The 63789-nt window shown below is 51.6% G+C and overlaps 2 protein-coding genes and 1 non-coding gene across 5 annotated transcripts; all 3 read left to right on the forward strand.

The window, feature by feature from the left end:
• The first annotated feature begins 1053 nt into the window (after positions 1-1053).
• Positions 1054-31680, forward strand: NAP1L4 (nucleosome assembly protein 1 like 4). Of its 3 annotated transcripts, XM_072639467.1 has the most exons (16): positions 1054-1462; positions 7619-7650; positions 8642-8694; positions 9781-9880; positions 10186-10327; positions 10416-10502; positions 12776-12904; positions 14342-14413; positions 18052-18191; positions 19803-19948; positions 21520-21542; positions 22090-22209; positions 24551-24580; positions 24887-24943; positions 26717-26751; positions 30635-31680. In XM_072639467.1, the coding sequence occupies exons 1-15, from the start codon at positions 1058-1060 to the stop codon at positions 26720-26722; spliced, it is 1542 nt and encodes a 513-aa protein (XP_072495568.1). In that variant the 5' UTR covers positions 1054-1057; the 3' UTR covers positions 26723-26751; positions 30635-31680. The 3 variants fall into 3 exon arrangements, with proteins under 3 accessions (XP_072495568.1, XP_072495567.1, XP_072495569.1); XM_072639466.1 differs by lacking the exon at positions 26717-26751; XM_072639468.1 differs by lacking the exons at positions 1054-1462; positions 26717-26751 and adding an exon at positions 1917-2056.
• On the forward strand, positions 11592-11715 carry LOC140530652 (small nucleolar RNA SNORA54). The gene has a single exon (XR_011976080.1). It is a non-coding gene; the product is annotated as a small nucleolar RNA SNORA54 (small nucleolar RNA).
• Positions 31681-59181: 27501 nt separating the features above from the next.
• PHLDA2 (pleckstrin homology like domain family A member 2) lies at positions 59182-61268 on the forward strand. The gene is made up of 2 exons (XM_072639470.1): positions 59182-59906; positions 60831-61268. Exon 1 carries the CDS (start codon positions 59442-59444, stop codon positions 59865-59867), a length of 426 nt encoding a protein of 141 aa, XP_072495571.1. The 5' UTR covers positions 59182-59441; the 3' UTR covers positions 59868-59906; positions 60831-61268.
• Positions 61269-63789: the final 2521 nt, after the last annotated feature.

A 63789-nucleotide genomic window follows, 5' to 3' on the forward strand; every position in this document is an offset into this window, starting at 1 on the left:
TGCGGGCCTGGGAGGAGGGTGGTGCTGTTCACAGCAATGAGTCCTCCTAATGGGCTCTTTCCCAGCTGAGATCATGGCTCTGGCCGGGGAGGGGGAGAGGCAGCTCTCGGGACCCCAGGCACAAAGGGAGCCCCCGCCTGCCCTGCAGGGCATCTGAGCAGACATCTCAGCATGTGTCTGCCCCGAGGGCGTCTTGGCCAAGCGCTCCGGCGGGCAGAGCCCCTCCTCATCTTCTCTCCATGGCGTGGGCAGCTGGAGTGCCAGGGCCGGCCTTTTGGGGTGCTGGTGATTCTGGAGCCGGACAGAAGGCTCCATCCCCGTCTGGGGGTTCTGCTCGCCTCTGCTCTCAAGGGCGAGGGCCCCCCCCCACCTCTGGGGCCTGGCACAAGGGCGTGCTCCTTCCCGGGGGATCCTCTCTTCCCTGGTGAGCTCCTAGCCCGGTGCCACCCCACCCCCACCCTGTCCTGGCCCAAACTGCCAGCTGCGTTCTTCTGTATCCCCAGCATGGACAGAGCACGTGGCAGGCGGGGCCGGAAGTGGTACTCATTGCCTATGGCCCCACTCTGGGCCAGTCCGGGTCGGGGAGGAGAGGCTGGGGGGGGCAGGGAGGGAGGGGGAGGGGGAGGGGAGGAGGGGGAGGGGGAAGAGGGGGAGGGGGGAGGGGGAAGAGGGGGAGGGGGGAGGGGAGTGCCCGTCCTCTCCCCTCCAGCCCCTGGCCTCGGGCAGCCTGGACCAATAGGCCCGCAGTGGGGGTGGGGGGCTGGGGGAGCAGCGTGCCCCGGGCACGGGGGGGGCTGAAGGGGGCGCCATGCTGCCTGAGCCCACGGGAGAGGACCCCAGGGAGAGAGGGGCACCGCCCGGGGAGCAGGACAGAGGGGGGTCGGGGGGAGGGGCCTCGTGACCCTGCTGGCGCTGGAGCCTCGCCTCCGCTTGGGAGGGGCTGAGGGGGGGGCCTCTGACGTCACGGCTAGAGCGGGCCGCGGGAGCCCCGGGGAGCGTGGGACGCCCCGCCCTCCCCTCCGCGTGCTCTAGGCTTCCCGCCTTGGCCGCTTTAAAGATGCGGAAGGAACGCGCCGGGCGCGCGGTCGGGCGGGGCCCTCCCCTCGTTTGCATACGGAGGGAGCGCCGCGCAGGCGCAAGACGGCGCGACCGCGTGGGGCCACGGCGGAGGGTGGGGGTGGGAGAGCGAGCGATCTCGGTCCTCTGCCTCTTCCTTTTCCCCGTCTCCTCTATCGGGGCTCCGATTGGTCGCCGCCCTCTAGAGGCTCCGCCCTGGCGCACGGCGTCCAATCACGGCGCTTCTTGCTGGCGGGAGGTGAGCGGAGAGAGCGTGCGGGGCGCCGGCCAATGGGAGACGGTGTTGTTGGCGGCCGCGGCGGCGCAGCAGCCTGAGAGAGGGAGCATTAAGGAGGGAGAGCCCAGGCCGCCGGAGCCGCCGCCGCCGCCGCAGCCGGAGCCCGAGGTGGGTGGCTGGCCGCGAAGAGGAGGGGCCGGGCGGGCGGGGCCGACCCGGGCCGCGGCGTCAGGTCCACGTCCGCGGGCCTGCATCGTCTTGGCCCGGCCGGCCCGGCCCGGTCTGGTCAAGCCCGTCTCCGCCGCGCGGGCCCCGGGCCTGGGCGGTCGAGGGCTGCAGGAGGCGTCCGGGGCTGAGCGGGGGCCTGGAGGCCCGGGGCGCGTCCGCAGTTCCCGCCTCCCCTCCCCCTTCCGGCCCCCGGCCCATTCCCCTCTTTCTGTCAAACTTCTTGGGGGACGCCGGGGCGGGGGCTCCCCGCGGGCACCGGGGCCACGTGCCGGAGCAGCCCGGGCCGGGGGGCCGCGCCTTAACGGGCCCCGGGGGGCCCGCCCCAGGGTCACGGAAGGAGCGATTGTGACCGGCTCGGGGCCGGGATTCGGGCGCCGGGCAGGGGGGTGCTGTCCTCCGCCCGGCCCGCGGCCCCGGCCCGGGGTCATGGGGCCCCCGTCCTGGTTTTTGCCGTGAAGGTTTCGGCCTTTTAAACCATTCCGAGAAACGGTTCGAGACAAAAGAGTCCCCGGAGGGGAGCGTCTCGTCCCCGAGGTTTGCGCCCCCCCTCGCGATGGGAGCCTCCGGGGCGGCGGCCAGTGCCCCCCGAAGCCCCCGCCGGGCCAGGGGGTGCGGGCTCTCTGACCTGCCCAAGGACGCCTGGCCTTCCGGGCAGAGCTGGGGAGGTAGAGGCGGTGCTGTGGGTCAGGAGCGCCTGCTGCGGTCCGGCCAGGGGAGGGAGGTGGACTGGAGGAAAGCGGGGCTGGACAGACGGAATTTGGGGTGCCCGCTCCTTCAGTCCCGCCTGGGCAGCCGCGGTGCCCGGGGTGCTTCAAGAAGGAAGCTGGGCATGCTGGGGAGCCGCCGGCGGGCTTGGGCAGACAGACAGACAGACGCGCGGAAGGCCAGCACGGCCGGAGCTTCCCCAGGCAGCCCCCGAGCCTTCTGCCGTAGAGGAAGGTCCCTGGAGCAGCTCGGAGGCCTGGGGCTGGCGGAGATTCGGTTTGCCCCGGGGCTTTCCGCGTGTGATGGGGCGGGATCCCCGCGAAGGGAAGGCTGAGAATACGCAGATGTGTGTGGTGGGGTAACGGGAGCCTTGCAGTTAGCTGGGGGTGAAGCGGGAGGGAGAGGAGAGTGAAGGGGCTGCCCGGGAAGCTGGTCGGACGGGGCTGACCAGGACGCGCGTTCTTGTGTCGGGTAGCATTCCCATTACCTCACTGGTTTCAGAAGGATTGATTCGCTGCAGGACATGCCAGATTTCCTGTTACACTCAGGTTGCATTGCAGCGAATCCTCCTTGGGATCAGGTAGACTTGGAAAACCATTTTCTTACGTGGATTTTTGTCCTGGATTAGTTACCAAGGACTGATGAGCCAGACCTCAACAGTCAGTAGGAGGTTTTCCGGTGGCAGCTAGATTTCTAGGGAAATGTTGGCCTGGAATCAGGAAGACCTGAGTTCAGGTTTGGTGTCAGACTCTTACGAGCTGTACGGGTTGTGTGACCCTGGTCCAGTGGTTTAACCCTAGGTGTCTTGTCACCGTTGGATTTCACTGTCAATAAATCCAAAGTCATTTTGTTTGAGGGAGAGGGAAAACTAACTGCTCAGGGAAGGTGGCGTCTGAGCTGATCCCTGAAGGAGGCTGGAGGGAAGATGGCACAAGAGGTGGCTGGGGAGAACATGAAGAAGACCAGTTGAACTGGACTGAAAAGGAGGGTTGAAGGTCTTTGAATACAATCAGGGCTTTGTGTGGGACCTTAGATGAAATAGGGAGCCGATAGATTTTATCTGCTGGAAGGGTGGTGACGGTCAGATTAATGCCGATCACTCTAGCTGGGAGTGGGGCCAAGAGACCAGTTAGGAGGACGTTGCAGTGGGAGGGGGGGGGGGGGGGAGGATGAGAAGTTTGGCACCTGATTATGGATGGGAGTTGAAGAGGACTGGAGCGGAGGGCCCCCAGAAACATGTTTTTGCTACTAGTACTAACTCTCCTTGGAGAAACGAAGGAATAAGTAGGGGAAGGTCCAGAGGCAGTTACCATATGAAGAACAATTGTGCCTTTTACATCTGACTTGGTTTCCGAAGGACAGGACGGGTTTCCAGCAGGTTTCTGGAGAGATGTTCCTTTCCTGTTGCCTAGTGGCAGATGTCGGGTCTTGTAAATACATGTTAGAAGCAAAGTTTCTCCACCTTGAATCTCCAGCAACTTGTGTTGCCTTGGAGGAGCATACTTCTTTTGTACAAGTTACACACTGGATACACTGGTAAATGTGGTTCAAATCATTAGCCCCATTTGTGGCAGATAATTTGGGTTCGGACTTTGTTAATGCTAGAACGAGATAGGCACAGTGGTTTTCATTTGAATATTTTCATTGTACAGAATATAAATTCATCTACACCTTCCTTCCCCCTGTTAGAAGGCCTGGAGATGAGGAGGAAGAGAATTCTGGGTACAGGAGACAGTGACTGAAAATGCCAGAGTGGAGAGATGGGGGGATCGTAGGGAATGCCAGTAAGGAGGCCTGTGTTACTGGACTGCAGACTTCTTGGGGGAGGGGGGGAGGTGTAAGAACACCTGAATGATTGGAAGGGCTTTGAAAACCAAGCAGAGGTGATAGGGATGTATTGGAGGTAAGAGGGTCCCACCTGAGTTTTAGGAAGGTAACTGCTGTCAGAGTGGAGGCTGCTTGAATAGTCCAGGTGTGAGGTGATACGCCAGGTGCCCCCTTGTACAGTAGAAGAGATATGTTACAGAGGGAGAAAGATCAGAACTTGGGGACAGATTAGGGGGGAGTGGAGCTGAGGAGAACACCAAGCTTTTCAACTTGGGTCACTAGGAACCTGGGAGTGTCCTCAGCAGTAAGAGAAAAGAGTTTAGGAAGGGTGATCCAGCGAGCTTAGTTTGGAACCTCAGTCTGGGGGGCATTCGGCTGGGAACCATCTGCAGAGAGATAATGGAATCCGGCTTAAATTTGAGATAGAAAGTTAGCTTGTGAATTTTTTTTTGTAGAGTTGATGTAATCCTTTGTGGGTGTTTTTTTTCCCCCTGAAAGCAACGAGTAATGTATATGTTAATTTACAAACTTACTGTGCTTAAATTGGTATACGTAAATAAAAGTAATACATTCATTTAATAGGCAAAATGACTTGCCACACACACAGAAATAATAGACGCTGGACAAATAAAGGTATTTCAGATGCTGAGGAATGACCTAAATGACTTTTTGAAGGCTTAGATTTAATTCTGCTATAGAAATTGATGTAAATGTATGAATATTTAGTAGTTTGGCAATTTTAGAGGCATCATGGATGAATTCAGGTTGTAAATAAAATATACTTGGCCAAATTTTGACCCTCTTTAGGTTACAATGTTCCTTTCCTCTATTGGACTTTCCATTTCTTAATTTCTAAGGATGACTGAGTCAATCAAAGCATCCCCTGTAGGATATTGTTAGGTCCTGTGAAATCAATTAGGCTACTGTTGCGCTTTTTAATTCCACAAATGTTGGTTTTGGCACCGATGGACGATGTTCTCATGGACAAAGCAGTGTGGCCATTTGACATAGGCTGTCCATGTGCTCTGTAGGTGTGGTGTTCCCACGGCAGGCAGGCAGAGGATGGAACAGGCCATAGTCATGTTTGCAAACCAGAAAGAGTGGCGCAGCATTTCTTAACCTGAGATCCATGAATGCAAGAAAAAGAAACCACATCTTTATTTTCACTGACTTCTAATGAGAATTGAGCATTTCCTTCAGTTTAAAACCTCTTTTGAGAAGGACTCTTGGGCTCCTGAGTCAGACTGCTAGGGAATTCCATGGATCAGAACCAGTGAAGACCCTATGCCTTGGAGGCCAGTACATGATTTCTCCTTTAACTAAATGGGGTTTGCTTAATATGGGCATGGAAGAACCTTGGGCACCAGTTTCTTTAACGCTGAGCAGATGTTAAGCTCTCAGTATTTTTGCCGTAGTTACTGAATTAGAGTTGCTAACTTGTCACCCAGATTGTGGCGATGAGTTCCCACTGCATTCGGCTCCAGCTTGGCCCAGGTTCCCTGAGCTGCTGGCTCCAAGGGCCTTTTTTGCCATCTAAGTCAAGGCTTTTTTCTCCTCTTAGCTGCATAAGTCATTTTTTTTTCTCCATATGATTTTTGGAAATAATTTTGAATTCTGCCTATTCATCATTAATGAGATTTGGGGGTAGCTTCCCACTTTGAAGAGCAGGCATTCTCATCCCAATAGAGGGCTTGCTGTTTGAGAGTGAGGAAGGCTCCCAGCTTGGAGGAGGTGCTGGATGACGGAGATCACTAGGTTTGGATGCTTGCTCTGCCACCAACTTGCTGGGCAGCCTGGGCTTGATATCTGGGCCTGTGAAACAAGGAGAGGGCCCAGTCTGTCTTACCTCATAAGCTCTGAGTATTGAAGGAAATAATGTGCAGAAGGTACAGTCGAACATTTTTAATTTTATTGTTTTTTTCAATTAGCTTAAAACATTTTTTTCTCCCTCCCATAAACCCCATTGGGGGGAAAAAGGAAAAAAAACCAAGGCCTTGCAACAGACACATCTAGTTGAGTAAAACAGATTGCTGTGGGCCATGTCCAAGAAATCTGTGTTGTCTCCTACCCCCTGGGCCCCTCCCTACTTCCATGGGTGGGGAGTTGGCTGCCCATTGTTTCAGTAACAGTTCTTGAGTCTTTACCATGTTGTGTGAATTGTTCTGGTTCTTCTCACTTATCTCTATCAATTTATACAAGTGTTCTCAGGTGTCTCAGAGATCTTTTATATAAAATACATGGTAAGCCATCAAGTGTCTACAGAATGTCAGCTATTTTATTGAATTGAAATAGAAAACATGCAAATTGCAACTTAAATCAGTCTTAGCTACAAAATTCATTTCCCACCTCAAAGTATTAGTGATTCAGAGAGTAGACTTGGCCAAAAAGCCTCCTATTAAGTAACTCAAGAACTAAACTTTAGGTTCCTTGATCTGGCTCAGACTTGCCTTTCTGGTTTCATTTGTTTGTTTGTTTTTCACAGGGATCCTAGACTGGTCGATTAGGAGACTTGGGTAGAATAATCTGAGTTAACAGGGCGTTTGGCAGAGGGGTAGATTTGGACCTGTGTGGGCTAGCTGGCTGTCCATTATGAGGAGCACATGCAGCTTTTTGTAGGCTGTCCCTAAAGAGTTGTTGTGGTTTGGTGCCAGTTTAGAAGGAGGTATTCGATGGGTTTTTTCAGGGACTTGTAGTTTGTAACATTTTTATCAGTAACACCAATAAAGGAATAATTGACATGTTTATCAGATTTGAAGACGATGCAAAGCTGGGAGGGACGGTGAACACGTTGGGTGACAGTCAAAATCCAAAAAGATCTTGGCAGGCTGGAATGTTAGACTGAATTGAATAAGACCAAATAGAACAGCAATACATAGAAAGTCTTACTTTTCAGTTAAAAAAAACCCCCACATTTCTCAAGCATAAGGTGGAAATGGGGCAGGCGTAGCTAGGTAGAAGTTTGTCTAAAAAGACCTGGGTGGGAGTGGGGATTACTGTGGGCTTGCAAGTTCAAGATGCTGTGGTACACAAGAATGCCTGGACCATGTAGACTGCACTAAGAGCCACTTCCAGGGTCCTTGAAGGCTGTTTGGATGGGTTTTAAGGAGTGAGTTAGATAAACTTCCCAAGGAAGGGAGCCATCATGGGGAAGGGCCTGAGGCCCTGTCATGAGGTATTAAGCTGAGCATGTTTATCCTGGAGAAGAAAAGACTTCAGAAGGGGATTTGGGTACCTGCCATCTGGGAAAGTAAGATTAGGCTTCTGCTCTTTGGTCCCAGAGGTCCAGGGTGAGGTCAGGGTGTTAGAGAGTCCAAGTCACCCATGACTGAAGGACAGGCCTGGGAGAGCCATGGAAATGGCTGGAAGAGGGCTGGAAGCAGAAACTCAGTGGCTCCCTGTTGACCTGGTGATGAGACTGTTTGGGAGTGGGGGAGGTGAGGTAGTGAGTAGATGAGATGTTAAAGCTCCCTCCAGCGTGCCCTATGTTCCTACGTGTGCGTGCGTGTGTGCACACCCACCTGGGAGCATCACTTGGGAGAACTAATTATTGGTTTTAACTTGTAGGTGGATAAAACCCTTCAGATGGCAGATAACAGGTGAGTCTTGACCAAGTGAGTTTTCTTGATGGAATTCTAAAATACAGCTAATTGTCATACGTCTCAGATCCTGTTTCAGCGAGTGCCACAAAGCAGAACACATGAGAAATAAAAACCCGCCACAGTCATTCTCTAGCTCTCCAAGTTTAGAAGGATGCCCTGAATAACACACCAAGGAATTGGTATAAAAAGCCCCTTGGAGTTTGTTGGGGTTTGCCCTGAACCAGAAGCCGATAGGTGGCCTGACAACTGGGGAGAGAACCAGGAAGGCTAGTGTTGGAATCCTGCCTCTGATGCTCTTTAGCTACATGACCAGACAGTCACTCTGAGCCTCAGTTTCCTCATCCTTCCAATGGGAATGACTGCCTAGCTCAAGGTTTTTAGGATCAAATGAAATACATATACGTAAAGGAATGTGCAAACCTTAAAACGCCCCATGCATCAGCAGGTCAGTGCAGGGTCATCTCTGGCTGCTACACCTAACATGTTCATTTCTTTATTTTGTTGGTCGATGTGATATATGGTTGTTTCCTTCCAACAAGTCCCTGAGAACCTTGTAAATTTTAAGGTGTGTTTTGCTATTTTTAGAAAAATTAAAATCCTTTTAGATTTACTTTGTTTTAATTTGTTTCTAACATAGTCATTGCTGCTGTTGGGGGGTGGTTTTGCCTTTGACTCCCCACAAGTACTGTGTAACATAGTGAGGGTCTTGCAGGTCAGGTGGGATTGGGAGCTGCTTCAGGGGGCAGAGGAATGTCCGTTTTTTTTGGAAGCTTTGACCAAAGTTGGAAGTTAGAAGACTTTGAAAAATAGAATGTTTCCAACAAATTAGCATACCTTTCTTCCCCAACTTAAAGTGCTTCATACAGCAAGCTGTTAATTATGCTGCAATGTGTTATAGTTCTAAAAAATCCACTTTGGTTAGGGTTTTTTATTTTTCCTATTATAATGGAGCTTTCCTTTAAATTTTAATTTTTAAAATATTTTTTAGTAATTCAGAAGATGTTCCTTCAGATTCCTTTGAAACTGCTAAAACTGACAAAGGTAAGGTTATCCTGAAGGGCTGATATTTAGGGGTGTGACAGTTGGGGATCAAGAAAGTTTCAGATGTTGAAGGAATTTTATGTGGATGGTTTTAGAGAACATTTAAAAGTTTTTATTCATCCACTTTTATAGAAAATTCAGTATAATAAGATTAGAGTTTAGTACGAGGTGTACTGTAACTGGTAGTAATGTGAGAAGTGAGACCTTGTTTTAATTACTCACTTTTTCTTCTGAATCCCAAGTGAAGGTGCCTGGCTGGGTTCCGCCCCCCCCCTCCCCAGGTCCTCAGTGCCTGCTGGACCTGGGTGTTTGCAGCTGTTCTAGCTCTGTGTCCTCCCCTGGTTAGGTGGGGAGGTTATACCGGTCAAGTGTCTGTCTAGCTTGTAGCTTCTGTTTCTGACTTCTCTGGTGATCTCTCTTTTAAGTAAACCTAGCAGGGCCTTGGACCTAGGATGATGGTTTAAAGCAACTCCATTTTGTTATCCTGTTCCTTGTTATCTGGGAGGATAAATAAGGATGTAAGGAGAAGGCAGCAGGTCGGCGCTCCTTGTGAAATTCTCTCTCAAAAAGCAGTCCCGGCCCCCACCCCCAGTCTCCTCCCTCTTATCTGTCCCTGACCTAAGCCCAGGAATCCTGGCGGGGAGGGGAGGGGGAGGTGAGGTAGTGCTCACATTGAGCTTTGAGAGAGAAATACATTAGGCCACCAGAATGCAACATTTTCACTCAGCTTAGTTACCTTGTTTTTATCCTGCTTTTCTATCCAAATTTCATGGAACTCTCGTGTTCTCCATGGTTAGGACAGATGAGATTAAAGAGCTACAATTGATGGCATAAAAGCTCTGGCTGTGCCTTGAAAAGAGGTTACGCACACTCCCCTTGGAGGATTGCTCTGGATCCACTCTTTGCCATGTCCAGTTGCTGGTCCCTTTCTTCGAGAGAAAGGGAAGCTGAGACTCAGCCGTATTTTTCTAAAATTAAAATTTCCCTTTTGAGTGCTGAGCAACTTCATGAAGGCCTCTGGAGCTTGTAGGCCACAGCTGAGGACCTTTGGTAATAGAGTTTTAAACCACTGTATTCTTTTCATAGAAAAACTCACGGACCAGGTGATGCAGAACCCCCAAGTGCTGGCGGCTCTCCAGGAGCGACTTGAGAATGTGCCCCATACACCTTCCAGCTACATTGAAACGTGAGTTCTGGGGGCCACTTCTTGCAAGCAACCTGGAGTTTAAGGTGAAGGGAGAGAATGGCTTTGGGGTAAGATGGAGAAATGTTGAGTTTTTTTATCATGTCTGTTTTTCTCCATTATGAAATGGAACTGTAAAAGCTGTGGGGTTTTTGTGGGAGGCACAGGTCAAAGATGTGCCTGAGCTGGCTGTGCAGAGCGAGGCCTCTCCTGGTTGTGGTTCCCAGGCTTCCATTCATGTGCAGACAGAGGATTAGGGAGGGGAGATGTGGCGTCCTAACAGCTTCTCTTCTGCTCTGTGTTGTCAGGTTACCCAAAGCCGTCAAAAGGCGCATCGATGCTCTGAAACAACTTCAGGTGCAGTGTGCTCACATCGAGGCCAGGTTCTACGAGGAAGTGCATGATTTGGAACGGAAATATGCAGCTCTTTACCAGCCTCTCTTTGACAAGGTAGGATGCTTTTGCCTTTTTTCCATCTGTAACTTTGGTGCTTAGAAGAAAAATAAGTACTGAGTAGTTTGTCTTCATTCTGATGCAGAGACGGGATTTTGTCACTGGTGATGTAGAACCTACAGATGCAGAGTCAGAATGGCCCAGTGAGAATGAGGAGGAGGAGAAACTGGCTGTAAGTGAAAACTCCTGGAACTTCGGGGCCCAGTTTTTCACACTTTGGGAGTAGAATCTTGTCCCCTTTTTGTCCTCAGTTATTAGTTTTTCCCCAAAAAATGCTCCCTCTCATATAGAAAAAAGATGTGAGGTTATTGGGCTGAATAATTTTTAGGCAAAACTTGCTAGTAGTCAGCCAAATGTACAAATTGGCAGCAGATATGAGAATTAAAAAACAAAAATTGTAACCCAGAAAGAAAATGCAACATAGCCTCTAGGAGCTAGAAAGGAACACAGCTAGATATGTGTTTACTGGTAGTTAAAAAGCTGAGAAAGGTCGGTGTGAATTATTTTTTTAAAAGGCTTTGGAACGTGGTGGTGCTAGTTTGGGGAGACTTGATGGAAATTAGACCTCAGTGGTGTTTGGAAAGAAAGGGGTCCTGTGGATTGGCAGAAGACATTTTAAGCAGTTCTCTCCACCAGCCTGCTAGTCAGTGCAGACAGCTGGTCTGAAGTGGTTGGCTGTTGAATGGAAAGGGTAAGAGATATAAAGTATTTAACCAATGCCAAAGTCCTTTTGGTATTTGTAACAGCAAGTACCCTGGCATACACCTGCTAGACAGGTTCTTTGATCTGCTTTTCTAAAAGGAAAGCAACTTTGGATAGGTCAAGATCACTCTAATCAAACACATGTGTCATTCACATAATGCAGGAGAAAAAGTCAGCACCCTGAACTTCAGAGAAAATACAAACAAAAAGACTGACAGACAGGGCTTCCAACTGTGTGACCATAGGCAGTACACACATTGATAGCAGAGAGAGAAGCACTGACATCTGGATTTGGGGGGTGGGGTGGTGGGAGGCCCCTCAGTGGCCGCCCAGAGTCTCAGCTGGCTCATGAACCTTCTTCCAAAATAGAAACCCCAAAGTAAAACCTCACCTCAGAGTATATATACACTTTTCAGGGCCGGAGGGCACAACCCTTTGACCCTGTTCCTCATCAGAAACTAACATAAGTCATCTGAGGCCTATTAATGGGCAGGGAAGATCTTTAACTCCCGCCTCCCCCCCCCCCCCCCCAACCTTATGTCCATGGTGCTGTGACTCTTTGCACTGTTCGTAACCTGTTGGCAGCCACTTCTGATGATGGGTTCCATTCCAGTGCTACAGTAACACCCAGGGTTCATCCGGATTGACTTGTGTCTCTCTGTGCTGACATCTGGGGGACAGCTTTTCATTTTGTCTGTGTTGATTCCTGAGGGCTTCGGAAGCCAGCGTCGGTATTTGGTGTTTGGCAGAATGTGCTCTGACAGCTCTGGGTGACACTGGTATTTGCTGTGGTTTTATGGTTCAAAACCCAGTCCTTTGTTTTTTATATTGGATTAATGCCTCTTGTTTTTTATACCACACTTGCCTCCTAGTAATCTCCTTCCCACTCCCCCTCTCTCACCCCTGACAAAACAACAAAACTCCCATTGAAATTATTTGTGGAGTATCTGTTCCTTCTCTTCACCTGATCTCTGAAGAAGTAAGTCTGTTCCAGCGAGCATCAGATTCAGTCTAAGTTCTCAGTTGTCCTTTAATGTTTTCCTTTATATCATTAGTCATTTTAACACTGAGAAAAAAAATCTATAGAATAGTAATTGTGGGCATAGGAAGAAATATCCTAGTCTGGATGGAACTGCTTTGACTTATAAAGTACTGGGATTTCCCATTTGTGAACTTGGGTCTCTTCTCAGTTCCTTTAAAAGGACAAACCTCTGGAGACCCAACATGAAGGAACAAAAAGCTGATGTACCAGGACCGGGGCTGAGGGCGGGGGTTACAGTGAGAGAGGCAAAGACCAGCCCTGACCCCAAGAAGCTCCCAGCCTAACAGGGAGAGAGGGGAGTGGTGGTCAGAGGAAGGGGTGCAGGCTGCGTGGTGTCTGTTACATTCTCTTCCCTTCTCCAATATGTGCTTGTAACACTTGATTAGGCATAGTGGCCTCAGAGGACTCTGGTTTATTTGTGCATGTGGGGGGTAGGGGAGCTGTGCTTGGAATGTATGTCTTTAAACTCATTGAATGCCCCCCAAATGCCATCTTTCAGGGCAGGGGCCATTTTCTTTTTCCCGTGTAGCCCTCCCAGCTGGCAGGAGCCAGGTCATGTCCACAGCAGGACAGCTGCTCTCCACACAGGGATGTGGCTCAGAGAGCCAGTGTGGGCCTGACACGCTGTCCATACATTATTTTGCATCTGCACTGTGAAACGCTTGTTTTTACTTAATTGTACATTTCAACATCTCTTCCAGGGAGACCTGAAGAGCAAAGTGGTGATAGCTGAGAATGAAGCTTCTGGAGATGAGCTGAATCCCAAAGGGATCCCGGAATTCTGGTTTACGATCTTTAGAAATGTGGATATGCTGAGCGAGTTAGTCCAGGTAACAGAAGTCTTGGTTCAGTGTGTGGGCTTAGACCCTCCTCTGATGGGAGTTGCACCTCTGTCCTGTGGTGGCAGCACTTTGGGGGAGGCCGTCTTGGGCTTTGTGCTAATAACCCTTTAAGCCCTCCTATTGCTGTGATGGCTTCATGGGAGGCAATAGTCCTGGCAAAGGGGCCTTGGGTCCTTGTCTAGTCCTCATCATTGGGCAGCAGGGTGGGATCCTTCTGGCTGAGCCCACAGTGCAGCTTGTGGCCAGTGAGCCATGCCAAGGCCCACCACTTTAGAAAGCTTCCTTGTTGTCATTCTCTGTCTGGAGAGGTTAGAGATTTAGCTGCAGGCCGACTTTGCTTTATGTTAGCAAAATGGTGGCTGCCGCAAGTGCTTCAGTAAGTAGAATCAAGTTTCACCTTTGACTTCCAGAATTATTTTTGGAGCTCTGTGCCGCAGGGAAAAATATGACCCTAAAACACAGAGCTGGACGGGCCCCATAGTCATACCATTTGTGCAGCTGTCATCATGTGTGAGCAGCTCCAGGGATTCCTCTGATGCAGGCCCTTGGTTTGGCTCTCCTTAAACTTGGAGGTGTGGCATCTGGGCCAGATTCTGGAGGACTGTTTGTGTATTGGCAGAGGTGGCAGAATTCCGCTTTGGCACAGAATTTCAGAATTAGAGAGGTCTCAAGGCCCTTCCCCAAGAAGAACCAAGCAGGGCTCATCCAGCCTTTTTAGGTGGGGTACCCACTGTCTCTCACCCCCTTGGGGACAGCTCTGACTGCAAGGAAAATTTTCCTGAGGTCAAGCCTTTTTGCTTCTGTAGCTTCCTCCCACTGCTCCCAGTTCATTCTTTCTTCTGGGGACAGCGCTTTCATATGACAGCCCAAGACAGTTATTACATACCCCAAGTCTTCAGATGGAACGTTGCTGTTTTCTTGTTCAGTCCTCATGTGGCCTTGCCCTTCAAAGTTTTCTGGTTCATCAGGGTCTTCCCCAGCCTGTGGCATCTAAATGACCTTAGCCTCTGAGCACCTGCATCATGCAGAACCAAGGACTTTTAGGAGTTTGCAGTTGGAGGTGAAGGGGAAGCGCCATAGCATGCTGATCAGGCACAGACTGATCTATCCAGTAGAACGTCCCAGTGCCTGGGAGGGGGTGTGAAAGAAAAGGGACCCTTCTCGGCAGTGGTATGGTAGCAGGGAGACCATTTCAGGCCTTGGAGTGTAAGGGAGAAAGGGAGCAGGCCACTCAGTCAGTGTCCACGCCAAGGATTTGGCAGAATTTAAATCCTCTGGCATCTCAGATTCATTTCCTGTGTACGTTTCTCATAACGACCACATGAGATATGCCTACATTTCGAGAGAAAATAGGGAATTGTGATTGTCTAAAAGACATAGCTTTACAACATATGCTCACTAATTTATTCTTTTTTTTGTGATTAGGAATATGATGAACCAATTTTGAAACACTTGCAGGATATCAAAGTAAAGTTTTCAGATCCTGGACAGCCCATGGTAAGTACTGGGAACTGCGGCAGCAGCAGTGGCAGTGCCAAGGCCTAAGAGCTGGGCAGGCAGTGACCCCTAGTGGAGGCTGCTTTGTTTGCATGGGCAGAACGTGCCACCTGACCAAAGGGCCCAGGTGTTGGGGCTGGACCCTTGTGCAGCAGTCTGCATGCAGAGGACTTTGGTTGTGCAGGTCTGAGACAGATCTGTAGGAGGAGATAAAAATGTGAAACTTGGAATGGGGGGGCTTTGGAAATGGCTCCCTCACAGCTTTAGCTCTGCTCATCTCAGTCAGCCAGTTCCCAGACCTTCAGCCTAATGAGGGCTGACCCTTCAGTTTTAGATTTGGGGGACAGTTTTACTGTGACTAAAGACGTTATAGTCACCAGGAAGCTAATCTTTGACTGGCCTTGGGTGACCTCGGTGGGACCAAGGAAGCCCTGAGAGGAGAAGGAAGGACGGAGTAGGGGCATAGGAAAGGAGAGAAAGAAGCTGATGGGAGAGTTGGACAAGGCTAGCCAGAAGGATCCCTGCTTCTGCTCATCTCCACGGTGGCTGTACCCCCTTGCTGTAGGGCATCATTCTTCTGAAGCTAAAATCATGTTCATTTTCACCCTCCTTATTTTGGTATTTGAGGATGCAACCCAAGCTGATTTGACCCTCTGCTGCATAGAAAAGTAAGGCATTTAGGGAACAAATTCAAATTAAGTTTGAGAGGCAACTTCGGGGAAAGGGCTTTTCCCCTCCCCAAGTTCTGTTGTTGAACCCCTTCGTTGAGTTTCCCCGTACCTTATTTCCTTGGGTGTCTCTCAGTTGTTTTCAGTCTTGTCCAACTCTTTAGGACCCCATTTGAGATTTTCTTAGCAAATATGTTGGAGGGTTTGCCATTTCCTTCTCACTTTACAGATGAGGAAACTGAGGCAAACAGGACAAAGTGTCTTGCCCAGGGTTGCACAGCTAGTAAGTGTCTGGGGTCAAGTTTGACCTTCAGCCCAGGCCTAGCTCTGGGTCTTTTCCGTCATGTGCTTTATTATCTGTTAAATTCTGGTAAAGTGTTTTTGTTGTTTAGGTTTTGAATTTAACAAATATGAATTTGTCCTACACAAAGAGAAGAGTATATGTGAAACGCAAATCTATTACATATAGCTTTTTTAAAAAGTGTATAATTGTTAACAGGTGCCCTTCATGTGTCTCTCACTGTGAATGTCTGTATTTCTGAAAGTATTTGCGTGATGTTTTGGGGCATTTGGGGATCTCTTTGGGGCATTTCCCTCCCTAACCTTCCTCTTCCTTTTCTCCCTCAAACCAAATACATGATTTTGTTGAGTAAAACAGATTGCTGCGCCGGCCCCCTCCCCCCCCCCCCAGCTGTTTCCTTCGCATCTCTCTCCCATTCTCAGATGTGGGCATGTGCTTGACCATCCTGCGTGGCTGTTGGTTCTTCAGCTGTCAGAATTGTCATTTTAGAGATTCCCCTCTTGGTTCTTGTGCATTGCTTCGCAGCACTGTGCCCACCACTTGTGGCACTGTAGTGCTTGGTTATATTTGGATACCAGTATTTGGTCATCCTGTCCCCTACAACACAAAGAGTTGCCCCGGATGCTTCCACACATCATCCTTTGTTTCTGTCTTTATTCCCTTGGGGTTTTACCACAACTTGGAGGCTCATGAGGTCTCAATTCCAGAATGCTTCTCACTAAGTCTGATACTGTCCTTGGACCATAGATTATTTATGGTTCTGCTTCATGAGGCAGTGAAGAAAACTGACTTCAGACTTCCTGCATGTCCTGGAGGCCCCAGAGATGCCCCAGGGAGGAAAGGCAGAGTCAGGAGGAACTCGCTCTGTCTCCAAAGGGAAAGCAGGAGGAAGAGCACAGATTTGTGCAGGATGAGGAGGAGGAGCTGAGTGACGGTCCTGGCAGCCTCATGGCAGGGCTCCCCATGTCCCCCCTCCCCACCAATGTGCAGGCCGGAGTTTGATATGGGTGAAGCCAGAAGCGGTTGCAGTTTGGCCTTGGCTTTCCCCGTGAAGCTTGGTGAATTCAGGGTCTGGAGGTGACAAGGTGGTCTTTCCCTTTATCCCTGTACTGGGTGCAGTGGACTCTTCTGCCCTATGGTGGCCCTCTGGCATTGACCTGGGCCTGCTCTTTCTGATGAACCTGCAGAAAACATGCTTTTTCTGCCTCACCAAAGGAAAGGTGGATGAAATTGAGAGAGTGAAATGCAGGCTGTGGCCTGGTGCAGAGTCACAAGGACACTGAGCAGACTTTGCTGGATATTGGTGGCCTGTCCAGCCAGTATCCTGGCAGGTCATTTGTGGGCTGGCCTGGCCCTGCCATTTCTGAGAGGGTTTACTTTTCTAACAGACCTAAAAGATTGGAGGGACTGAGAGGCTCTTGAAAGGTCTGTGACATCACTACCCATTCCTTTGATTGTCTCCAAAACCCCAAACAAGAAAACATCCAAACACTTAATTGGCCTGGAACCATCACAGCTTGTTTCTTGGTTGGCAGGATTTTGAGTCATTTAGCCAACAAGTTCTCCCAAACTCTGGCTGATCTCCCCAGCCCTGGCATCTCCAGGACTTTTTCCCCCCTTTCTTAGAGAACACTGCCTCCAGCCCCATCCTCATGCCTCTTCCTCCCAGAAGCCCTTGCTCCTGCTCCCATTCTCTGGTGCTAGTGTCTGCTCTGGGGCTTGGCTCCAGTGGATCCTGTTCATCCATAGGCATTTGCTTGGTGTCTTACCTGTTGAACTGAGCTCCTTGAGGACAGCATACTGCCTTTGTCCTTTCTTTGTATCCCCAGGGCTTATGTGACACTTGTTCTTGACTGACAGCTTGTATTTTTCTATTTCCTTGATTTCTCGCTTTGGTTTCCCCCCTCCCCAGCCATCCCTTAGAACAGAAGAATTTTTTAAAAAGATTCAGCCAGACTAATTGATACATTGAAAAAGAATCTGACACAATTATTCAGTGTTCCATGCCTGTGGACCTTCTCTCTACAAACAAGTAGAGGGAGATGTCTTCTCTTGGGCAAACTTGTTGGTAGTTACCAAGCATTGATGACATGCTTCCCCTGTGCGCGACACTGAACTACAGAGACAGGCAGAGGAGCCACAGGAGACAAACACAGATTTGTATAAATAGATACCACCTATATAGAAAGGAATGCAAGGTAGCCTTTGGAGGGAGGGGGAGACCTGGCAGAGCCTTCTGATGAGTCTTCAAGGAAACCAGGGATTCCAAAGGTGGAGGAGGAAGAGGAGGAGCACATTTTACGGACTAGGGAGTGGCCAGTTCAGAGCCTGAGCAGGGACTTGAGTCAAGGGGAGTCCAGGGTGCTAACGGTTCTCAGTGACAAGCAGCAAAGTTTTGGAACTTCTGGAGTGGGTGTGAAAAGACACAGGTGGACAGACCTATGCTCCAGGGAGGCTCTGAGGAAGCCATAGTAGGAGTCCAGAGAATAAGAATAAGGCCTGGACAGGCTGGTGAGGGAGGAGGAGGCTGGGAACATTGGCTTGAAGTTACTGGGGTGCAATCTTTGCCAGAGCCCTTGCCCACCTGGTGCTGTGGCAGCAGGGAGCTGGACGTCTCGGGCAAGGCTTTGGCTGTGCATAGAAAAACTCGCATGTTCTTCTCTCCCCAGTCTTTCTCCTTAGAGTTCCACTTTGAGCCCAATGACTACTTTACCAACTCTGTCCTGACAAAGACTTACAAGATGAAATCAGAGCCAGATACCACAGACCCCTTTTCCTTCGAAGGCCCTGAAATAGTCGACTGTGAAGGGTAAGAAAGACACAGCGATCTTCTCAGGTGAATTCTGGTCTTCCCCACCTTCGGCAAGCATCTGTGAAGCCCTTACTGTGGGCAGGCGTGGTGCTGGGTGCTCGGGGTGGAGGCAACTCCCACCCGCCTTCATGAGACTTACATGGGATGGGGCCCACACAGTCACCTAAGAGGGAAGAAGGAAGGAAACCAGTATTTGTTAAGTACCTACTGTGTGTATAACACTATGGTAAGCCCTTTACAAATACTGTCTCATTGGATCCTCACACTAACCTTGCTGGGGGTTGGTGCTACTTAGTTAGACACTGGTTAGGTGACAGGTGATTTGCCCAGGGTCGCCCGATTGGTTCATGTCTGAGGCTTGATTTGAGCTCCGGTCATCTTGACTCCATGAGTGATACCAGGAAAAACCTCCTGTGGAAGGGGCCAGTGGGAAAGGAGTCGGGGACAGGACAAGGGCAGGCATCCCATGTGCAGGATTAACCTCAATCCCGTGTCTGTCTTTTGAGAACTTTCTTTTATCTCCATTGAATTTTTCTCTTAGAAAGTAAAGAAAAGAAAATGTTTATTGCAATCAGAACCTGCCTGCTTGTTTTATTTACCCAGAGTTCAAATTGATGAAATGACATCAACGTGCTGAACTTGGGTGTCTTGTAATGCTGATAAAACTCAAGTTTGCTATTGTCTCGAGACAGGCACATGGGTGACCCCTGGCCTCCTTCCTGCCCAGCTCCCAGGGCTTTTATTGAAACACTTTTTGGGAAGGGTTGGGAAGCATCGCTTAGTGAGATGCCCTGCCCTTCCTTCTGCGAGGGCTCTTTAGGGCAAGTTCAGGGCTCACCTAGAGTTTGACTGAGACTGCGGGAGTTGGGTCACTTACCCTCATTGATACGTTGTGAGGGCCCACCTGCTTGGCCTCCCAGAGGCTTTTCTTAGGGTTGTTGTTGTGTTTGTCCGTTGTTCTGCAAGAGGACCATGACATCAGGGAGGTGATGACATGACTTGCAATTGACTTTGATTTGACTGAGGGAGGGCTGTGCAAGGTCACCACCCTCACTTTTTCTCCTGAGCCATGTGGGTCCAGTGGCCTGATATTCATCGGGATGACTGGAGATGGCCCAGGAGGCACTGCAACCCTTTCAGGCTAAGGTCTTATCACAGTCTCACTTTGAGATACACTCATTCAGTGAATGGTCTTCTTTAAGTTACTCAAGGGATGGCCCCTTCAGTTAAAAAAAAAAAATCAAACTGAGAAAACCCTCAGGGTTCCTGGGTAAAAGAGAAACAATTACTATTTAGTATTTGTTAAGAAGAGTTCAAGTGGATGATTCTTTCATGTTGCTGATAATTGACCCCTCAAGGACAGCTCCAGGCTGTCCTGGGCAGAGGGAGGTGGCATCCCTTGGGCATCTTTTCTGTCTAGTTTTCTGGCTTGGGTTCACAAGGCTTGTTCTATCATGCCCACTCACAGACATTTTAGGGAGTAGGATTTCCTCTTGCCACAAACTGACTTTGGTCTGAATTCAGCCTCTGCACTGGCTTCAAGGTTGAGGGGGAGACTGGGGAGGGTTGGGGGCGTTGCAGCTTTGTGATTGGCCTCTGCTTCCCCAGGTGCACTATAGAATGGAAGAAGGGTAAGAACGTGACAGTGAAAACAATCAAGAAAAAGCAGAAACATAAGGGCCGAGGGACTGTGAGGACGGTCACCAAGCAGGTCCCCAACGATTCATTCTTCAACTTCTTTAGTCCCATCAAAGGTAAGCCTTGGCCTTGAGAGCTTGGCACAAATGAGGCAGTTTTAGGAACTGTTGACTTTAAATTCCAGCTGTGACCTAGCTAAGGATTGCCCTAAATGGGGAGACTCAGGAAACAGGCTTGTGGCCTTTTTTGCCATCCTCTCCTTCCCTTCCCATTGTACAGACCGGTGTGACCTGCCACATCAGGTCTGAGGCTCTTGCTCTTGCCCTCTTCAGAACCTTCATGCCTCTTGCCTCGGCCTGCCCTCTCTGGGCAGGGGAAGGGAAGATGGCATTGGGGTTCTGGTCACAGGGGTGCTTACCTTCTAGGAAGTGAGGAGGTCAGCCTTTCCAGCGTGGATTTGTTTTTGGAGCATGTGCTACCAGTGTTGTGTCCTTTGCTCTTTACATGGGTTGTTTCACACAGTTGGACTAACTCATCTTTAAAATAGTTACACTTGGTTTCAGTCTGATTACAGACTGAAAGGAGGCAGACATCAGTTGGTCTTTGGCTTACCCATTAAATCTTCCAAAGGAATTTTTTTAGTTCAGTGTCGATGTGAGCAGTCTTGTATTCTTAATAGTAGAAAAGATGCTCCTTGATTTACTTTGAATATGCCAACATAGAGTAGGTTTTCCTGCCTGTTAGTTTTTGTTCCTCTAGAAGCAGCGTGGCTGCTGCTCCTTCTGTGCCTGCCCCGCCCTGCTATACTTTGGCAGATAAGGTTCTTCCTCAGCTGTCACCTGACACTGGCCTTCTCTTCCTCTTTGAACATGTCCGTCCCCCTTTGTCCAAATCTGAGGTGACCAGTTTTGGGGAGGCCCTGGCAGTTTAAACCAGTCACCAGCTTGGAAAAGGGCCTGATTTTCAGTGGGGGGATATTCTAGAACTCTGAAGGGATAACATGCCCAAGGAGAGCGTCTGAAGGAATTGATGAAAGGTTTTGCTGATTTCTTACTGCTGAACCAAGGCCTAGCTCCTGTGCAGACGAAAGCTGCAAGTCTCTGCCCTCAGGGAGCAACTTTTTTTTCTTTCTACTGAAATAAACATATTTTATTTGGCCCAGACTCTCCTCTCCCTGAAGGGAGTGTAGGAGTGTGCCTGAGATCCTGTCAGAGGGTCTCTATCCAGAGTTCCTGTGAAGATGAGCAGGGAGCGCTTAGGTCCCAGAGAGGGTTGTTCCATTCCTGTCCCTGTAGGGCTTGGGTGGGGATGCTTCCTGCTGGCTTTTATTCAGGTGAGCCCACAGTGATTGGATCAGCTAGTTGGGCCCTGCCGCCCCCTTGTAAACCCTGGGGATGATTTTCTGGCCAGACCAAGTGCAGACCTGTTCCTTGGCGTTTAGGTAAGGGAGCACTAGGTGGGTGGGAAACAGAGACAGACTTGTTGTAGTAGCAGGAGTTGCTCTGACATGTCTCAGAAATCATTGGGGAGAAGGGTTAAAACTTAGTGATTTCCAATTAGGGGAACATCGTGAAATGGATTAGTTTTGAAATGTTCTTTTTCCTCAGTCACCTGAGCTGGGGACAGGGCAGGCCAGAAATGCTGTATTTAATTAAAGATTAATTTAATGTTTTCTTTATTTTTATAGTATCTGGGGATGGAGAGTCACTGGTAAGATTTATATTTCAAAGCTTCATTTCTTCTCACATTGCTATATTTTCTTGGACTTCTCCACGCTCTTAAGTGTTGGTGCTAGTTTATAATGGATCTAGCTCATAATGAGGAGAATGTATCTCACTATAACCCCAAATTCAGTGCTCACCATGTGCACCCCATGGCAGTAGCAGGGACCACCCTTGCCCAAAAGGCCTGAGCTCTTTGCTTTGTCTCTTCTCAGGTGGGCTGCTCCCATTAATGGTGGCACTGACTAAAAATAGCCTTGGTGGAACTTGGTAAATGTTTCCTAACATAAGAGCCAAAGATTTTAAAGTGAAAATGGTCCAAACCTCCTGGATAGTGTTGGGGGCCCAGACAACGATCTTGTGTTTATGAGTGTTCAACATTGCTCCAGTTACTCGGGCTTGGTCCTCTGGACCCTCGTGACCAAACCCAATTTGCCTCTGTTCTTAAGGAACTGATGGTCATCATTAATGTTTGAGCCTTTTCTCTGTTCCAGCAGGAGATTATGCCTAGTTACTATTGAAGTTTTCTTCCATAGGATGAAGATTCCGAGTTCACATTAGCCTCAGATTTTGAAATTGGGCATTTCTTCCGTGAAAGGATAGTTCCACGTGCAGTCCTTTATTTTACTGGGGAAGCCATAGAAGATGATGACAATGTATGTATCTGAGTCTTGCTACTGTGTCTGTGTGAGCACAAGCAACCATCAAGGTCCAGAGTCAAGTGTGTAAGGCCAGAAAGGGCCTCGCTGAGATGTCAGAGTCAGAGTTTTGGAACTGGAAAGGGCCTGCTTCCTTATTTTACAGAGGAGTAAACCAAGCCCCAGAGAGTCTATTCAAATGACTTAACTGTTTTTGTGATGTTGGGTGGTGGAAGAACTGGGAGCAGAAACCAGATGTGACTCCTAGTCAGGCGTTCTCTCCCCTCAGTGATGTAAAAAGAACGTTATTAGTTTTGCTTTCCTTTGTACAAACGTCTGGTAAAAACTCTAGTATCCTGATGAAAAGTAGAAAGGGTGGGTGAAAACGGCCTCTTTGTCTGGTGGTCATCTACCCGCTTGAACTCCTCCAGATTAGAAGAGGGGTATAGATAGCGTGTGTTCTTAGGGTCATTGATATTTAGGCCATTGGGGTCCTCTAGGAATGAATTATTAATAACAGAGAAACTGCCAGCAGCTTAGCCAGTCCCAAGAGCTACTTAATGCCTTCAGATCCAAGTTTGGGGCAATAGGATTGTGTATCCAAAGCAAGACTGGCAACAGTCAGCCTTTCTACCTTTTGCATTCTTAAGCTGAGCTGTTTGAGCAGCTCACAGCTGGCCTTAAGCCACCCAGTTGTCAACTGGGAAGCCTGGACTCTGCACTGCCACTTTCCTATGCCATGTGATGCCCCTTCAGACTGTCCCTCCTACATTGTCCTGGGATTGAGATCCTCACACTTTAGAACTGAAAGGGCCTTTTTACAGACAAACACACTGAGGCCCAGAGGTTAAGTGACTAGCCCCAGGTCGTCTGGGTGAAAGTTCTGCTGTTCCAACCTGTCTCCCATCACATCACTGTTCAAGAAGAAGAGAACATTTTTCTCAGCACCCACCTCTTCTTAAAAGTTTCACAGGAAGGCCTGTAGTAGCCAGGCTGCTTTTTAAAGTCCTCTCCATGGTGGTTGGCCTTCCAGCCTGAGGGACCCATCTTGTGTTTCACATCTGTTGGGTTGGGCATCTAAGATGGGTGCTTCCTCTCAAGGAGTTGCTAGTCCTCATGGGTGGGGTGGGCTGGGAGGAAGAAAGGACAGGACAACTGTCATTGTCAGACTGGTGGTGTAAAAGGAGGTGGGCCTCAGCGGTCACCTCAGCAGCCCTCTTAACACTGTTAGAAGTATGTTGGCTTTATGCAGAACGTAGTGGTGTCTAGACTCAGTATGAGGGAAGGCTTCCTGGAGGAGACGTTTGGGTTGGTCTTTAAAGAAGGGGTAGGGGTTGAGTGAGTTGGAAGCTTTCTTGTTTGGGCTTCACCACCCTCTGGGTCAAAGGTAGCTCTGGGCTCACCTTAAAACATCAGGGCATCACAGGCCCCAAAAAGCTGACTCACACATAGTTCTTTTCATTGAGGACAGGCCGCTTGATTTCAGATTCCATTTGGTTTATCCAAGATACTGTGTGTGTGTACATGCATACATGTGTACATGCACATCTGTGCCACTGTCACGAAGCCAGTGCATATTGGAAATGGAATCTCCTCAGAGCTAAGGATTTTGTCACATATGTTCCCAGTGAGGCAGCCTCTGAGTATGAAATGCCTGGGTTTGAGTCCTGTCTTGTCTGTGGCCCTGGGCAAGTCTTAACCTCTCAGTGTTCTGGACTGCAGAAAAGGTGTTGCCCTGCATTGGGAGAAGAGGCTTTCTTTCCAGGGGGTTAATAATACGACTGAAATCCCAGGCTCACTCCCTGCCCCATCTTTCCTGCCAGTCTGCTGAGTGTGGCCTTCTGAGGGCCTTTATCTCCTCAATGAAGTGACTGAGTGGGAAATACTGATGTTTAGATCCTGTGAGTGCATTCTAGCAAAGCTTTCTACTCAATGACAGCCAAAACGTGCTTTGCCTCTCCCATGTCCAGAGTGTTGTCAAAGGAAATGGTGTAGCTTTGCTTAGACCAGCCTTGCAGAGAGATCTTTATCCAGTCTCCCCAGCCCATGAACCCTGGGGGTGTTAGTGCTCGAGTGCCCCAGCTGGTACCCACAACTTGTCTGTCCTGGCCTCTTCCTCTCTGGGGCAACTGACTTCCTGGCTGCAGCTGTTGGGCCCTTCTAGCTCCTCCATGCTGCGATCAGCCATGCGGAGCTTTGTCCTTTGTCCCCTGGCTGTGGGTCAGCAGCCCTAGCCTGGGATGGGAGCACTATCACCTTGCTATCACTGGTGGTGCTTTTGAGAGAGTGGGAAAAACTGACGAGAGCGGACTGGAGGCCAGCTCACTTTCTGTTCTAAAAATGTTTTTCCATTTTTCAGTTTGAAGAAGGCGAGGAAGGGGAAGAAGAGGTGAGATATGTTGGGGTGTGGGCTGGGGGTTGTCCTTTGAGTTGTTTGGGGGCCACACTTTTATGTGGTCCAGCTGCTGAGGTGCCCCACTTCACTGGGAATATGTTTGTTTTGTCTTCAAACTTGGACCCTGGCTACTGGAGATGTGTGTGGGGACTCGAGTCAGGGCGGTGCTGGATGGAATGTTGGCCATCATCCACTTAGTGCGATTTTCACACCAAGCAGTTGGTTCTTGGAGTGTGTGGCTTTACCGGTGCTGCTGCTGCTGAGAAACCCTCTTGTTGACTGATCTTTCTTGTTTACCAGGAGTTGGAGGGGGAAGAAGAGGGCGAGGAAGACGATGATGCAGAGAATGATCCCAAGGTTAGTGGTTTGAACACATACAACCAACACCATATTGGACATCTTCCCCAAGAAAATTCTAGAGCTCAGCCTTTGAGTTGGTGTTTGGCCATCCTCAGTCTTGTGGTACCTCCAAAGAAGCACAGGCCAGGACACGTGGCTGGTGGAGGAGCTGCCTTTAAAAAGGCAAGCGACCGCATGATTTTCTGCCTTTCTGGCTCTCCTACTCAGGCCCCATTTTAAATGACCTGAGTGCTCACACCTGTTCGGGAAAGAGATTATATGCTAATGGGATACTCATAGATGGTGTATATGAACTTGGGCTTTGATTCCTTGCTTTACTCAGGTATTTGGTGAAAGTTTAGCGTAAAAAATTATACAGTTTTAAAATAGGAGGGCTCAGTGTTTAATGAAAACCAGTGAACCTTTAATACCAGAAATTTAGAAATGATTATTCATCTTGGCAAAACTTGGATTTTCTTTATCTGACTGAATTCCTAATGGTAGAATTCATAAAGCTACCATGTATATTTTCAAACTAAGGCCCATTCTCCTCCACCCCACATTCTAAGCAAAAGACAAACCAATCCTAGCTCTTTGGCTGAATTATAAATCAATAATATTTATTATTCTCTGGCATGAAGTTAACTAACTTGCTGCCTGCATGGCAACAATCTGATACAAGCAGTGAGATCAAGCATTCCCTGGCTGTTGGGGGGGGGGTGTCTGATCCAAAAAAAATTACACAGAGTAGTCAGTGTAAGAACCAGTGTGAATTTGGATTATTAACACTATGTAGTGCACATGATGTGCTTGGGAGGGAAGGCCCAGGTTGTTGGGAAAGGGCATGCATTGGAAGTTGAGGGATTTGTTTTTAATTTGCCATAGGAAAAGTTCTCCAGGAGCAGGCAAATAGAAATGCTCATCTTTACAAATGAGCCACCAGGCAGTCCGGTGAACCATGTTTGCTGAATCCCCATCATGTGCTAAATGCTCAGCATCCAAGAAGATTTGAGGATGTTGTTCCTCTCAGAGGAAAAACAAGCCCAGTGCAGACAGAGCAATTACCCAAACTGTGCAGAACGGCAGATAATTGTCCATTTTCCTGACATCCTGATTATCCAAAGTAATCTTAGGTTGCTTTGAGTTTGGTGAATCTACACTTTAGCTTCCTCTGCCCTTGTGGCATCTGGGCTTTGGGTCTTAGTTTTACGGAATGAAGTCATTTAGTTTTCCCTCTCCCACTCTGTGTGATTCCTGCTTGGAAAAGTGCTAGCATTGCTACTGCCATCTGGTCCCTCTTCTCTCTCATACTACCCTCCCATAGTTATGCTGCCCTCACTCCTAAGCTTAGACATCCTCTGAAAGAGCCTCCCTCCCCCCAAGGTTCCCAAGTACTGCCCTCCTCAGGAAGTCTGGGATAAAGGGAAGGAGAGCCTGACCTGGGGCGAATGGGCAAGGACATCCACTTTAGGTAGTGCAAGGAAAGAAAGGGGCTGTTGGTTCTTTGGGTTCATGATACAGTAAAAGTGGACCTTTGCAGACACCTCTTTGAAGGGACAGGAATTTGTAGCCTCAGCAAAGCCCTGGGTGACGGGGCAGCATCGTTCAGGATTAGGTGATGTTCTCTGTGAGATGAGAATGTGGTGACCAAAAGGTGCAGGTCAGCTGTGTTGGAGTATTTGTAGAGCTAAGTATCTCAAGAAATTGTGGTTGTTTTCCTCCTGTATGATTTTGCACATTTCATTGTCTTTCATGCTGACGGTTCCTTTCAATTTTTTTTTCCCCATTTAGGTGTAATTTTTGTCTGTTTATCATTCATATCATAGGTAAGGTGGAATTCCATTCATACCTAACTTGAAAGCTGACTGTCTGTAGCCAATACAATGTGGGGTTGTTGACTTCTTGGTTAAAGAGAATGAAGCCCATGCAGACACTAGAACACGGTCGCTTTAGGGCTCGAGTTCCTAAGGAGTGTGTTTGTAGAGCGACCCACTGTAATGTGGCATGGACTCCTGCCTCCTGGAGCCCAGCCTTCTGATCCAGGCAGTCAGGCTAGGAAGGTGCCATCTGTGGGTGAGTCAGGGCATGGATGGGCCTAGACAGGCACCTGGTGCCTGGAGGGGGTGCTCCCTGGGCACCCTCAGAGAGCAGGAAAATGAGAGGCGTGACAGGTGAGGAGAGGGCACTGCTTTCTCTTTTTTAATTTTCATTTTGTTCTCAAGTGTGTCAGGAACAAATGTTGAGAAGGACATCTAGGGCAGTCAGTCCAGAAAAATGCAAAGTAAATGAGGCAGAAATACATACCATGTGTATTGCTACAGGAATATTCCATCTTTCATTTAATGTCAGTCTCTCCAAGAAGATGACTGGTGTATTTAATGTTCAGTCAGAGTACCTTCAGGTGTTCGTGTGTGAAGTTTATGAGGAATTTTGTGATTATAAAAGGTACTGAAATGAGCAATTAGAAGCATTTGCTGAGTTAGACAAACTTTCAGGGCTGTCCCACCAGTGACCCTCTCCTGCTCTGGTGACTCTTTTAGGGTGTCTCTCTGAGGGCACTAAACCTTCAGGTACCAACAGCTAGCTGTGCTCAGGATCCTCCATGCTGGTCATAGCTTACTAAACTTGGAGTAAGTTAATACAAGGATGTAAATTGGAGGATGATGGGAACCTGAAGCCCGGGGATGGGGGCAGGGGAAGCCAAAAGGAAGGTATCACAGAACCTTGGTGGTCAGTGGGCCTGGGAACAGCTTGGAAAATGACCAGCCTTGTTCTGGATTCTTGAGAAACCTTCTCTAGAAGTTGGGGTTACCAGAAAAGGACTGCACATGGGAAGAAAAGTCTGCTTGCTTGAGTGAGTGCTCACCAGGTCTATCTTACTTGGAGTCCGTATTTTTGTTTCATAAAATCCAGTTTTTATAAAGCAGTAGCTCTAGAATTAAATCAGGTTTTATCATTTTAGAAGAGTGGAGAATCAGATGGGACTCCTTTAAGGACTTGGGACTGTTAAACCCTTGTCTTTTACAATAGAAAAATGATTTGGGTTAGCATGAAGACGTTGTGCGTCTCGCTTTGGATTTTTCATAAACTTCTATGGAAAACAAAAGGATTTTTTAAAAACTAAGCAGATCCTTCTTATGTAGCAAATTATTTAAAACTCCATGAAACTCATTTTGTTGATCACAGATAGGGGCTGCAGGTGAGAAGGTCGCCTTTACCATTTCCTTGTGGTGATGTTAATCAGGTTCCTTTTGGGGAATTCCTTTGATGTCCCCTCTTCACCCCTGAGGTTAACTTGGCTTTGTTGGGAAGACTGGTCAGCACCTTATTTGCTTGTACTGAGACAACTTCATGTAGATCACCTGCGAATTGGCCCCATTACATATATGGTAGTTCTTGCTTTGCCAGCTTTCCTCGTTGACACCAGAAATGGGGTTATAGTCATGTTGGGGAGAACAAGGGGGCTTGGGGCTTTTTATCCCGGTTCCACAGTCATTTCTTATCTCTTAGCCTTAGGGATGAGAGAACCAGTCGATTTTTCCTTCAGGCTGTACATACTTTTAGGTTCTGTGATCATTATAGCAGCTAGCACTTGAAGATGTATAGTGACAGCTTCTTGTGCCCTTGCTCAGGTGGCTCCATGTCAGTGTTACAATCCATTCTTTTAACTGACGCCATCACATGCTGGTCTTTGCACCCGCTCATAATCACTGGCTTTTAAAAACACCCACCTCCCTCCCTTGGTGATCAAGCTGGGACCAGAGGGTAGAGGCTTTACACAACCCGTGTCTCAAAGGAGCAGATGGGTCCGTTTTCTCTGCCTAAGAAAACTGGTGGAGCCTCATTTACAGAATCAGTGATGTGAAAGGTCAGTAGACTGGCACTGGCCTTCTGTGGGGCCCTGGGCCAAACTGGGCAGTGCCATGTTCTGAGCCTGACGCATCATGCCAAAGGCAGAAGTGTTTTAAGTTAAGGATGTGTGTGGGCTTAAGAACATTGTGCTAGACTCCCTAGATCCTGGCAGTAGCCTGTTCAGGCAGGAAGGATCCAGTAATGTTGCCCAGAATGTCGTAGCTCCCTTTCTTCTGATAGCACCATCTGCTGATGAGCCACTGCTGCTGTTGGCCGTTCTCTCTGATAGGAACAGAACCTTAACTTCTGAAGCGCCCAGTTACTTAGAGATTGTATCAAGTCAAACTTAGAAGAAACTTCTCATGACTCCCTTTCTACCCTCAAATAATTTAAAAGTAAGTTTCCAAGATCATATAGATAGGAGAAGCAGTTTTTTAGGGTAGAATTAAGTATTTGCTTGAGGTCCCTTTTTGTTCTAGAGATATCCAGTGCCTAGAGGCAAGTGGCCCTGTTTTCACAGGGGCCAAGGCACTTCCAGTGCTGGATTTGTCTTTAGCCACACCTCTTAATTCTCTCCCTGACCAGTTGGATTGCTTTGCCCTGCAGCTGCCTCAGTCTCTCCTTTATCTGAGAATTCTGGGGAAAGTGGAGTCTATTACCTTGCAAGGTGTCCCAAAGTCAGTGCAGACCCTAAGTATATATATAGAGGAAAAGGTTTGATGCAATGCCCAAAATAGTAGGACATAAGACTCATTCATTCCTCACATTTGTGGAAAAAAAACCTTAGAATGGAGCTGGTTTCTAGGTGAGCAGCCCAGCCCCTCTCTCCCATCCCTGCCACTCGCTCTGCGTATGATGATGGAGTTTGCTCCCTGCTTTTTAGCCCCCTCCCCCCGCCTCCGTCCCCTGTCTCCCAAGTTCTCTGCCCATCTCCTGCTCATGCTGCACCATGCCTCTTTGAGAGGGAAGTCATGGAGATGAGACAGTGGGTTTGACACAGACACACATGGCATACAGCCCTCCTTCATGTCACCTGCCCCAGGTAGAAAGGCCATGGGTATGAAATGGGGACCCCCACCTCCTGCCTTGGCCTCTTCCTGTGGAGGCTCAGGTAAGTCAGGAGTCCTGTTGCCCGCTTCTGGCCCTGAGCCTTGGGCTCAGTTGCGGGACTTGATATCTATGAAGTGAAACTTGGTCCCCCGTGAGCCTTGGGCTTTTCTGGTGATGAAGAGCAGCCCTCTTGGAGCTCCTGGGATCTTCTTACAAGTTCTAGTTTTCAAGTTGTTCCTGTACCGTGAAGTAAAGGATTGGACTGTAGGAGAGAGGCAGGCGCTCTCCCAGCGCTTCTCCCATTGGCTGAGGTCTCCTGGGGAGTTCTGTTCCTTTAAGGGATTGTGTCCTTGGGTGAAAGCTTGGGACCACTCCGCAGTCGGTGTCTTGCAAGAGTGTTGGCTTTTCAGCATGAACTTGGCGGGGGCACCTTTTTTCCCTTCTAAAGCATCAATTCACAGCTCAGCTTTGTGCCTTTTTATCAGTGTAGAATGGCATGATGAAAATCTCCAGGCAGTCCTTGGGCTTTTTTGCTGGTCTAAGCTTTCTCTCTGAAGATGAAAAAGGGCACTGGGCCCTGTGAATTGTTGGCATCAGCCCCAGGATATGTGGACCCACTTTTTTAAAAAGTTTGTCTTTCAAACGCACACCTGCACACATGCTGTCGGTGCTTGTTGGGGTCACTGGAGGAACTCCCTGCCATGTGATGCATTGAGGCGAGGCTCGTGGGGGAGTGCGGCTTGTGGGGTGCTGGTGGGTGGGCCGAGAGGCTGCCAGCTCAGGGGCTGTCTCTCTTTCTCTTGGCAGAGAGAATGCAGCCAGCCTGCGGAGTGCAAGCAGCAGTGACGGATGCGTGCCCCCTTGGGAGAGGCTGGGCCACCTCGGATGGACAAATGCTTTGGGATCCCTGACCTGTGGCTCAGGGTGTTAGCTCGCTGCAGCGCAGTCTCACTAACAACGCTTACGGTTAACTTGTTTTCAAGTGTGTGGTTTTCACTTACACTTTTTTTCTTTTTGCCTAATTTGTACAGTGTAACTTTGCTGCATTTCACAAATAGGGTTTCAGTAAAGCGCCCTCTCTGCCCGTCGTTGCCTGCCTGTGAGCCGGGCAGGTGCACACACAGGTGCCAGAGTGCATTTGTAACTTGGTCAAGACAAAGAGGAGGTAGGACACAGACACACACACACAGACACACACACACCCACACACATCCTCACACACCCACACACCTGCCCATGCCTGCTTTTAGCAGCCTCTTTATCCCAGTCATCTCAGAGCTGCCAAGTAGACTAAAGCCATGTTTGCTGCAGGGGGGGTGGGGTGGGGGGGGTAGGGGTGGGAACAGGTCATCTTCCTATTTATTTCGTGTTTATATGTACTTTGAATTTGGGCTCGCGCTCATTTCTGAAACCATGTTTGTGTGACAGAAGAGCAGGCGCCTCTGTCCAGGGAAGATGGACTTGTATGTCCTTCCTGGAGTGGAGACCAAGGCCCCGTGCCACAGAGGACTGGGGGTGGGCTCGCTGGACTTGGACACACACGTTGGTCAGTGGAGCCGATGGGTTCCCGGCCTCCTCTTGTTCCCTGGCTCCAGCTTTTTCTCAGTGCTCTGGGGTGGGTGGGTTCATTCTTTCTGTTGGCGTGTAGGATTTTGGATGCACCTTTCTAGTTATTCAGTACCTGATGCCAATCTCCAGCCACCATTGACTAGCAGCTTTATCAACACTGTGACCAGGCGTGTAGAGTGCTCCAGCCTTACCTTAAACAATACACATTTGTAACTTAATAATAGACAGTGTTTTCAATTTGTACAGAATAGTTAGGATATTCTATTAAAGTTGTGAAACATGAACACCGTTGTCTCCACTGTTTCTGGGTTTCCTCCTTTCTCTGGCCTTTGTCATTATTTTGGAGGGTCTCGCCTCTCACTACACACAGGGATGTCCCCACACGTCTGTCTCCAGGACTGGGAGGCCCTCCCCAGTCCTGACTGTCATGTTTTGTGTGTGCTTGTACCCAAGGGAAGCCCAGGGACTGAGGAACGAGTACCTGGGCTGAGCCATGGCTTCCTCAGGGAACCTGGCCTTTGTGGTGATGCCCAGCCTATCATTCAGATTCTTCGCCAACTGAGAGCCACGATGGGCAGTCGGCCCTTTGACCTGCTTTCATCACCAGCAAAAAAATGGAGAAATACCAAGGATAGGAGGAAGGTGAAAGTGGGGGCCAGAGAAAGACTCAGCTTGGAATTGGGCTTCACTCTAGATCTTGGGGCATCCCACCACTTGACCAAGCAAGGCCACCTCTTCTCCATCTGTAAAATGGGTCCTTTGAACGAGTCATGAGATAAAAGCCATATGCTTCCCATGGCTTGTCCTCTGCAACCTGCCCTGAGAGGTCTCTGGAGCAGGCTCCTCTCTACCCTAAGAAACCTCCCTGTTCTAATGGGCATGTCTACATGCCTGTCAAACCCAAGCTGTAGAGCGTCTCTAGAGAGCCAGTGCTCCTCTATTTGAATCCCAGCCCTGCCACATACCATCGCTTAGGCAAGGCAGTTCAGCCTGCTCTGGACCTCCACTTGTGTGAAATGAGGGGATGGGAAAAGGTGCCATCAGGGTCCTTTCCACCTTGATGCCTGTCTCTGTGCCAGCACCACATTGCTCTCTCCTGTCCAGATCCCCTGGGGTTTGTCGTTCTGGTTCCACGGTGCCCTTCAAGTCCAGTTACGAGGTCCACACCTCTTGTTTGCTCCTTAGTACAGACCTGTTACCTGGCTCTGCTCCCTCTACTGCTCCATTCAGTCTGAGGGGAGGGACTAAGCATTTGTACTTCACCTGTGGTGTACCAAGCACCCTGCTGTTGGCGGTTTATAACGATATCAGAGCCTCCCAACAGCTCTGTTAGGGTGGGGCTGTTCCCATTTTACAGTTAAGGAAACTGAGGCAGACAGGTTCTCATATTGCTAGTAAGCTTCTGAGGCTGGATTTGAACTTGTTTGCCTGACTGCTACATCCTCCCATTAGGGGCTAAACCAGGCAACAGGTAGCTAAGGGACCAGAAGCAAGACGGAAATGAGGGCTCCTCCGCTGCAGGCCTATTGGGAGGCATGAATGAGGGTCGTGCGTTACGAACCCTGTAGCGGGCATCCTTCCTGGTCGGGTTGCTCTCCATGGTGTGTGTCCACACTGGACCCTGGCTTGACCCCTTGGTCCCACCCTTTTGAGGACAAAGGAATGCAGGTGGCACTGGAGGCAGAGTAAAGGTCCAGCTGCACCAGAGAAAGTTGGCTCTATTTGTGTTCATCCCTTTGGGGTTCTGCCTGCACAAGCGCGGCACCTGAGTACAGGGACATTTAGTGCCCCTGTGGGGAAGAGCCTGCACATGCCAGGATTGCCTCTCACACTCCATTTCCCCCCAGCCTCCATCTCTAAGTTGGTCATGGGTCTGGGGCCCTGCTGAGGGGTGGGATGTCTCTTCTCAGGTAGAAGTGGCCCCTTCCACCCCTTACTGAGAGCCTACATGTACCAAGTGCTTAATGCCAACTGCCAGGCTGGCATTGGAGTCACAGAATGCCCCTCTTCTTACTCTGTGTCAGGAACCAAGTTGCTACCCCCTCTGGGAAGGGACACTAACTTGTGAAGACACCTGAGCCTCTTGTGTGGAAGCTGGAGGGTGGGCTTCTAGTGGAGGAGGGGAGCTGAACTCTTGCTGGGCATACTGCAGCCCAGGCTTGGGGGGGTGGGGTGGACTGCTGAACCATAACCAGGAATCGTTAAGTACTTGAGACAAGTGTCATGCTGGCAGTGGAGGGAGGAATGCCAGTCTCACTGGCTGGACTGGCTGCCCCACAGGGGACAGGAAAAGCAGACCAGGAAGGGCGAGGGGCTCCTTCCAATCCAACCCCGGACGCTGTCCCCTCAGATTTGGTGATTCTTGCCTTGCAACTGTGCTGGAATCCTCTAAGTAGGGTGCCCCATCCCCTGCCCTCACTGTGCCCCTTCTCTCCCAGCGCTTGGCTCGGGCTGCCTCTTCTCCGTTTGCCCAGAAGTGTCTCCAAGACAGGAGCTAATGCCTCCACTGCCCAGATTGAGCCTTCCCTGTCATGCATGGGAGTGACCAGCGGAGGGAGCTACTTGCTTTGGTGTTGACCAAGGAACTCGCTGTTACTTGACAGCCCACTGTCCTTGGCCAGTCAGAGAACCCTGGGAAAACTTCCAAGGGCAGCCCAGCCCTAAGCCTGATGGAGCTGGCAGGGACCCGCCTCCCCCAGGACACCTGAGGAAGGGGAGACAGAGACTGGAGTGTTTGTTGGTGCTAGACTGGGCCTAGCCACAGGGGCACACAGCATTCAGTCAGGGAGGGGCCTCACAGAGGTGATTGCACAGAAACTTGGAGGAAAAAAAGGGAGAGCAGAGAGTCTGGAGAAAAGGCTCAGGGCCTCAGCTAGAGGCATCCACCTAGCCAGCCAACAGACATTTAGGGGTGCCCACTGTGTGCCAAGCACCATACTCACTGCTGGGAGGGAATACAAAGAAAAAAGTGAACTTTTATTAGGAGAAAATAACCAGACCTGCCAGAAATGAGATAAGAAATGGAAAGTAGGTACAAAGTAATCTCCTGGGAAAGGATTCTAGGAAGTAGCCAAGTCAAAATGATCTTCCTGTAGGAGGTAAGCAAGGTGAGGAGGGAGGGGGAGGGCAAAGTAATGGAGGGACACTCCTCCAATGAACCCAGCAGGGTCAAGGTCAACCAGTGTGCTAGGGAGCCACCAAAGCAGCATTCTATCCACAACTTGTTTCCTGCCTGGTGGAATCCTTCCCTTGTCCTTCAAGGCCCAGCCCCAGTGCCCCTTCCACCGAGAAGCCTGCCCCCTCCTTAGTTCCTCCCCCTTCTCCCCAGAGCTTGTCTTTACTCAACTCTGTAACTGATAATAATTGGGATGTGGTTTTGTAAGACAAACATGGTCTCATCACACACCAGGAACTACTGGCATTTTCATTTGACAGATGGAAAAGTTGAGGCAGCCAGAGGGGAAATGACTGGTTCTGGGCTCACAGTGTGACACTTTGCCGAGCCCAGGGCCTGGCATTCAGTTGAAGACCCTGCTGTAGCTTGGTGTTTTACAAAACATTTTCCTCATGCTCTGCCCGGTGAGATAGAGAGGACAGTCTAGTGTTATCCCCATTTTACAGAGGAGGAAATAGGGGTTGTGTGAGTCTTCTAAGATCACAGAACTAATAAATGCCAGAGACAAGATTTGAACTAAGGCCTCCTCATGCCACCATTTTGGCCTTTGGATCCGTGCCCTCTGCTTGCAGTGTTTGTGGGATTGGCGAATGTGAGAGAGGAGGCTTCCAGATTCTTGTCTTTTTTAACAGGGTCTCCAAGCAGGGGGCAGAGAGACTGCTTTGGGCAGAGAACATGGTAGGCTGACAGTGAAGACAGGACACCCTTGTCCCCAGAGAGAGGGGTGGGATGTAGTGGGAACAGCTCTAGCATTGTCAAAGGGCCTGAAGCAGAGCCCCTGGCTCTCTTCCTTACCCACCACATGACCTCGGGCAAGTCCCTGCCCCCCTCCAAACCTTTGCCTTGGACGAGACAATCTGCTCCGAGATCCTTCCCAGCTCCAAGGTTTAAGGGTTCCGTTATTCCAAATGTGGGATGATGGTGTTCCTCCTGGCTGGGGGAACTCAGAATCAGTTATGCCTTGGGAGTCAGGGAGACCCTGTACGCTTGAACACAAGATACACAAACCCAGTTACAATGTAATCACCCAACTGGCAGGTGTTTATTTTTAAAATAAGTTTTTACTGATATTTTGTTTCCTCCATCACCATGGTATCCCAAATATTCCTTTCTATCCTTCTCAAAGAGCAATCCTAATGACAAATCATATTTTTTAGAAAGGAAAAAGGTCAGCATCATTGATCGATGACCCTGTGGACCTCCCCTCCACCAAGAGCTGGGTTTGGGACGTCCTCTCATCTCTCCAGTCAAGACTGGCCTCGTCTTTGTAATTTTATCACGTTCACTTTGGATTTGGGACATCATTTCTTCTAGGTTCTGCTCACTTCCCTTTGCATCCATCAATATAGACCTTTCCAGCTTCTCTGCATTCATCACTCTTGTCACTAACCCTAAATGTGCCCAGTAACATTCCCATTACATTCGTGGACCGCCATTTGTATGACCATCCCCTGATGGATGGGCATCGACTTTGTTCAAATCCTTCACTATCACAAAATGTGCTGCTGTATGTTTTGGAGCATGTGGAGACTTTTTTCTTATCAGTGGGTATATATCCAGAATGGAGCCTGATTCAAAGAATATGTATTTTTAGTCACTTCAGATTGCTTTCCAGAATGGTTGCACTGTTTCTCAGCTCCACCAACAATGTGTTAATCTACCCAGACTTCTAACAGTGACTTGCCATTTGCAGAGTAGAGGGTGAAACCTCGTTTAATTTGCTTTTTCTTATTAGTGACCTGGAGCCTTTTTTCTTCCTGCGGTTGTTGAGGGCTTTGCAGTCGTTCCGCCACTGCGTATTGAAGAATGGTTATCAGTCACACTTGTCTCCTCCCCATAGCTGTCGGAAGTGGGTGATCTCTCAATTGTTTTATAGTATGATGAATCTTTAAATAGCCTATCCATTTAGAATGTAGTAAGTAGTGCCAGGTAATGGTGTTGGCCAGAGCCTAATTTCTGCCAAACCTTTCCAGTTTTCCCAGCAGTTTCTATCAGACAGGGAGATTTTCCCTGATGCTTTCCACTTTCTCATACACTGTGTTATTGCGACACCTACTATGTGCCTTGCCCCGGACTAAGCACTGGGAAATGTTAAAACATCCTCGCCCTCATTCTGGTGTGAAGACAACGTGAGCGCGTGTGCGTTATGTAGGAGATCTCCTATCTTCAAGGCGGACCCCAGGTAACCTCCCGGGAGAATCTCGGGGACCTGGAAAGATCGCTGCAGGAGGCGGGGTGGGAGGCGAGGAAGCAGAGGGGAGTGAGCTGGCGGGTGGGAGATGGAGTACAGCTCAAAGGCAGGAGGCGCGCAAGGTGTTAGGAGGTAGATTTGCTCCCCCCCACTCCCGAAATTTGCTCTCATTTATCCACACTCAGCCTCCTTGCAAACAGTGTTTGTTGACCGACCGGATGAATGAATGAGCGAATGAATGAATGAGTGAATGAATGAATGAGCGAGCCTGGTTCCCCGGCAAATCTGAAAGCCCTGGCAACTACAGCCCCTGTGTCCATCTGTGGGCGAGCGCCTGCCTACCTGGCAGTCTGGGCCAAGCGGCACCCTCCTTACGCTCCTGGGGGTCTTTGGGGCAGAGATGCTTGGCCTCTCCTCACCCTAGGCGAGGCACTGAGTGCCGAGCCAATCTCGGGCGAGACCCTCTTCAGTGACCCGGGAGATCACAAATGCAGGAATGCAGAATTTTAAGAGTGGGGAGAAGACCCCCAGGGCTGGGGTCCTCATTTTACAGGTGAGGACCGAGGCTGGAGTGGGGAGGGGCCAAGAGCTGGCCTTCTGGACTCACATGGGCGTCTCGCCCGAGGCGAGCCTCTCCTCGGAAAGCTGGAGGAGGTCACGGAGGTCCAGAGTAGGAGGGAAGACTGTGGAGACCCCTGGGGACCCGGATCGGTCTCCTGCTGCGTCGTAATGCTCAGGGCCGAGGCCGGGCACCGAAGCCGGGATGGCGATCGGCTCACCCGGCTCCCACACACCCCTTTCGTCCGGTCGCTGGACCCTGCCCCATCTAGACGCGAGGGGACGGGATTTGGCCCGGAATGACCGAATCTGCCTTTCTTTGGGAAAGGATCGGGACATTCCAGTCTCGGGAAGGAAGGAGAGGGCGGGGCTTCTGACTAGCCCTCACCCAGTCAGACAGAAGTCAGCCAGGGAGCAGGCGGGGACGGACTTCTCTGGACCCAGTCCCAGGAGGGCTGTGGGGGCTTTGGGGGTTGTGGGCAGCGCCATGGACTCGCATCATCAAGGCACGCTTCAAGGGTCACAGGCTTAGAGATTTGAAGAAAGGAACCTTGAAGGTCATGAATTCACTTCACTTTAGAAGTAGGTAAACTGAGGCCAAGGTAAACAGGGCGTAAGGAGATGGTTTCCTGAAACTCGAACCCAGTTCTCCAGCTGCAAGCCCATAGGATTTCTGGCACCGCACCTTTGCCCGGTTCTGTTCCCCGTTCAGGGCTGCCAGGCTGGCCGTTGCCCCTGCCCACTCCCTTTTTCTGAGGCCTCCTTCCTCTCGGGGTCTGGCCGGCGGCACTGACCGACCAGCACTGTTGCCTGGCAGTCATTACCCTCTTCCTTTACGGCACCTCTTTCATTTTTGAGGTTTCAAGCGAGAATCCGAGACTGACCTTTGCCTCTCCGGGATGGAGACTCTGGCCCGACCAGGCAGGCCTGGGAAGCTTCGGGCCTGTTGGGTACAGGACAAAGCAGGAGCGGGTGAGGGGAGGTCCCCCAAGCAGTTGTCAGCGCTGCTGACTTTGCCTGCACCCCGCAGGACTCCCCATTTCCCATCTGGACGCCTCAGGCCTCCACCCCCCACCCCCACTCTGTCCTGCCCTCGAGTCTGACCCCAGCACCCATTCTGAAACTTCACAGCTCCTGACTCTCCCAGGCATTAGCAGTGTAGACCCCTCACTGGGCCCTTTAGAAACCTCCTTCAGGGGCTCTGGCAGCCTGTCAAGGCTTGGCTCCCTCACACTGCCAGAAAAAGAGAGTGGGCAGGGGCAATGGCCACATCACACGGCTTTCCCTGCGCTCCCCTCCAGGGAGCCCTCCCTGACCGTCCTGGGGGTCAGCCCTTCCTTCCCTCAAACTGCCATGGCCTATAGACATCCACTGACCTGCTGGGCTCCTGTCACTGACCCCCAGGGGTCCGGAGGAGGGATGGGTGCAGAAGAGCCTCCCTTAGCCATGGGCTTGGCCATCTACAAAGAACTTGGTAGCTGTGTGACTGAGCAAGTTGCTTGTCAAGCCTGTTTCTTCATCTGCACAATGACGGAGGGAGGAGGTAAAGGGGAGCCTTCCTTGGACTCCCTGTTTTCTAGAGTGGTGAGAAGGCTGCTCTGTGAGTCTCAGAGCACCTGGACAAGGGTAGGCCTGTCCTCCCATCCTCATAGTCATCTTCCTCATCCTCAGGACCGTGGTATTTCATGAGTGTTAACATGAGGAAAGATGGTTAGGAATCTCCCAAGGCAGCAGGCCTGCTGCCCTCTTTTACCTGTAGTGGCCTGAGGGGAGGCCGGGTCTCTGCCCTGGTGAAATCGTGAGTTGGACTAATGGATCCTGCTTGTCTTTGGCCTGGGGGCCCATTCTAGAGGAAGCCCCTGGGGAGGCTGGAGTGGTGGTCACAACATCTGGGCCAATTTCGGAGCCTCAGTTTCCTCAACTGTGAAATGGGATGTGGGGTGATCATTCATACGCTGCTTTGCAAATCTTGATGAGCTCCACCTCTGAACTGGAACCACTGATTAGTGGGCAAGGAGAAAAGGGAGGGACTCCTTTTGGTGGGCCTCTTGGGCCAGAGGAAGCAGATGGAAAGGAAGGTCACCCCTTCCCTGCCAGGAGAGTCGGCCGGGTCCCTCTGGTTCCCAGCAGCCCCAGGGCCCCAAAGGGCCTTTCTCCAAGTGAACAGAGGGACCAGAAACGGATGGATGCCCCCCCATCACCCACCCCCTCCCAGTAAAGTGTCCTGCAGGTGGAAATATCTCCCCCCATCATGTCAGGGCTGCTCTTCTTGGCCTCTATACCTGCTGGTGACCATCTCAGGGGCAGAAGGGCCTCAGCTGCCAGGTTCCCAAGGACTCATCAGCCCAAGCTCACGGGGAGCACTCAGAAATTCACCCCCACTGGATGCGGGGATGTGCCAGCTGTCCTCAGTTTCCTCATCCTTCCATTGAGGACTCTGTGGCCTCTTTGATTCTTGTAGGTGACTCGGCCAGCCTTGCCTAGGCCAAGGGTGCGGACACTCACTTGAGTTTGCCCATCTCTGGGACATTTGCGAGGAAATGTACAGGAGGCAGATGGGGAGACAAGAGCAGTCAGAGATGTCTCCTTCATGGGAGCCTGTGAGAGGCTCTGAGGCAAGAAGTAGCCAGGACAGAATCTTGGGGATCACTGACAGTTGAGGGCAGTTGGGCTGTGGGCTCAGAAGGAACTGTCAGAGACAGGAGAAGGGGCCAAAAGTGGCCAAGGGATTGCTAAAGCTGACTTTGGCAATGTTAAATGTTCAGTGTCAACATTTATACCTTGGACATAAGCAGATGCTACAGATCTAGGCGATGCCCGTTGTTTTGTTGACTGTCTGAACTTAAGAAAGTGATGGAGAAAATGTTCATGACACAGATAAATATACTGACATTCCCTCCCATCCCCACCCTTGGAGAGCCAGTGGTTAAATATCGACCAGCTCATCCTTGCACCAAGGAATCCCAGGTTCATGCTCCAGAACTGGCCAGGGGATCCCTGACCCCTCCTTTTAGAGATAAGGAAGCTAAAGTTCTGGGAGGTGACAAATGATGCAAGGAGGGAGGACATGCATCCACGGGTCACCCCAAGGCACCCTCCATCCCAGAAAAGGTTTCAAGGAATCCCCAGGGCATTCCTCCCTGGCACCTCTGAAGTCCTCAGGCTCCTAAAAGCTGCTCTCCCCGTCATTCACACACACACACATCTACACACATATGTACTCACATCACACACACATACCCACACATACACAGTTACATACTGATACAACACATCTTCCAAACATGCATACACTTACCCACCCCCACAATGCAGCCACACTCATATTCACACACATACAACCCCCCACACCCACTCACAATGCACGCATCACACCCCCCACGATATACCCACCCACATAAACTCCCATTTACATACATACCTCCACACATATTCATATTCACATATACAATGCACCGCCACACCCATACTCACATATACTCGTGTCACATTACATACCCTTACACATATATACCCATACACATACACTCACAGCACATCCCTATAAGGGAGAGAGCCTTAGCCTAGAGATTAAGGAGCCCAAGGTTGCCCATGCAATCCCTAATCTTGACCCCTTTCTGGGCCTCAGTTTCCCCAAATGTAGAACCAGGGGATTGGAGCCTCTGTGTTGCTCAGCATGTACTTGGGAGATCCCTTGGTGAGGGGGGAAAAGACTGGAGGGGGAGAAAGAGGTTGGGCTGTGAAGGTCTTGGAGGGTCACCAGAAAACTTCCTGTCTCATCCTGGTGACATTTGGGAGCAAGCCTCCTGCTCCCCTCGCCCCCCGCAACTGATTGAGCAGTGAGGAGAGGAGGAGGGGCTGTGTGCAGAGGAACAAGTGAGGAAAGTGATTCTTTTGATGGCACAGGGGGCAGGGGATGGAAGGAGACACCCCCACCCCTCGCAGCTGCCCACTGTCTATGAAGAGCAGAGATGACGAGAAGGGCACCTGGGGTGGCGGGTGACAAGATTCGGCCTTGAGGAGTCCAGGAAAGTGGCAGGCTGCTCTTCTGTGGAGCTAGTGGGCAGCTATGCCTTGGGGCAGGGGGCCTGGAAGGAGGAGCTGACCTGGCCATATTTCCCCCAACCTTCAGGCCCCAGGACCAGACCCTAACAGGCCTTGTTGGTTGAATGAATTGATTTGAATTTGAGACCAAGGGCCTAGACTGAACCCTGGCTCTGCTCCTGATTCTCCAGGCATCAGACCCCATCTCAGGGGGACTCCAAGAGCTCCTCTGCAGCTTGTGACCTCAGCCAGGCCGTCCTCCTGTCCACTGCCCACAGTGGACACTCTGCCTGAGTTAGTTTTGTCTGTGTGATGCATCCTGGCTGACTCCCTGCCTCTCCTGCCCCTTGGCCCCTCCTGCCCTTCTTAAGTCTTGATGGCTCTCTTCTGGGAGTCATTGTGGAGGACTGAGGAACTGACCCCTCTTCCATACCCCCCCCCCAGCTGCTCAAACCCTGCCTCAGTGTCCTCATCTGTAAAATGGGCCTCATGGGAAGTACCTGGTTTTTGGTGGGGGGACATTGTCTTTGTTCCCTCTTGGTTCCCCTGAAAATGCTCTCCTAAAATAGGACCCTGCTCTGGCTGGGGGTTCCCCAATTGCTGCTCCTTCTGGGCCTGCCTGGGCACAGGACCTCTTATCCCCGATGCTGGCTTTTGACCTTTGCTCAGGAGGGCGCTGATGTCTTCTGCATACAGGTGAATCACTGAGCATACACACGTGGGCGGATGTTGATTCTCCATGACTACAAAACTGTGAGAGGTTGGGTGACTCCCAGCAGAGTCCAGGTGCCTGGGGTTTCCAGGGTCCCCCCTTCCTGTCTTGCCTACCACTCCCCCCCCCCCCCCACAGGCTTCCTGTAGAGGCTCTAGCCTTTGGCCTAGCCTGACTACACTGGCTGCACCTTGGACACAACTTTCCCATATGTGGCCAAGAAGGATGGAAGGATGCTGGGAATGTGTGAAGGTGGAGAATGGGAAGGAGAAAGGAGGACTGGGAAGGCAAGAGAAAAGGGGGTGGTGACCAGGCCCCAGGTCACAAGGGAAGAGGAGGAAGAGGAGGCAGGAAAGGTATGATCCCCTAGTCCTCCATCTCTGCCCCCAGGCCTGTCACAAGAAGGCTTCTCCAGCCTTTTGAGTCTTCCAGCCACTGTCCTATGGGCCTAGGAACTAAGCAGAGGCCCCTCCTGTGGTGGTGGTGGGGGTCATCTTCTTTTTACCACTTGTCTGGCCCCATTGACCCCCCAGGACTGTCTCCCCAGGGCCCTGGCAGCCTCAAGCAGATCCCCCCAGCCCTGTGTCTGGTACTGGCTTGGCAGAGACATCACTGCCCCCCCCCCCCATTCATGCCATACATACACCCAGACCTGCACTCGCACAGGCTCCAGGGGGCTTTCTGAGGCAGGGGAGGTGCTTTCCCATGGGCTGATGGAGAAGGAAGGAGCCCCAGAGTGGGGAGGTCCATGTTTCCTGCCTGAAACCCCTCAAAGCCTAGTACCTTTTCTGTCCCCTCCGCCCCTCAGGTCACTGGTCACAGGCACACTTGTATATGTATATGGGACTTTGGGGCATCAGACTTTGGGGCTGATGAGTCCCCTCCCCCTCCCTGCCTGGACCTCTGAGCTTGACTAGGGGCTGTTCTCCTTAAGGCAGTGGAAGTGAGACAGCACCTGGGCCCCACCCCAGTTGGACACCCTCTCAGTCCTACCATCCTGGGAGGCTGAGTGATTCCCCTGCTGCAGGGCCAAAAGCCCAGTGTCTTTCTTTCTGCCCAGGTCCCTTGGCCTTAGTCCAGTGAGCCCGGGAGAAAGGGGGTGCCCCAGGGACCCCAGGAAGAGGGGAGGGCAGGGCTGGACAGGGCTAGGCTGGGCTGATTCTTGCCTCCCATACTTCCTCTGTCTCCGGAAGGGGACTTTGGTCTCCTGTCTCCACCCTTAGAGCATAGGGACCATGTTCCCCAGCTCCTGAGAGGGCTGAACCTGAACTCTGCTCCCTGCCTTACTCCCCCCCAACTCTGCGCAGTGTCCCCCACCCTCTCAGGTTCCCTGGGCTAGCAGAGGCAGTGATGTGTGGTGTGACTGGAGGTCTCTCCCCTGGCCTAAGAAAACTTTGCGCTCTCCAGACCCCAATGTTTGCGGAATTGCCCAGGGGATCTCTGGAGGAATGGAATTCACCAGATGTTCATTCCTGTTCCCTACAAGGCCAGCAATGAGACAGTGAGGCAGGAGCCAGACTCCCCTGGGGGGCTGTGGAGGGGACCCTGGATACATGGCTTGGAGTTGGAGGCACCCTTGTCTAGCCCTGCCTTAGTCCTAGCCCTGAAGGAAGGATTAGAGGACTTAAAAGCTTAGGGGGCTGACCCAAGGTCACACAGGGGGAGAAGCAAGGCTACACTTTGAACCCAGTCTCCCTTGACTCATACTCATGTCTCCTCCTGGAGATGCCCATCAGCTACAGCCAGAGGCAGAATATGGAAAGTGCCTGAAGGCAGGTACACCACATGATGCAGGAGGATCCAGGGAGACCTAGAGACCTAGGGACCTGCTGGGCTAGGGATCCAAGAAGGCTGCATGGAGGAGGGGGCATCCAGGTCAGGCTTGGAGGGGTGGGCAGGAATTTGGATGTCTACAGGTAGAGATGGGAGAGGGAGGCCCTAGAGGAGTTTGGGAGAACAAAAGAGTCCCTTGCTGCCCTGGGAAAACTCAAATCTTCTGAAATCACAGAGGATGAGGAAGGGCAGGTAGTTGGACTTTCCCCAAAGGGAAAAACAGAGTCTGACTGTTGATCCATAGCTTGGCTTGAAGGATTGGAGACATTCAACAGATGGTAAATGGAGACTGGGGTGGCTCCATCAAGAAAAATCAGGTCCCACAAATGTCATTTCCTTTGACAGAAGAATGCCTAATTTTAGGGAACCATTTGGCAAAGACTCTCTTCCTGCTTTTGTGTCCAAGGTGGAGAGAGATGGGCTAGGGCTGAGCCCCAGCAAGGCACACTGGACCAGACAGACCAGCCCTCGATAACTCGGTGTTCACTTGGCAGAAGGTCTCCAGTGGAGTGCCCCCGGGCTCTGTGTTGGACTTGAAGCTAGTTAATATTTAAAAAATGAATGTCTTCTTCGTGTTTTTCTTTTTGCATGACTTACTGCTAGATGATTCCTCCCACCCCACCCCCACCCCCTCAGAGCCTTCCGTCATAACCTAGAGGCCCTGTGGAAGGACTGAGCAGATGGTGCCACATGAATGACATGGTATGTAATTGGTCACTGGAAGTTGAACCAGCTGAGATCTCTCCTCTGCATCCCTTTGCTTGGACCTGTCTTTGGGCACCCACAACATTCTGCTTTCTCTATAGTCCACAGGAAGCATGAGACTAAGCAATCATGTTCATAGTATGCAACTGATGGGCACTCACTGTGTGGGTGGCTTTTTATTACCACTTAAAGGTACCCCCTTTCTCTCCTTTGCCATGGTCACTCCCTTGTAGCTTCATTCCCTCACACCTGGACCACTGCAATGGTGGTGGGGGTGGTGGGGGGCTACCTGCCTCATCTCTCTCTGCTCTAGGCCCCTTCCATTCAGCCATCAAGGGAGGGAAAGGGAATAAAAAGTTATTAAACTCCTACTATGTGCAGTCCCTCATCACCTCCCTCCAGGACTATGGCAAGAGCCAGTGATGGGTCTGCCAGCCTCTGTCTCTTCCCACTTCAGTCCATCCTCCATTCAGCCACCAAAGGGATTTTCCCAAAGGCCATGTCACCCCCTAACTTGGTGGTGCAGTGGATAGAACTCAGGGTCTGGAGTCAGGAGGACTCATCTTCTTGAGTTAAAATCCAACCTCAGACACTTCCTAGCTATGTGATCCTGAATAAGTCACTTAACCCTGCTTGCCTCAATTTTATCATCGTTAAAATGGGCTGGAGAAGAAAATGGCAAACTACTCTAGTGTCTTTGCCAAGAAAATCCCCAATGTGGTCACAAAGGGTTGGAACACTGCTACCACCAAAACTTTGTGCCAGACCTTTTGCTAAGTATTTTACAGTCATTTCATTTGATCCTCCTAACATCCCTGTGAGTAATGTGCTATTATCCCCTTTTACAGCTGAGGAAACTGAGGCACACATGTTAGGTGACTTGACCAGGGCCACACAGCTACTAAGTGTCAGGGCCAAGGTTTGAAGTCAGATCTGATAATATCAAACCTCCATCCTCACTCAGTAAATTCCAATGGCTCCCTACTTCAGGACCAAATAGAAAATCCTCTGGCATTCCACTCCCACCCCCCAGTATCCTGACACATCTCTCTGCCATGTACTCTGTGGTCCAGTGATACTTTGTTCCTTATTCATCTTTGCACAAAAAACTCCATTTCCTCACTATGCATTTTCCTTGTCTGTCCCCCATGAATGGAATCCCTCCTGTCCCCAGCCCCCGAAGAAAAGCCTTCCCTGGCCTCCTTAATGCCCTGCTGGACTTCTCCAGTCTTCCCATCTCAGTTTTCTCAACTATAAAATGGTTATTATGAGGTTCCATAGAGATCCTATTTTTAAAGCCCTATATGAACTCTATGTTATTATTGTTTTCCGGGATGACTGAACCAGCTGATAGCTGCACCAACAATGTATTCGTGTTCCTTTTTACTTCTTGTCAATGTGGCTGACTGGCTGACATAAAGCCTATGAGTTGTTTTCATTTGTGTTTCTCTCCTGGTGATTTGGAACATCTCTTTCATGGGATTGTTGACAGTTTCAATTTCTTCTTTTAGTGAGCGTACTATTTGCATAAAGGCATATGGAGCTTGCTTTGTCACAATGTGCATTTATGGTAAGACAAAGGAGAAGAGGCCAGGGGCGCTCACTCCCTGAATACAGAACCAAGATCCCAAGTCCTTGACAGACCCCCACCTGTCCGCCCTTTGGAGTCTTTTGTTCAAGTGAGGGTGGGAGGTAAAGAACCTGGGGCAAGGATATACAGCTTCCTACTTTTATGGTACATCAGCTTGGCCCTGTGCCTAAGCAGGGGGTGAAGGAGCCGTTCAGGGGGCCAGAAGTTGGCCCTTCCTTTGTTTCTAGTCGAGGCAATTCAGTTGAATTCATCAGTCCTAGTGAATGGCTGGCAGTGCCTGGACCTGTGAACTATGTAAGGCATTGGGGATGCCAGCTGCCTGCTAAGCTGCTATTGCTAGGCACGGAGGGCCAGATGGCGGGCAGAAGGGGCACAAACATGGGCTGCTCGGACTATGGATGAGCCACTGGGAAAGGGCATTTCTGTTGGCTTAGCCTTCGTCCCTCCCTCCGGTCTAAAGGGCTTTGATTCTGTGCTGGCCTGTCCTGGTGTCACCCAAGCTACCTGCCATCTGGGTGATCTTCCCCTCTCTGTCCAGCCCTGCCCCAGCCTGGCTTTGAACCTGAAGCAGAGACCACCCTGGCCCTTTCTGCTGTGGCCTGGGAACTAGGATCATGTTCTGGGGATAGGCGAGCAGTCTCATATGAAGGGAGTATGAAGGGCCTGGGGTCATCCAGGCTGAGCCAGGAGTGGAGCTCTTGGGGAATGGGAGGGCTCATAGGGGGTTCATTTCTTTGGATGCTAAATTCCTGGCTTTTGGCCCAAGAGTCTTTTATTAAGTGCCTACCATGTGCCAGGAACACTGTGCTAAGTGCTGCAGAAACAAAAGGAGGCAAAAGATTGTAAAGAAAGAAATCTGATGCCAAAGTTGGAAACGGTCTAGGACCACCTCATTGTATAGAAGGGTAAACTGAGACCCAGAAGGTTAAGCAGCAGAATGAGGATTAGAACCCAGGCCCTCTGATGCCAAATCCATCCTGCTCTGCTGCAGGGGTGTGTGGGGCCCCAGTTCCCCTTCCCCCTGGGCCCACACTCTGCTCACCACCTCCCACTGCCTCATGGAAACCAGGATGCCCCACGAAAACTGCCCCACTTGACTCAGGTGCTGTTCATCCCCACCCTCTATGATTCTCAGCTCCAGGGACATCTGTGGTCTGGGGGTGTCATCCAGGACATGAGGGGCATGATCAGGAAGCTATGACGACTCAGAACCTAGGAAGTATCAGAACCTGATTGCCACCCATGTCTTCTTGTTCTGGGTCCAGGGTTCCTAGGTCAGGAGGGATGGGGTGAAGGGGCCTAAACTCTATCTTCTGTCTGGTAGCCTCATTTTATGCAGAAGGAAACTGAGGACCAGAGAGGGGAAAGAATTCCAAGGGGTCACATGGACTGGAACCCAGCTCCTCCCCCTCCAAGTCCAGCCTGGTGTCCCTCTGTCATATTGCAGTATGGAGCTGGTGCCCCCCAAGGCAGCTCTGTGTCCTTGGATTGCCACAGTTGAACTCAGAGACTCAGAAAGTGGGTGCTCCACTGGGAGTGTTTGCAGACTGACTAAACAATGGCATGGCTACCTATATTGGGTAGAAGGTGGAGTGTGATGGGACGAAGGGGATAGGGACAAAGCATTATGGAAGGACTCAGAGCAAGGCACCAGGTCCAGCCTGTCTCTGACTGAGCCTTCTCTCTGCACGTCCACAAAGGGGTCATCAGACCTGCCTGCAGCTCTTCTGGGAGGCTCCTGCCACCTTGTGGGGCCATCCTCTCCACTTCCCAGTTATTACCACTAAGCCTCGGTCTTTCTCAACAGCCTCTCCTCCCCCTCATTCTCATCTCTGTGCCCTGGCAGGGAGAGAAAAAGCTCTGCTGAGGGAGCTGGGGAGGAGTGGGGCCTTGAATGAAGGGGCTGATCCTGCCTCTGAAGGGAAGGTGACAGTGTGCAGCTCAGCCTTGAATGATTTCATGGGACTGTGATGTCTGGTTGGTGCCTGTTTCTCCTTCAATTTTTCTTTCTAGTCTGGCCTTGCACCATTCACTGGGAATCTGTCCCCAGGCATCTGGCTTTGAGTGTTACTCTTGGTACTGAGGACAGAGACCAACCCATCTTGGGAAAGCAGACCCCTTGCAGGAGGAAGCCCCACCTTCCAAAAGGGCTGGTTAAGACCTGCCTCAGGTGGAACCGTATTCTGCACCTCAGGGGACCAGAGAGAAGTACGTTGTTGTCCTTGGGGGGGGGTGGTGGTGGTGGCATCTGCTGGACTGACTCGAGTTTCCGGAAAAGCTGTCAAGTCTAGGGGGAAGTGCTTCCTGCTCCTTTCTGGGAAAGGGATGAAGTGGGCAGGAGGGACTGACCTCATTGAGTCCAAATACAGAGAGCCAGGAACACAGACTTCACTCAGTTCTGGCTCCCTCCTTGCACCTAGGAAGCCCCCTCCCACCAAGGGACTTGGTGGGAGAGGACAGGCTCAGGGAAAACCCGTTCACACCCACAGAGGAATAATTACAGAGGAGATCCTTTCATGAGAGGTGAGAACTGTGGCTTCTCTCCGCCTCCTCCATTCAAATTGCTTGTTTGGGGGGTAATTAGGGCCTCAGTGGCTCATCTCAGCTTGGCTAGTGGGTGTCTTCAGGTCCTGAGGGCTCCTGGAGGTGGCTGTGAGGCTTTTCTCCTGGGGATTTGGGGGGGCAGTCTGGGAGGGGCCTTGGCCCTGGGCCAGGTGGTCTCAGGAGGAGGCCTAGATGAAGCCACTTCTCAAGGCGTGGGCAGGGAGTTTTAAGACTGGACTGAGAGGAGCAGATGAGAATCCTCTGCCTCTGCCTCCCCCGGCACCAGTCTTTGATATGTGTGTGTGTGAGTCCCCTGAACCTCTCCCCTGCCCCTACTGCTGTACGGTAACTGCTGGGGTCTCTCTAGGCTCAGCCATGAACCCTGCTGATGGCCCAGGCTGTGGTCAGGGCCGAGAGAGGTGAGCCCAGGGCCTGTGCACACTGAGGGTGGGCAGGGGCTGAAGCAGCGCATCTCCATATTACTGAGGACAAAGCCAGGCTGGAAGGGAAACCGCTGAGTCAAGAGCTAGTGCGAGGTGAGGCTCCTTTAGAGAGCCGGCAGCCTTTCCATCTAACAGTGATCTGATTGGATGAGAGGCTGAGCCCTGGCTCAAGGGTCCCAGGAATTGGGTTTACATCTTCTCTGTCATTCTTGGCTTGGGTGACCTTGACTGAGTCTCTTGACCACAGCGGTCCTCAGTTTCCTTCCCTGTAAAATGAGAGGCTTATTCTAAATGACTTCAGAGGCCGCTTCTGGTGTGGATCTACCTTCACTGTGGATGCTTAGGACAACCTTGCCAAGTGGGTAGCAAAGGCCTTACTATGCCCATTTTGGAGATGAAGGAGAGAAGGAAGAGAAGTGATTGGCTAAGGTGGGAAGGGGTGCTCTAAAATGAGAATCAGTGAGCAGGTCAATAAGGTGAGGCATCAGCCTCTACATTGCTGCTGCTTCTTCTCCAGCCCTCAGAAGTAGGAAGGTCTTTCAGGGACTCCTGGACCATCCTGCCTGAGTCTGAAAGAAAAGAGCCAGGGGCCTCTCCCAGACTTGGTGAAAATGTCCTTTCCGTGGCTAGGCCTTGGGGAGCTCCCGAGTCCTCAGTCAGTCTGGAGTGGGAGTCATGGGAGGAATAAGGGCCATGAAAGTCAAACTCTTCCCAGGCCACCAGGAAGACTTCCTTGCTGATTTCCTGTCTTTCCTGCCCTGGTCTCTCTGTCCCAGCTCTTGGATTTGCCCCTGTCATGGGCCACTTTCGCAGGACAGTTCTTAGCCAAATGTAGGGTCATCTCAGACTCAGAAAACGTCCATGCAGTCCCTTCCTGGCTCCTTCTTCCCTGCCTGTGATGCTGCCAAGGTGGTTTTATTCAGACTCCACTCCCTCTCGCCATCCCTGGCTCCTCCCCAGGGTTGGCACTGTACCCTCCCACTTCATGGTAGAGCTCTCCCACTAACGTGGGGAGGAGCCCCTTCTTCTTGGAAGCTCAGGCTAGATTGATGGTTATTGCCAAGGCCCAGATGGACCTCAGCTCTGTGAACTTGGCCCCAGGTCGAGGCCCTTGGGTGAGTCTATCAGTGACCAGGACTTTACAATGGCGGTCTTGCAGAACCCTCCAGAGAAAACAGCCCCAGACTTACTGGGCCTGCCTCCTGGCTCACATATGGGCAAAGCCAACTCATCAGCTCTGCCCCAGAAGGAGTGGAGATGAAAATGCTCTTCTCACATACCAGATTGCCAGGCCCTTGGACACCCCATTTTATAGGGGAGAATACTGAGGCCCAGCCCCAGTGACTCCCTTGGGGCATGAAAACATAAGGTCTTTTCACAGCCTGACCTTCCTCCTATCTTTCCAGTCACTGTCTATCCTGCTTTCTTTTCCACTCTGTGGGACAGTCAGATTGGCCTCTCTCTCATCCTCACAGAAGATGCTCCATCTCCCACCTCTGTGCCTTTGCCCTGACCATCCCCTATGACTGCCACACCCTCTCTCCTCACTGCTGCTTCATAGAATCCCTCTTCTTTCAAGATGCTGCTCAAGTCCTACCTCCTACATGAAACCTTCTTTGATTTCCCCAAATGCTGGCAGTGGCCCCTCTTCTTCCTGTCCTCTCTCATGGCTGTCATGCTTTCCAGCAAATTAATGTCCTTCCCTGTATCCACCTCCCCTTGCCCCTTATCTTCCCTCTGAGATGCCAACTAAGGTGCCCACTTGGGCTCCAGCCACCATCCCATGCCCAGTGACATGGATGGGCTGACATCTACATTAGGGCCAGGTGGGCCACAATTTCGGTCTCTTCTCTCCCACTCCGCAGTCACCCCACCTCTCTGGTCTCTGGGCATTTGCCCTGTCCCGGGATTCATACAGGGTCATGAGTTGTGAGACAGGAAGCCAGGATTCTTCCTCTTGAGGCTCCTAATCCCAGGGAAGCCAGAACACAGAGGGCCCAGACACCCCAGTTGCAACTAGGGCTGGGACCCAGGAGGATTAGCAGAGACTGAAGGCTGAGCCTGAAACCAGGTGTGGACCGGGTAAGGCCAGGGCCTCCCTAAGGGCATCTCACTTTCTTCAGGTGGTGGGAGGAGTGTTCCCTCCCACTGCTGCTGGGGAATTATAGGGCCTTAGTCATTAGCTGGTTTTCCCCAGCCCTCCTGATCCTTGGGCATCCCCATGCTGACCCATAGGAAGTTCTTCCAACAGCCTTTGGACAGCCAGACAGCCACCTTCCATTGCGTTGGGCCAGGGTCAGCTGTGAGTAAGGGGGAACCTTCCGGCCCCCTTCCCACCGCCCTCAGAACCCCCCCCAGGGAACAGGATGAGATCATGGAGAATCCCAGAATCCTTGAGACAGAAGCGTCCTTAAAGGCCATGGCCACCTTGCACCTGACCCCCTGACAAGTGAACATCCAGGCTCCAGTGATCAGAGGTGACAGGGAGCTCACTACTTCCTGAAGCAATGGGCTCCCATCGTTAGGAGATATTTCCTTCTACCAAGCCTAAATCCACCTTCTTGCCCCTCTACCTTATTTCTCCTTGATCTTCTCTTTGGGACCACACAGAATAAGTCGAATCCCTCTTCCAAGGCCTTCGGAGACTTGATGACAGGACATTGCTATCCCTTTGCCTACCTCCCAGAGGAATCTCATCTTAAGACTAACCCAGTGCTGTCCTGAGAGATTCTCAGAGACTAGAGGAGGGAGGCTGGAGTAGCCAGAGAAGGCTGCTGGCATGTGGAGAGTCCAAGTGGGGCCTGCTACCCCAGCTCAAAGGGTCTACCCATAGAGGCCCAAGCAGCTCAGCCCAGCCCTGGGCCTCAGAAGATTCCTTCAGATTGGAAGTCACTTTCCCTGAGGGGGAGCAGTGACGCAAGATCTGCCCTGTTATGTAAGAGCTCTAAAGCTCGAGCTGGAAGGAAATGACTCAAAATGATGAGTTAGATGATGGGTATCTCCCTGACTCAGGCCGCACAGTGGTTCAGCCTGCTGCCGGCAAACAGCTGGGCGCTAGGCGCCAGATAGACCAAACAGCTGGGCTCTCCACGCCCTGTGGATGGAACTCGACCTTCTCCCCAGGAAGGAGAGGAGGGTAGTGAGTCCAAAAGGATGCTTTGGGGATAAATATTAGTGAACCCTGGTCCCCGATGGAAGGCAGACACCACGATCGGTCCCTGCAGCCACCACCCCCAGAGACCAGCAAGGCCCCTGCCCCCATGCATTGCCCAAGAACAGAGACTTCCAGTCACTACAGTAAGGAAGCCGTCGGAGGTGAGCTTGGAGAAGGGTCGCTGTTCTGGTCCAGGTACTGAGGACCAGCGCAGCAGCGCTCTGCTCAGCCCCGGGCGTACAGCCCTGAGCATGCAGCCAACCCTGCACGTGCAGCTTCCCTCCCTCCCGTGGGGGGCATAGGCCCTGCCCTCAGGGAGCTCCCACTCTGAAGGAGAAGGTGGGATCGCGTCCTGGAACTGCCGGCTCATTGAAATCCTGAGCCCAGAGGGAGAGGGGCCTTAGAGTTCAGGACCACCAGGACCGACCCCCTCCTTTGGTTAGTGAAGAAACTGAGGGGGATGGAGGGAAGCACCTGGTGAGGTAGGATTAGAACTCCAGTCTTTCGCGTCAGGGATGGGTGGGACTAACACATCAGCCAATCAAGAACCTGTTATTAAGTGCCTTTTCTGGGCACCTGGGACACAAAGACAGAGTGCAGGCCATCTGCTCTCAAGGAGGTCCTCTAAAATGAGGCCTCATGCTCCCGGGGCGTGGCGGCCAGGGAAGGAAGCTGAGTCTGGGAGGCCCCGGGGCTTTGTCCGGCCATTAGGCTGGTGACGGCTCCTGGTTTTCCCGTGGTAACGGTGTCCCTGGTTTGATTCCTGCTCCCTGGGTAAGAGGCAAGAAGAGGGGTGTTCCACCCATGACCCAAGGGCATGGCCTGGAGAGACGTTGGGTAGAATGAGGCTGGAGGGTGCAGGAGGCTGAGGTGAAGGCTGAGCAGAGATGCAGTTTCTAGACCAGCTGTGTGGTCCATGCCTTCCTGGACTCACAAGCTGAGACCTGGGCAGTTGGAACCCAGACAGGGCAGGCCACCCCGGGAGCTCTCCTTGCTCTTTGACAAACTGGGGTCCCAACCAGACCATTTCATTGGGAATGTTAGACCCTGCTAGAGACATGACTTTTTCAGGGCACTGGGGAGTCAAAGCCTGAATGAAGTTGTTCTGCTCTGTTCTATTAGGTCAGATCGGAGGCCTCTCTCTGCGCTGCCCCCAGGGAGGACAGAAAACCCTTCCTGCCTCTAAGGCTGGCTTGCTTTCCCAGGGACTTCAGAGGAGAGGCTTCCCTAAGCAGAGATGCTCCTCTCTGGTCCCTTCTGAGAGACTCCACCCCCTCCTTATCAGACGTGACCTGGGGTCACCATATTCCAGATTTCATCATTTCCCACCTCCCAATTCTTGTCTCTTATCTCCTCTACAAAGGGAAGGAGGCAGCTGGGGGAAGGGCTGGGTCTGGAGGTTGGAGGACCTAGCATGGGTCTGACCCTCAAAGGCCATGGAGTCTGATCATTGTTCAAAGCAGGAAATGAGGAGCCCGTAGAGAGTAGGAGGTCAGTATTCGAGGTGGTTTCAGCCCAGAGCTGGATCTCTTCTCACCTTCATATCAGGCTCCCCACGCCCCCAGCACATCAGCAGGTACACAGGTGTGTCCATCTGCACAACACACACAACCCCCAGACACAGGCCTGCACGTGGGCACATAGCTGTAACACGTTGTGCTGCTGCTCCATGGGGCCTCTCATAGACAACTCCAAATATTGGAAGACCAAAGGAAGGGCTAGGGACCAAGGTGGGGGCAGTGCCCAAATCCAACCATGGCTGGAAAGAAAAAGACTTCACAGAAAAACTGGAGCTTCTTTGTGTAAAGCCCCATTGTTGGAGGGTGGGGAGGGGGGTGGCTGCTCTCTGTGGCCAGGGTGCCCACCCTGGGGGAGAATGTCTATGCAGAACACAGGTGGCCCTTTCATCTTGGGCAGGCACTGATGGCCTGGTGCCCTCCCTCACCTGTCTGGGGGCAGGGAGGTGGAAGTATGTCACTCCCTCTCTCCCCACCATCACCATAGATTATACATCCATTCAGAGCCAGGCAAGGGCCATCTTGGCTTAGGGCAGTGAGCTTTCCCACTCCCTGGAGACTGGCAGGTAGAACTGCCAGCTGCAGAAGTCTCGGGCTCTCTGCAGTCATAATATCAATCTACTCCCCTCTGTTAATCACCAGCCACATAGCTTTGACTTGGGCGTTTCAGAGGCTACTTGAACAGGAATAGCCTTATTTCCTCCACCATGGAATGCCCAGGAGAGGTTTGCTGGGGCTTCCAGCTCACCCCGGTTCTCCGGTGCCTGGCTCCCTTTCTCTAGGCATACCCCAATTCATGAGCGATGGACAGTGAACAGACTAAACCTTCTTGTGGAAACCTCCTGAAAGTTTGGAGGGGTTAGCAGCTAAATCAGGTGTATGTGTGTGTGTGTGTGTGTGTGTGTGTGTGTGTGTGTGTGTGCGCGTGTGTGTGAGTGTTTGGGCAGTGTGTGTGTGTGCTTGTGTAGTATGTATGTTTGGGCAGTGTGTGTAAATATGTGTGCGCATGTATGTGTGTGCTCTGACATCTTGCCCAAATGGTCCCTTGGGAGAGCAGCAGAACCTTCCAGAGAGGGAAGGGCCACACATGCGACTTCTTTACTCACCTTTCTGGGTTGGTCCCTTAGACCCAGTCCAACCGATGGGCTTCTCAGCCTGGCAGGGCCTGCATGGGCAGTAGCAGCTCTGGGCTGGCCCGAGTCTGGAAAGAACACGAGATGAATCTCACTTTCCACACTGTAGCTGGAGGGCCAGAAGGAGACACTCTGGGTTACATCCACATCCCTGACTGAATCCCCATCCTGTGTCAGGGCAGGGGCCTTTGTGGGTGGAAGGTGGGCTCTTCCTTGGCCCAGGAAAGAGACTTTGTTGAGATGACTGATCTCCCCTCCAGTGGAAGGGGGCGTCAGCAGCAGACAGACTGCCGTTGCTCCTTCCCCTCCCAGTGCCCTCGTCTGCCTCTCATCTCCGGAAGGGACCTGGAGGCAGGAAGGGCTTGGTTTCAAAGGCTTTGGGACTGATTCTGCCTCTTGAAATGGGAATTAGGAAGGAAAATGGCAAAGCCATGAAGTCAAATGAGGGACCTGAGAACTGTGTCTGGGCAGTCAGAGGGACCATGGGTGGGAACAGAGGAGCCAAGGGGCTCCCCGGTCCAGGTAGCCCAAGGTAGGGAAGGTCACTCTTCCTAGCTCTGCGCCCTTGGGGTGAGTGACTTCTCTTCAACCTCAGTTTCCTTATCTGTAAAATGGGGATATTAATGCCTGTACAATCCCTGTCTCTGAGGGGCGGTAGCGAGAGTCATCAGGCTTTATAAAGAACATTGGTACCAGGGCAGGGTCTACCATTACTGCTCTCCCTCAGAGCAATGGCCATGTTAGCTCTCAGTTTCTCATCTTCCTTTCTGAGCCTCAATTTCCTTCTCTGTAAATCTGGAAATGAGGGAAAAATGGAATACACAAGATCATCTCAATTCTAAGTCTTCTCCCCACTCCATCATTCCATGGTCTGAGGGACCTTTGAAAGCTGACCTTCAGGGTTTTTGGAAAGGGTTTCAGAGCTACAGGTATGAGAATTTCTCTTGCTAGGGAACCAGTAATATTCCCCTGTCCCTGCTGCTTTGTTGGGGAAAAGGGCTGAAACAGACTCCCAGAGCATCGAGTCCAATCCCCTTATCTCTTAGACAGGGAATCCCCAAGCCCAGGGGTACTTGAGTGCCCCTAAGGTGGCTGAGGAAAACCATGTTGTAGCCAGGCTTGGAGGGTGGTCCCTTGAGTTGACCCTGGGCTAGTTCCTCTTGTCAAATGTCCCAGAAAGGAACAGGGGAAAATGTGCAGCAAGGGAGCCAGCACGCTTGTTTATTTTCCAACCCAGCCAGGATTTGGGACCTAGGCCCTGATCATCCCAGAGCCTGTGCTAGTTCAAGGCTGGATCTGGGTTCAGATCTGCTCTAAGGGCCTCCCAGGAGGCCCAGGCTCCCCCCAGGTGGATGACATTTTCCATCACTGACCCTATGTCCCTTCCTCCCTCAGCCTGAGTATTCACTCACTCGCTCACCCATTCTCTGGCTCATTCTTTCTTTCAGCAAGTTTTGAGCACCCACTCATGGCCAGGTCTTCTGTTGCTCCCAATAACATTTTCTTGGCATTTTTTTCTGCTGGCCCTTATCATGTTCTACCTGGCTGAGAGTTAGGGAGGGATGGGGAAGAGCACTCATCACTTTGAGGTCAAGATCACTGAGCCCGAATGATGGCTTGGACCCTGACTAACTTTGTGATCACTGGCAATTTCCCATCCTTTCTCCAAGTGGGTTTCCACCTCTCTGAAATGGAGATAATAATCCTTCAAGTACTATGTCCTGGGGCTGCTTGGGGGAAAAGCCCTTCAGAAAGGGAAGATGTCACTAGTGGCATCAGAATCTCCTCCCCCTCCTCCTGCCTCTCCCTCCCTCCTTTCCTCCCTCTTATTGGACTCCGTGAGTCCCTAGAGGGCAGAGATGGGGTCATGGTCCTGTTTGGATCCAAAGGGCCCAGGATAGGGCCCAGGCTCCAAGGCTTAATAAATTGCTTGTCTCTTCTCCAGGATAAGTCCAGGGAGGTTAACTGAGGGGACATCACATGTCACTGAGACCGAAAAACTGAAACTGCAAAGAATATCACGGATAGATTCTGAAAGCTGGAATGTCAAAGCCAGAAACGCTCATCAAACCTAGAACCTTAGAGACAGGAGGCATCACATGCTAGATTGTATCAGAACTTAGAACACAGAACACAGAATGTCAGAACTGGGAGGAACCTTAGAATGTAGCACATGGAATACTGGAACTGTAGAGAACCCTAGAACACAAAATGTCAGAACCTGAAGGAACCTTAGAACGTAGTACATGGAGTATCAGAGCTGGGAAGGGACTTCAGAGACCTCATAGCTGGGAGGGACCTCAAACTTTAGAATATGTGATGTCAGACCTGGGAAGGGCCTTAGAAGGTAGAATCTAAAATCTCACCGTTGAGAGAGACCTTAGAACATGGAGTATCGGAACTAGAGAGAACCTTTGAATGTTGAACATTAGAATTGAGAGGGAACATAGAACCTGGAATATCGGAGCAGGAACCCAGAACATTATATCTATGTGCCTTACCTGTAACACGGAGATAAGACTATCACCTCCCTTCCAGGGTTCTGGTGAAGATCACATGAGCTAATGTGCTTGTCTGTGTAAAGCGTACATTAATAAGGTGCTTAGTGCAGGACCTGATAAATGCTTTTTCCTTTCCTGTCCTCTCCAACCCCCATGTTTAATCAATGACTAGATTTCCACATGAGACTCAAACCCAGGGCTTTCTGGGTCTCCTACCTCCTAGCCAAATACTTCCAAAGTTGTGTCCCCAATAATGCGAAAAGGTGGAACCTGCCAGAGCTAGACAGTGGACAGGGCTTCATGAGGTCAAAGGTTCTGTCCCGTTGGGGCACAGGGCAGTGGTGGACACTCAGGCCCCAGGTCTGACACCTGGGCCAATGGAGTCCAGGCAGCTGTTTCCTCCCAGCCTTCTCCATTAGCAGCACCTGGGCCAGGCCTTCCCAGTCCTCTGTAAAATCAGGGAGCTCAGGGGGCGCTGGCCTTCTCTGATCAAGTCATTGGGTCATAAACTAATGGGAACTTGAAGGGGAAGTGAGGCTAAGGGTCATGAAGTGACTTCTAGCAGCCCTAGAGGCAGAATGGGAACCTAGATCCTTGGGTTCCAAAACTAGATATTTTTCCTGTTCTCCCATGCTGCCCTCTCCTAAGACTCCTCTGAGTGACCCAAGGGTTGGAGAGGGGACAAGACTGCCTTGGAATAGAAATGTCCATCACAAACAGAGCCATCCCCACTGGCCCTGAGGGAACTTACATTCCACTAGGTGGATCATGTTCAGGCAGTCCAAGAGTGAGGGTCTCCTCCTGGAGGAGGACAAACTCCCGCTGGCCCAACGCAGGGCTCAGAATCAGTGAGGGTGGGGGAGGGTCACACAGTCATCTAGGTGGGAATGGGGGGCGGTGAACAGGCTGAAGGAAGATAGAACCTGGGGTAGCTGGCTAGTGGGCAGACTCAGCTCAGGCTGGGAGTGGGGAGGCAGGATTACCCCATAAAGTGCCCTGAGTGGGGTGTCTGTTGGTACGGTGGGATTTCTGAGTTCAAGCTGATTCTCCCGCTGCCTAGGAATCCCGAGTTCAGCCCAGCACGGGGCTGGGTGGGGCGGAAGTTCTTTCTTCCCAGGGAAAGCATGGTTGAGCTTGGGGCTCTGGGCTCAAGGGATGGGAAGAGGGAATGAGTCACGCCTGGGTTGGGCTGGTGAGACAGGAGCCGCATTCCAGGGCAGCGTCCACGCCTCGGAGATTGGCAGACAAGGAGAGAGGCCAGGGAACAATCTGGGGGAAGGGAAGTCACAGGGAGCGGGGGAGAGGGGGATAGGTGAATGACGTTGGGTAGAGGAAGAAAGAAGGAAGGAAGGGAAAGGGAGGGAGAAAGGAAGGAAAGAAGGAAGGAAGGAAGGAAGGGAGAAAGGGAGAGAGAGAGAGAAAAGGAGGGAGGAGGATGACGAGGAATAGGGACCCAAGGGGAAGGGGGTACTGACGACAGTGTGCTGGAGACTGGTGCAGGGGGAGGGAAGGAAGACGAGGGTGCCAGATGGGACAAGAGAGTGGGCGGGGGCGATCTGGGGCCCCGGAAAGACGAAGGGGCCGGCCTGGGGCGGGGCGCCGGCCGGTGTCTTCAGCACATGCAAGGCATTGGCCTGGCCTGGGCGGGCCGGGAGGCGAAGGGCGGAGCAGGGGGGCGGACTTTGGCCACCCTGAGATAAAGCAGCCGCTCCAACTCCGCAGCCTCTGTGCCGGCGTCATCCCAGCTCGAGGGTGGACCTTCTCCCGCCGCGCCCTCAGCGCGCCCAGGAGCCTCACAGTCCGATCGTCCGGCCGCGCCTTCTGCCGCGCCAGACCCGGGCTGAGCGCTGCGCCCTGTGTCTCCGTCTGCGCCTGGGCCGTCGCGGGCGTCCGGGTCTGTCCACGCTGGGCTCTGACGAGCCGGAGTCAGCTGGGTCTGGAATCATGAAGGTCCCGGGAGCCGTGCTCCGCGAGGGCGAGCTGGAGAAGCGCAGCGACAGCCTCTTTCAGCTGTGGAAGAAGAAGCTGGTGGTGCTGAGCACCGACCGCCTGAGCCTGTTCCCCGACGGCCCCGCGGCGGCCCGGCGAGGCGCGCGCCCCAAGGAGCTGCGCTTCCACTCCATCCTCAAGGTGGACTGCGTGGAGCGCACGGCCAAACACGTCTATTTTACCATCGTCACCAGGGACCGCAAGGAAATCGACTTCCGCTGCCCCGACGAGAGCTGCTGGAATGCTTCCATCACCTTAGCGCTCATCGAGTTCCAGAACCAACGCGCCATCGAGGATTTTAGGAGCCGACAGGAGCTGGAGCGGGAGAGGGAGCGGGAGCAAGTGGGGCTGCCTGAGCGCCGGCTGGCCCGCGCGCCCTGAGCCGGCCCATCGGGCGCGACCTGATTGAGAGAGGCCCAGGTGAGGCAGGTGGGGGAACGGGCGGACCGACACCGGGGCACTCCTGCTTTCCCCTTCCCAGCTGCATCGCCCCGGGGCCGCAACCTCGAGGCCAGCTCCTGGAGTCTCTAACGGCTCAGACTCGGGGCCAGATGATCTAGGGAGGGAGCGTGGGTTCAGCGCAGTTTCTTTCTGGGTCTAGCCCGAATTCCCATCTCCTGACTCGCTACTCTTCTGACTTTGGAGAGGGAGGACAGGACTAGGATCGATTGCGGAGGAAAGAAGGGATGTAGATGCGGAAAGGCGAGGCCCACGCTTCCCTTGGAGAACCCGGCCCAGGGGGACCATATGGTCTAACAATGGGGATTCGGGATCGCTCCCAAGGCCAACCTCCTTGCTCCACTGACAAAACCTCGGGCTCTTCTCGAGCCGGGAACCCCAAAGCTTTATCTCCTGCCTCCAGGACAGCTCCCCTCACCCCACCTCTCAATCTACCTGTCTCCATGTGGTTCGTGGGGCGAGGGAAGATTATAATAGAAAATGCTAGGGGTCGGGTATTCCCAGGGTTGGAGGGGACCGCTTAAGACCGCGGCCCTAGTATCCGGAGGATATATGGCCTGGGAGAGATTAGGGCACTTGGAGACCTGGCTCTGGCCTCACGGCTGTAGAGTACTCGTACCTATCGGAAAGGGAGTAGTCTGGAGCCTGTCAGGCTTTTCCCCAGTGTAAGCTGGTGGACAGGTTAGAGAAGCTGGCACCGAAGTCTTAAGTAGGGCTCTGGAGCGCTGACTAAGCCCTGGCGCTCTAGGCTGTGAGGAGCAGTAGCTTGCGCCCCAGGCGTCCTACGCACCCCTCCCATCTTTAGACCGGAAGGAAGCTGCCCCCCCCCCCTGCCCCGCCCCGCCTTTTCTTAGCACTGACCCGTTGCTTGTCTTTCTTCCTTAGATCTTTCGGGCTGGACCTCGATGGGGACCTTGTCTTGCACAGGAAGGACCCCTGGAGGGGGCCCGTGAAAGGAGGTGCTGAAGCTGAGAGCCAGATCTCCCTGCCGGCGGGGAGAGCCCCACCCCAAGACGCGCCTGAGGCCTGGGCTCTGCCCGGTTCCGGGTTAGGGGTCTGCTGCCGGCTGCTAACCCTAACCCTAACCCTAAATGCTGCCGGCTCTGGGGCCTGCCGCGCCCCTGGCGCCTATTTATGAGTTGTGGACTGTGGCAATCCGCTCCGAGGGGGTGGACGGCGCTTAAGTTATTTGTAGTATCTATATATTTGTATTTATTTCAGTGACTAGTTGGCTTCAACATTCTGGCTTACTGTTTTTTTGTTTTTTTCATACACTATGTGTCCATTCCAAATAAATTACTTGAAATGTTCCCTTTTTTATCAGTATGCTGTGGCTGGTGAGGTTCATTTGCTACTATACTTGGGACTTGGAGGGGTAGAGGCAGCAGATGGGGGATGCCCAGGGGTGGGAGCCCCAGGGGAAAGGGCTGAGGCTTGAGCCCCTGGTTACCTTCCTAGGGCAGCCAAGGTTCCCTGGGATAGTACAAAGAGCGGTGCTGGATTTACCCACTAGGTGACTTTGGGTCACCCCCTCTCCACCCCCACTCCCCCCTCCATTTCCGGGCAGAATGATTCGCCTCCAAGCTACTGGCTCAGCTTGGAGTCAAACGGCTCCTTTCAAGATGTGCTGTTCTGGGAACTGGCAGAGTCAGCAGTGGTGAAATCAGAGATCAAAGGGCCCTAGATCTGGAGGGCCTTTGGTCATTTGCTTCCTGTGTTTTAAAGGGTAGAAACCTTCAGCTCCCAGGAAGGATGAGACTAAACCAAGGTCACACAGCTGAGTCAATGACTGAGAACCAGGGCTCTTACTCCTAGCCTAGTTCTCTTGCCTGATTCCTAGCTAACTGCTGGGAGCTGGCCCCGGATGGGCAGGGGGAAGCAGGGCCTCTCGATGCCCTCCATGGCCATGGATCTGATGCTCAGGATAGGGAGGGACCAGTAGAGTTACATGGTTCCAGGGTATAAAAGGAGGGTGAGACAGTCATGGGGGCAGGGAAAGACCCTATTCTATACCCATAACTGGTGCCCTTACTGCCTGGGAAGGGATCTCCTAGCCCTAGGGGCAGGAGCTGGAAATGGGCTGGTTCCCTCACTGCTCTGGCAGACAGGAAGGCTGGAGCTTGGCAGCAGGAGCCCAGGCTTCCATGGGCTTCCTCCGTCCCTCCTCAGTCATAGACTTTCTCCCTTGGTGTCTGATTTCCTCCAAGTATGGCTGGGAAGGCCCAAGGAGGAGCATTTCTGGGGAAATCTATCCCCTGCGTCAACCTCAATCAGCCAGCTGGCACAAACTCTTCATAGTGTCTCACTATGGGAGCCTCAGACATCCCTCCCACACCCCTGCTCCCCAAGACTTGAGCATGGAAGGGGACCTGCTGGGTCCCCTTCTGGAGGATCTGGGGATCTGGAAATCTGGCCATCTGAAGATCCCCAGGCCTCTCTCCTCTCTCCTGCCCAGAGATGCTTTCTGGGGAGAACTGAGTCACAGGGCAGCTGTTCTTGGAAGTGGGCTCCATGTCCACCCAGGCTCAAGCACTGGGAGGGGAAGGTTGGAGCCAGGCTTTCTGAGGTAGCTAGGGCTAGGTGAATGAGCTCCAAGATTCTGCTTGAAAATCCCAGGGAGTGGCTCAAGCCCTCCACAGATAAGCCCTTCTCCCAGCTCTTTCTTCTTGCCCCAGACACCCAGACCAGCCTCTGAACACTCACCTGCTGCCTCTGCCTTACAGATGGCACTGACAGATGCCAGCGTGGCATCCTCCTTTTTTGGGCGCTCATCTTACCTCACCTCTTCATCTACTAGCTCTCTGGAGGAACTGCTCTTACCTCCTGCATTGTGCCTTCAGGGCTTAGGACATAGCAGGAGCCAATGAAGGAAACCAAACTTCCTGGAGCAGGGAAGGTCCTTTGGCAGCCTTGGGAATTGAAAGAAAACTCTCCCTCTTCCCCTTGGTTTGGGGCTCAGATCTCTCCTTGGAGGGTATAGTGCCAGGATGTTTATCTTGGTCTTTGGATTCCAGGGCCTCCCATGTAAAACGCATGTTGATGATGGTTGGATGGGTGAGTAACCTGAGCAAAGGGACTGACTTAGCTCTATGGCTTTGGGTTACCCCAAGGATTGCTGGTGACCTTGGAGGGCTCCCCCAGGATCCAGTGGTTGGTCATGGAAATGCTGCTTCCTGGTGGAGGTGGGGGATGGTTTGGGGAGAGAGGGCTAACCCCTGACAGGGCAGCATTCTGAGGTCTGAGGGAAGGGGAGGGAGGGAGAAGGGTCCTGGAGGAGGCAATCAGCACCTCCTGGAGTACTCTCTCAGCCCTGGTGGGCTGAGACCAGAAGCTGTAGGTGCCAACAGGCCAGTGTGCAGCTCTCAGTTACCATACCTTGGCACCTACTTTGGAAAAACCGTCCTTTCCTTGGGGAAACTTTCCCTTTTGGTGCCAGGCCCAATGAAGCCTTTTGTGTAGGAACCTGTGAACCACTCCAGGCCCCTCCCCAGTGGGGCCCATGCAACCCATCTCAGAGCCAAAGAAGCCAAGAGAAGGAAGCTCGAATGGGGCCAGATCTCAACAATCCTGATTGTGAGCACATTCCCAGACAGAGGCAATATGGTCTCCAACCATTCCACTTCTGAGGACTCCAGACTACAGGGAAGAGTGCTGGCTATAAAGTCAGAGGTTGTGGGTTCATATTCCCTCTGACATTAACTACTTGTATGCCTTCGACCAAGAAGGTACCTGTTGGTACTCAGTTTCCTCTGCTGTAAAACAAGGGTCAAATGGCCCTTGAGGTCCAAGAGTTTGTCCTGGACCCTGGTGGCTTGGAGCTTGGTTTGCATTATGGCCATGGCCT

This window comes from Notamacropus eugenii, chromosome 2 (assembly GCF_028372415.1).
Source record: "Notamacropus eugenii isolate mMacEug1 chromosome 2, mMacEug1.pri_v2, whole genome shotgun sequence".
Taxonomy (NCBI): domain Eukaryota; kingdom Metazoa; phylum Chordata; class Mammalia; order Diprotodontia; family Macropodidae; genus Notamacropus; species Notamacropus eugenii.

What these genes read in the sequence shown, in the direction of transcription:
- NAP1L4 (XM_072639466.1), top strand. Translation starts at nt 1,058, where the DNA reads ATGCGGAAGGAACGCGCCGGGCGCGCGGTCGGGCGGGGCCCTCCCCTC. An exon ending in CTTCAGATGGCAGATAACAG is followed by an intron (nt 7,651 to 8,641) that starts GTGAGTCTTGAC and finishes AATATTTTTTAG; the next exon opens with TAATTCAGAAGATGTTCCTT. An exon ending in CCATAGAAGATGATGACAAT is followed by an intron (nt 22,210 to 24,550) that starts GTATGTATCTGA and finishes TCCATTTTTCAG; the next exon opens with TTTGAAGAAGGCGAGGAAGG.
- PHLDA2 (XM_072639470.1), top strand. Translation starts at nt 59,442, where the DNA reads ATGAAGGTCCCGGGAGCCGTGCTCCGCGAGGGCGAGCTGGAGAAGCGC.